We start from the raw sequence: 72089 nt of genomic DNA on the forward strand, positions 1-72089 counted from the left end.
TGAATATAAAAAAAAACTATGAGTTACTGATTTATGATTCTTGGTTTGCAGTCAGTTCTGAGCATTTTAGTAACTACGCTCCAGCCCCTAAACCTAGTTACAGAAATGCGAATCAGACGCATTACGTATTCCAAGCCGTAGCAGCCGCGACTTGGAGACATCAGTTATGGTCACTTCCCAGCCCGCTGTAAGATCACATCGGTTCGTCTTCTTCCGGCTGGTATTGTAACTGAGATTTGGCAACAAGGCAATGTATGTTTGGCAACTCTGTGATCAACGATTTATTTCCTGGTGTGCACGGAATTAAGCCTCAAAGTTTACTTGATTTTACCTGTCATTTCCATTGAATAATCTGAGTTATTAACGCTTGAGGTGTAACAAAAGATTTAACGTTACGGTTTTCAGCCCAGAAAAGTCGTTGCACGTGGAAATCGCAGCTAATCTCGTCTTTTAAAAAGCGGTTTACAAAATCTAGTCACTATTGGACTCGTAAGAGGAAGCTAGGACACATACTTCTTCGTCAGTTCTGTGGTAACGTGCTGACTGTGAAAAAGCGCATGTTATGGTTCGCAGTTCCAGTGTCACTGAGTGTATAATTTTTTTTCCCTTCTGTGAAACAGCTGCAAACAGTGAGATCAAACATCGCTAAGGAAATTTCAAGATAATCTTTCGGCTCATGGTGCAATGGTGAAAAACTGACAATGCTGCACAACGGGTAACGCCTCTTTCCGCTGCTGACAAGCAAATTGTGGGTTTCTACATAACTTAATTTATGAAATGCCACATTTGCATCCCTCTTGAGTATGACATAGCTTAACAATTAAACACATACCCAATTAAAATCTAAGTGAGCAGTATTTTACCAATTCGTCTCGATAGAGGCACGCTTGTGTACAGGTTGTCAGTTTTATTAAAACAGACTATCGTCGTGAGGTTATTATGGGTAGTTTCTTTACATTTCTTATAATACAGCACACAATTTTCGTAAGGTTTCCTTTAGTGTTTTTAAAACAATATTAAACATGAGAGAGAAAGTAATCATCAACGCTATATGTGAATTCTCTGATGTTATCTATAAGAGTCTGAATATGTACATGCAGTTTATTGATTACTTGCATGTAGAAAACGTATTCTGAGTGAAGCTGTCAAACAAGGTTTGAAAATGAAGAAAATGCCACTACCAGACGACAGCTAATGTAGAAAATACTTTTCCGACGTATTTTGGCACAATGCACTTTACCCATGCATAATACAAAAGTTTCGAGATGCATCTACTGCCTGGCTGTCTATTAACCCTGAAAAGAATAAAATGTCGCAGAAGTTAGCCCTTTTCGCAGATGCGACTGTTTTGTGTTGAGAAGTGAAGAGAATCAAGTTACAAGTTAAATTTGATTGATAACTTAAGGAGACAGTAGAATTGCGTTTCAAAAGTTGTAGCAAAGCATGTACTCGAACTCGCGACATCTTTTTATGGGTGACGACACTTACCATCACGCTACAAGCTGAGACATAGGTACATCAGCTCCAGAACTCAAAAACATTTCTTCCTTCTGCATTCCACAGCGCTGTGAGTTAATGCATGTGGCCAGGTCTAGAACTCTGAGAGACAAACAGTTAGACATTTTCTTTTGCACTGCAAGATGCTTTCAACTAACAGATAGCACAATAGAGTAGCTCAAGTGGAAAGGAACACTTCCTATTTAAATATCTGCATCCTACACCGTTGCCAGTTCTGTATAGGTGGCAGTTACGTGATTTTATTTCGATGATTACAAAATAAAGTTGAATGTATGCACTGGGTAGCCGAGGCAGGTAGTTTATGGTAATTCGGTCTACCAAGTAAATCAATTTAATGAACCTAGTGCAAATTGATACAGGGAGCCTGTGTATCATAATTCTCTTCTGGCTACACCAAGTGAAGAAGATATAATGAAATTGTGGTCTGAAATTCACCTTAAAATGTTATTCCTTCTCTACCAAGCAGATGTTAGGTTGAGCCACAATAAGGTCTGGAGTGGTGACATGTAGAAACTCTATCACCAGTAACCTTTGTTATACTAGTTATTTATTTCTAGTGACGAAACAACCGCTATGTAGGATCACAGGACACTTATTCCATCTTTTATCTGAGCTTCTGTGTGTCGATTATATTGGCTCTGAACTGGGAATGCATCTCAGACCACCCTTAACGCGGAATTTGATCCCATCCTGACAATACAGCTCGGCTACAATTTGTTATTTGTTCAAAACTGCAGATTCCTCAACATCTCTACATATTGCGCGTGAATGGTTTCTAATCCTGGCACGGCACTAATGATTTTATTATGCATTATCAAGATCTAGCATGAGAACACCTATCTGTTGCTGGATAATAATTTAGATTTTTAATATGTTTTCATTCGTTGTCAACACTAACGATATATGACGTTTTTGACTCCAAGTGAGACATATAACTATTTGCGAGATCACTAAGTTCAACATGTTATTCCGAGCTGCTGGTGGAGAAAAATTCGGTAGCTGACGTCTCTTTGAGTGTAGTCAACAACGATATGTGTGGAGCTCTATTCCCACTCAGCACTGAACTCTTCGTCACATAATTTCTACTTGAAACATGCTCACATGTCGCTGCTGGTGCAACAAACCCATATTTAACGTTCGTTTTCTTTAGAATAAAACAGCGGTAGTTGTTGGGTTCGAGTCCTGGGAAGGAAAAAATTAATGTTTCGCCTCGTCATTTCACTTAAAACATCTAGCTACTGCCGAGAAAAGCGATATGTCACAGTTGATTGTGGTTCGATATCTATCCGATTAGGTTTTGGGTTCGAATCCCTGTCCCACACAAAGCTTTACCTCACGGCATTTCAAATAAGTTACTTGTTAAGAAGCAATATTTAACATCTCTCGTAGTTCGTTAACAGGGCCAACAGATGCCGGTGTAATATAATAAAATGATAATATAATAGGATAGGGAATGAATGATAATAAAATGTAGGAATGTGTGGCTTTTTTAAAATGGATGAATTAAAGAGATTAATTCTTTGGCATGAAGGACAAGCACAATAAGCTAGGCATTGCCTGTAACGGGAAAGGAATCATTTTAGTTTATATTTATATAAATAAATCGTCTTCATAGTATTTTATGCGTACCAATTATTAATATTATGTCCGATCGCCGTCTCCTTGACTGTGGCCGTGTTGTTATATTCGGATCTTCGTAAATTTTCCGAAGTACACAGGTGGGCTTCCGTTCTTCTTATTGCATTACTACTTGAAATAATAATAACTCTCACAAATATTCTGTTAATAAAACACTACTATATTTCTGTTCGATGCACATAGAAAATACACACAATGGCGGTCTGCAATTACTCGCTAAAAAATGGCGGTTCTCACTCGTTCACTCAGTGAGCGAAAACCTTCCTTCCAACAACTCGTACAAGAACCAAAACTGCTGTGTCTTTTAACATATGAAGGTCGAAAATACCTGACGGTAGGCACAGGCTCTACGCTGGGCTACTACCACCTCATCTTTTCTGTTTGCTTTTAAAGAGGATGACAACATAAAAGTAAGAAATGCAAAAGGTATATCACACCGGGTAGGAATTCGCGTCCGCTAAAAATGTTGGCGTTATGTAATTTAAATTTCATATTTGCTAACTGATACTGTCTAAAATCGAGGTATATCACTCTCTGTATGCCTAATGAGGAATGACCGTTAGTTTATGTCAGTCACGAAATCTTTACTTAGTCTGCATGACCTGGGTTTGAACCCATATGCAGAACGAAACGGTTCGTCGTGTCATTTGAAGTTCATACATATTCTCAACTAGCTGCTCGTGAATAACTTAAATTTTTAATGCCATTTTGTGTTAAATAATAAGTACGGTATGTTACTTTGAAGAGGAAATCATGAATACGACGAACTTACTAAGTCCATTACCTATCTGACGTAATAATGAGAGTGGTAACATTTCAGGTATGTCAGTTATTGTACTAAATGTGAGCTTCCAAGCCTTAAGGACAGTTTTATCTGTGATAAGGTGCTCCCTGATATTTTTAGTATCGTAGTATTACTTTGCGTCTAGAGTTATTGCGATACAGAACAGTGTTTTCAAGTGGTGACTTTTTGGAACCATTTTCAATAGTCAAACGACAACGGCTTTACCAAGGCACCATTAGAGGACCTGCTAGACAGCTGCGTTATGTGGGTTGCATGCTAATGTGGCGAAATGCAATTCAGGTCGTTCGGATACTTTTGAGCACGACTGTACATAACGATAAAACAAACTTTGGCGAAATTAAAAGCAAGTACTGGAATATTAACAGTGCAAAATAAGGTGGAAGGGATATACAACTCTCTACCAGAATATCTAAATTCCTCGAGGGATATGACAACAAAACGACTTACGATTACACCATCAGACTTTCCAAAATACATCGTCCACACAACTCTGAAGATAGCAAGAGCAAGATCAAATGTGAGAATAATCGCACAATCACCTTATTAGTTCATGGATACAAGATTCTGACAAGAATAATATACAAACAGATGGGAAACGAGAACTGAGGGCGTATTGCATGACGAACAGCTTGTTTATCTGAAGGATAAAGACATGGAGAGGGGGTTCTGAGGATCTGATTGATTACCGAAGGAAGGCTGCCGGAAAATCGAGACACGTTCGTAGGATTAGTGGACCTGGGAGAAGCGGACGACAATGTAAAATGTTGCAGGGTCTTCGGAAGTCTCAGAAAAATAGGGATAAGCTACAGGTTAAGACAAGCAATTCACAATATGTACAAGAAACGAGAGAGAATAAGACAGGAAGACTAAGAATGATGTGCTCGGATTAAAAAGGATGGAAGACAGGAATTTTTTGCTCCCCTACTATTCAGTCTGTAAGTGATAGAAGCAATGATGGAAACAAAAGAAATGATTCACGAATGGGATTAAAATTCAAACTCCTCTCTCTCCGTCAACACAGGCCTTGGAAGGCCCAACGGTACCGACCGGCCGCGGTGTCATCCTGAGCCCAGAGGCGTTACCGGATGCGAATATGGAGGGGCGTGTGTTCAGCGCACCCCTCTCCCGGTCGTAAGTCAGTTAACGAGACCGCAGCCGCTGCTCTTAATCAAGCAGCTCCTCAGTTTTGCCTCACAAGGGCTGAGTGCAGCTGGCATGCCAACGGTACTCTGCATAGAAAAAATTCAAGGTGACACGAAATCAATGATAAGATTAGATAATGACAGTGGTGTCCTCAGTGAAAGTAGAGAACAATTACAGGATGAATATAGTTTACGCATTGGGACTAAATCGAAGGATGACTGAAGAGGTTAGGAGCAGGAGAATGGAGAACAGTGAGTAACTGGACATCATGATATTGACCACGAAGTACCGAATTTCAAAATAAGGTTGTCAAATTAATAACAGCATAAAAATTTTAATGATTACTTTCCACATATGTGATTGCACTGTCGTGTTTCTAAGTGGACCAAAGTCTTAACCGCTGTTGCAATTAGTCGCACAGTCCTGCGACACGGTATACGTAGCGATTTAACAGAAATATTCTGTTTCGCGTCAACTGTCAACCACGATTATGTGTATGGTTCTGCGGCAATATGGCTGATTTACCTCTCATTTATCAATAGCAGCAAATAACAATTAAAGCAAGTGTAATACTAGTGATGAACGTTAGTCCCCATCGCCTAACTCCAATGATCCAATCAGAAATCGACTCTCTCAGAGACGTGACTCTGGCTGTAAAAGTAACATGAAATGAAACTGTACAAAATAAATAAAAAACTGTGTATATAAACTATCCATAGTTAGAAAATAACAGTAAAGGTAAAGAATATTTGAGCAGCTCTTTTGTAAATTATAGGTGCTGGTGAATAACGGAAGTGTTAAAAACGACCTGAAAGCATACAGCGCAAGCGTTGAAGGATGGTAGTTGCATTCTTGGTGAATTTTATTTTACACTCCTGGAAATTGAAATAAGAACACCGTGATTTCATTGTACCAGGAAGGGGAAACTTTATTGACACATTCCTGGGGTCAGGTACATCACATGATCACACTGACAGAACCACAGGCACATAGACACAGGCAACAGAGCATGCACAATGTCGGCACTAGTACAGTGTATATCCACCTTTCGCAGCAATGCAGGCTGCTATTCTTCCATGGAGACGATCGTAGAGATGCTGGATGCTGGATGTAGTCCTGTGGAACGGCTTGCCATGCCATTTCCACCTGGCTCCTCAGTTGGACCAGCGTTCGTGCTGGACGTGCAGACCGCGTGAGACGACGCTTTATCCAGTCCCAAACATGCTCAATGGGGGACAGATCCGGAGATCTTGCTGGCCAGGGTAGTTGACTTACACCTTCTAGAGCACGTTGGGTGGCACGGGATACATGCGGACGTGCATTGTCCTGTTGGAACAGCAAGTTCCCTTGCAGGTCTAGGAATGGTAGAACGATGGGTTCGATGACGGTTTGGATGTACCGTGCACTATTCAGTGTCCCCTCGACGATCACCAGAGGTGTACGGCCAGTGTAGGAGATCGCTCCCCACACCATGATGCCGGGTGTTGGCCCTGTGTACCTCGGTCGTATGCAGTCCTGATTGTGGCGCTCACCTGCACGGCGCCAAACACGCATGCGACCATCATTGGCACCAAGGCAAAAGCGACTCTCATCGCTGAAGACGACACGTCTCCATTCGTCCTTCCATTCACGCCTGTCGCGACACCACTGGAGGCGGACTTCACGATGTTGGGGCGTGAGCGGAAGTCGGCCTAACGGTGTGCGGGACCGTAGCCCAGCTTCATGGAGACGGTTGCGAATGGTCCTCGCCAATACCCCAGGAGCAACAGTGTCCCTAATTTGGTGGGAAGTGGCGGTGCGATCCCCTACGGCACTGCGTAGGATCGTACGGTCTTGGCGTGCATTCGTGCGTCGCTGCGGTCCAGTCCCAGGTCGACGGGCACGTGCACCTTCCGCCGACCACTGGCGACAACATCGATGTACTGTGGAGACCTCACGCCCCACGTGTTGAGCAATTCGGCGGTACGTCCACCCGGCCTCCCGCATGCCTACTATACACCCTCGCTCAAAGTCCGTCAACTCCACATACGGTTCACGTCCACGCTGTCGCGGCATGCTACCAGTGTTAAAGACTGCGATGGAGCTCCGTATGCCACGGCAAACTGACTGACACTGACGGCGGCGATGCACAAATGCTGCGCAACTAGCGCCATTCGACGGCCAACACCGCGGTTCCTGGTGTGTCCGCTGTGCCGTGCGTGTGATCATTGCTTGTACAGCCCTCTCGCAGTGTCCGGAGCAAGTATGGTGGGTCTGACACACCGGTGTCAATGTGTTCTTTTTTCTATTTCCAGGAGTGTATGTATATTTATCTACTTACCGGTTTGATTCATAATGTGGATGATCTATTCACAGTTCGGTTTACTGATGTTAAGTTTGAAATCGCTATCAGTTACGTGCCGAACCATGTCTTGGACCACAGCCTGATGCCCATAAAACAGAAGAAATAAAAAATTCTGACTGATCTCACTTCCATCTGACAAGGACTTATAATCCGTAGACGAATTCGTAAGTAATCAGTGGCAGTATATACACTATCCAAACCAAAGGAAGTGGACACCTGTATGTAATGTGGAACTGATCATTAGATGTCACGACAGGAGAGGCTGATATTACAAAATGACTTCCGAAGAACGGTGCTGTCAGTAGAGAGGCCATAACACCAGAAGAGATCGGTCAGCAGAGCTCGGTGACTTGTCATTGGATACGAGGTATCAACTATATCCATACTGACAACACCCAACATGTCCCTCCTCTCAGCAGAAGACGCATCATCGAAAAAGGCTACCAGCGAATACCGCTGGGGTATACATTCTTCAGATGTCACATACTTCAAGGTCACAATGAATTCTTCAAACCTCTCGCTTTCCTTAACAACACTGAGCGTAGGGAACAGGCGTGTGATTGCCAGAATGTGTCCCGTCTATAGCGCGGTTGGCTTTTTTAAACGTATCCCTATCAGAACATAAATAAGTTGTTCCTCGCATTGCAGTGTATTACTTGGACAGTGTGCAGCCGAGTCCACTTAAAACGCGAGGTCTGCTGTAAATTTTTCGGATGTTCTAAGTTTCATTCACGCACTCCTTTTTCCTTCGTAAATTCAACAACAGCGATTTTTCAATCGAAAAATCGTTCCAGGGATGTCCCTCGACTTAATCAACTTACTTTGCGGTAATACTCTTCGTTCATTTTCACTGAAGACTGTTGCTAATGACAGTGGGATAATGCATGCAACTTCAAAAATTTTGCTAATCATACCATCAGTTTCTTCAAGTACTGCAGGCCTGAAAATTAAACACAATGTATTTCTTCATAAAAGTGAATACTGTCTGTAATTTTGCTCTCTCTCATTGCCAACTAAATCTGTACATACATCCTGCATGTTATTGTTAATACCAATTCAAAAGCAGTTTTCCAGTACCTGTCGCTTACTCGACTGCGTAACGTATATTGAGAATTCTCATCCATCACTTCTGACATACCTCATCATTTTCGTGGTCTTGTGACAATACATCACTTGAAAGCACCTTATTCCGCAAATAGCCACATGTGGAACGTCTTTCATGCCATGAACAAACAGCGAAGGGTAAATACCTGGGACACGATGATTCTGCCGAATTGGAAAGGGTTGTGTCGGCCTAAAAATGCCACACCGCAGTACTTAAAGAAATGTTGCACTGCACCGAGTACTTCCAGGAAGGGACGAGGAATGCAGAGACATATGGGCATTGGCCCCCACGCGCGCCGCATACCTCACCCACGTGAAGATTGGCGTTTAATGGCCGCTGTGTGTCTGCGAGTGTGTGTATGTGTGTGTGTGTTTTTTTTTTTTTATTTTTCATCTGTATTCCGGCTGGCATGATGCGACTCGTCACGAATTACTCTTCTGTGCCAACCTCTTCATTTCAGAGTACCACTTATAACATACGTCCTCAATTATTTGCTGAATGTGTACAAATCTCTGTCTTCCTCTACAGTTTGTGCCCTCCACAGCTTCCTCTAGTACCATGGAACTCATTCCCTCATGTTTCAACAGATTTCCTGTCATCCTGTCCCTTCTCCATATCAGAGTTTTCCTCATATTCCTTTCCTCTTCGATTCTGTGCAGGAACTTCTCATTCGTTACCATATCAGTCCACCAAATTTTCAACATTCGTCTGTAGCACCACACCTCAAATGCTTCGATTCTCTTCTGTTCCGGTTTCCAGCCTATGTTTCACTGCCATACAATGTTGTACTCCAAACGTACATTCTCAGTAATTTCTTCATCAAATTAAAGCCGATGGTAGACACTAGCAGACTTGTCTAGGCAGGAATGCATTTCTCCCCAGTGCTAACCTGATGTTGATGTCCTCCTTGCTCCGTTCGTCATTGGTTATATTTCTGTCTAGCTTGTAGAACGCCTCAGCTCAATCTACTTCGTGGCTATCAATCCCGATGTTAAGTTTCTCGCTCTTCTCATTTGTGCTATTTCTCATTGTTTTCGCCTTTCCTCGATGTGTTCTTAAGCCATATTTTGTATTCAGTAGTTTGTTTGTTCCATTCAGCAGAAAATATAATTTTTCTTCACTTTCACTCAGTGTAGCAATGCCATCAGCTAATATTATCATTGATATTCTTTCACCTTGAATTTTAATTCTGTTCCTGAACATTTCTTTAATTTTTATCTTTGGTTCTTCGATGTACGCACTGAAAGTGTGAGCAAAATATAATATCTCTGTTCTTCACCCTTTTAATCCGAGCATTTCGTTTTTGGCAATCCACTCTTATTATTAACTCTTGGCTATTGTACACACCGTAATGCGTATTATGCGTGTCTCCCTATAGCTTAAGCAGATTTTTCTCAGAACATCGTACATCTTGAATCATTTGACGTTGTCGAACGCTTTTTCCAGGCTAACAAATCCTATGCGTCTTGGTTTTTCTGTAGTCTTGCTTTCATTATCAACGAGCACTCTCTGGTGCCTTTACCTTTCCTAAAGCCAAACAGATCGTCATCTAGCACATCCTTGATTTTTCCTTTCTGTTCTTCTGTATATTATTGTTCTCAGCAACTTGGATCCATGAGCTGTTAAGAAGATTGTGCGATAATTCTCGCACTTGTCAGCTCTTGCAGTCTTCAGAACAGTGTGGGTGATATTTTTCAGAAAGTCAGATTGTATGTCGCCAGACTAATACATTCTAAACACCAACATTAATAGCCGTTTTGTGGCCACTTCTCCCAACGACTTTAGAAACTCTGATGGAATATTATCGATCCCTTCTGCCTTATTTTATCCTAAGTCCCCCATAGCTCTCTTAAACACTCATTCTACACAAGTAAAAAAAAAAAAAGAAAATTTAACATCACCTCGGTTCCGAGAGTTACGGAACCTGTACAGAAAATTGAAACAGCGATCGCTACGGTCGCAGGATCGAATCCTGCCTCGGGCATGGATGTGTGTGATGTCCTTACGTTAGTTAGGTTTAATTAGTTCTAAGTTCTAGGCGACTGATGACCTCAGAAGTTAAGTCGCATAGTGCTCAGAGCCATTTGAACCATTTCAAACAGCGATCAAAATAAACATCATTTCCGCCCTTTTTATTGCTCATGAAAACCACGTATTGCATATTGTACCACCAAACAGCGAGACCTTAAGAGATGGTGGTCCAGATTGCTGTACACACCGGTACCTATAATACCCAGTAGCACGTTCTCTTGCATTGAAGGATGCCTGCCTTCGTCGTGGCATACTATCCACAAGTTCGTCAAAGTACTGTTGCTCCAGACTGTCCCACTCCTCAACGTCAATTCGGCGTAGATCCCTCAGAGTGGTTGGTGGGTGACGTAGTCCATAAATAGCCCTTTTTAATCTATCCCATTCATGTTCGATAGGGTTCATGTCAAAAGATCATGCTGCCCACTCTAGTCGAACGATGTCGTTATCCTGAAGGAAGTCATTCACAAGATGTGCACGATTGGGTGCGAGTTGTCGTCCACTAAGACGAATGCCTCGCCAATATGCTCCTGAAATGGTTGTACTGTCGGAAGATGGTATTCACGTATCGTACAGCTGTTAAGGCGCTTTCCGCGACGACCAGCAAAGTACGTCGGCCCCACATAATTCCATCCCAAAACATCAGAGAACCTCCACCTTGCTGCACTCGCTGGAAAGTTGGGTTAAGGCGTCCACCATGACCGGGTTGCCTTTAAATACGTCTCTGACAATTTTCTGGGTGAAGGCATACGTTACACTCATCGGTGAAGGGATCTTGATGCCAAACCTGAGTGGTCCATTCGAAATGTTGTTGGACCTATCTGCATAGCGCTGCATGGTGTCGTGGTGTCAAAGATGGATCCCGCCATGGACGTCGGGAGTGAAACTGCGCATCATGCAGGCTATTGCTCACAGTTTTAGTCGTAACACGACGTCCTCCCACTGCTGTAGTAGCCGTTGGGCGGCCTGAGCGAGGCATGTCATCGACAGTTCCTGTCTCTCTCTATGTCCTCCATATTCGAGGAACATCGCTTTGGTTCACTCCGAGACATATGGACACTTCGCTTGTTGAGAACCGTTTCTGGAACAAGGTAACAATGCGGACGCTATCAAACAGCGGTACTGATCGTCTAGGCATGGTTGAACTGAAGACGAGCCGTGTACCTCCTTCCTGGTGGAATGACTGGAACTGATCAGATGTGTGATCCCCTCAGTCTGATAGCCACTGCTTATGCATGGTTGTTCACGTTTTTGGGCGGTTTAACGACATCTCTGAAAAGCGTAAGGGACTGTGTTTGTGATACAATATCCACATTCAACGTCTATCTCCAGGAGTTCTTGGATGCGGGGTGATGCAAAACGTTTTGTGATGTGTATAATACTGGACCTCCGATCTCTTCTAAATCGTCTCCTGTTTGTCCTTCTATCACATCAGACAAATCTTAACCCTCGTAGAGGCCCTTAATTACTCTTTCCACCTATCCACTGTCTCCTCTGCTTTTAACTGTGGAATTCCCGTTGTGCTGCAAATGTTTCCAGCCTTGCTTTTAACTTCACTCAGGTTATTTTCAATTTGCTATATTCTGAGTCAGTCCACCGGACAATAATTTCTTGCTCGATTTCTTCACATTTTTCATGCAGCCATTTCGTCTTAGCTTCGATCAACTGAAGTGTTTCTTCTGTTACCCTGGCCTCTTCGCAGTAACCTTCTTTGTATATGTGTTTTTCTTTCCGACTTCTCTGATGTCCCTTTTTAGAGATATCCATTCCTCTTCACCTGTACTGCCTCCTGAGCTATGCCTCACAACTGTATCTAAAGCATTAGAGAGCTGCAAGCCTGTCTCGTCATTCCTTAGTACTTCCTTATCTAACTCCTTTTCATATTGATTCTTCCTTACTAACCTCTTAAACTGCAACCTACTGGTTATCACTACTAAATAGTTAGCTGAGTCTATTTCTGCTCCTGTTTACGCCTTACAATCCGTATCTGATTTCGGAATCTCTGCCTGACCATGATATAATGTAATCGAAATTTTCTCGTATCACCTGGACTTTTCCAAGTGTAACTCCTCCTCTTGTGATTGTTGAATAGAGTATGGCTATTATTAGCTGAAATATATTACAGAACTCAATTAATCTTCCTGCTCTCTCATTCCTTGTGCCAAGCCCATACTCTACTGCAACCTTGTCTTTTACTCCTTCCCCTAGAACTGCGATCCTGTGCCCCACGTCTATTACATTTTAATTCCTTTTTACGTACGGCATTACCTTTTCAATACCCTCGTATACTTTCCCTTATCTTGTTTTCCTAGCTTCCCTACCATGTTGAAGCTTCTCAAATTCCGCGCCGCGACTCGCAGAACCTTATCCTTTCGTTGATTATTCCTTGGTATAAAGTGATCAATGTAGGAGAGATTGCTGGACTGAATTCACAGTGATCCATGTTTGTATATAATTCATCATTCTGTACATATTGTAAATAAACGTGTTGGCGTGTTACCCATTTAATACATATTCCCAGCTTTCTCCTCCTATCTCTGGATGTAATATTATGTCACCAGAATAATAAACCCTAATCGGACAGTCCAGTCCTTCTAAATCTACCATGCCGGTTGTTGGTTATGTGACTGTGAAGTGGATACGCATGGGAATAACTACAGATGAAACATGAGGAGGACAAGGACTGTCTAGCACTGCGGAGTGTTGTTGCTACAAATCACGTTAAATTAGCGCAAAGAATCACTCATGAGTTCGGAAGGGCTAGCAGGGGTATAGCTCCCACTGTTTGCCTAGGGGGTTACAAAGGATTGGGGTGTAGTGGTAAAGCAGCTCCTTGTAAGCCACGCTTTTCTGTACTGAATGATAGGTGACGCTTGAGGTCGGGTAGGGATTGATGCTACTGGCCGATGACTGGTGGTGGCGTTACTGTTGCGGAATGTTTGTCGTTGTTAGGATTTCGTCCCCTTATCGTACGGAAAAAAGAAATAAAATAAATTTGGAAGGACATGAACACATTGAACACCGTTTTGTAATGCGCATAGTTGACTGTTGAAAGACGATGATTGTATTGGCATGACAATGCACTCTGTCATAAAGCAGCACCTGTGAAGGAATGCTTTGTGGGCAATAAAATTCAAAAATGAACAGACATGTCAATAAGTGCCGATCTCGACCGAACACCTTAGAGCTTTAGTAATTTAATTTCTCTCCAGATCCTAGCTTCGAACATCAGTACTTTCCCTGGCATTGTCTCTTGAAAAACAATGGGCTGCCGTTTCTCCAAGACGTTCAGACATGTCACTAAATCGGTACCCAACAGAGCTCAACGTATCGCAAAGGAAAGTGTTGGACACGTCCATTATTAATGTCCACTAATAGGTCTTCCCACACTTTCGATCTGACGGTGTACGTGAATACTTAACATTTACCCAAGCTCCTTGTAAATGAGCTTTAAAATAAAAATTTTCTTGTGTACATGGACTGTGCTTAACCATCTTTTGACAAACAAAATGTATCTTGAAACTTCCTGGCAAATTAAAACTGTGTGCCTGACCAAGACGGGATCTTTGCCATTCGCGGGCAAGTTCTCAGTTGGTAGAGCACTTGCCCACGAAAGGCATAGATCCTGAGTTCGAGTCTCGGTCCGGCACATAGTTTTAATCTGCTAGTATGTTTCGTATCAGCGTACACCCCGTTGGGGAGTGAAAATTTCGCTCTGGAAACATCCCCCAAGCTGTGTCTAAGCCATGTCTCCGCAATACCTTTTGTTTCAGGAGTGCTAGTAGGGCAAGGTTTCTAGGAGAGCTTCTGTAAAGTTTAAAAGGTAGGAGATGAGGTACTGGCAGAAGTTAAGCTATGAAGAGGATGCATGAATCGTCTCGGTCCGGCACACAGTTTTAATCTGCCAGGAAGTTTCATATCAGCGCACACTCCGCTGCAGAGTGAAAACCTCATCCTGGAAAATTAATCTTATTGTAGAGCTATCAACTCGTTCCACACCACGTCGAATTGCCGCCAATGTGGTCCATGTAGTATGTCAAAAAAAAAAAAAAAAACTAAACTGAAACAAACTAAACTGTGACGTGGTAATATACCCAGAGAAGAGCATATTATTTCAATGGCTGGTGCTACTGTCGTATGGGTTCTGGCCGTTGAAAACGCCTGTTCAAGTTTTTTAAGTTTTTTTTCTTCACGGATTTCACAATTGTAAATATTACCTCAGTTTTTATTTATTGGTGCAATATGTGAACATTAATTGTAGTCTTACAAACTTGATGCTCTGGCTCTATGCGTGTTCTGTATTCGCGAGAGCTGTGATTACATCCTTAACCGATGAACTTGTCGGTCAGCTGTATTTCGCTTTCTAATCCACGTCATGCTCATCAGTCAGCCATTAAGACAGTTCCGCTTCCGTCTTTGTCCGTCAGGGCCAGCAGGCGGCGCCGCTGACACGCGCTTCGGAGGAGACTACGGACTCATGGTTAAGTTCCGCCTCTAATCATCTCGTCGCCGGCGACAGGGCTTCAGAGCCTAATCTTCCTTCCTCCATTTCCGGGGATAGCCGCTTCGAATAAGCGTCGGCATTAGGACCGTAAAGGGAGAGGAGAGCTTGTGGCTTAAAGTTTATGATTACCAAACTTTCCACCAATGTCCCGGATTAAACTCCAGAGCTGTACGCAGTGTCGCGTGGTGTGAGAGTGTGTAGCACTTTTAATGGTGATCAGGCCCTCACACGGGGGCGTTAAACGCTACGATCCTTTGCCGCTGTTCTAGAGAGTCAGGGTAGTTATAATGCGACTTACTCGCCCACTCTCCAAACTCTTGAAAGACTATGGTCCTTGCAAGACCTGGACTGCTTTGTTACTTTAGTACCTGCTACATACAGAGCGAGTCTATGGTGGCATTACACGCTTTGAGCGATGATGTACATGGCTACAGATATCAACTAGAGATGAAGGACTCTGGTCCGGAAACGATCGTCGCAAAATCGTTCTGATCTTGTTTTTGTACGTCATCAGTCTTCTGACTGGTTTAATGGGGCCCGCTACGAACTCCTCTCCTGTGCCAAACTTTTCATCGCAGAGCGGCACTTGCAACCTAGGCCTCAATTATTTGCTGGTTATATTCCAGTCTCTGTCTTCTTGTACTGCTTTTAGCCTCTGTCCCTTCTTTTATCAGTGTTTTATCATATACTCATTTCCTCGTCCATTCTGAGGAGAACCTCTTCATTTCTTATCAGTCCACATAATTTTCAACACTCTGCCGGCTGCTGTGGCTGAGCGGTTCTAGGCTCTTCAGTCCGGACTCACGCCAGCTCCTACGGTCGCAGGTTCCCATCTTGCCTCGGGCATGGATTTGTGACATGTCCTTAGGTTAGTTAGGTTTAAGTAGTTCTAAGTCTAGGGGACTGATGGCCTCAGATGTTAAGTCCCATAGTGCTTAGTGCCATTTGAAACACTTCTTTTCAACACTCTTCTGCAATAACACAAATCAAGTGCCTCTATTTTCTTCTGTTCCGTGTTTCTCACTGTCCATGTCTCACTGCCATACAATGCCGTCCTCCAAAGATACATTCTTAGAAATTTCTTCACCAAGTTAAGATCTGGTTTAATAGTAGTAGACTTATCTTGGCCAGGAAATGTTTTTTTTATTTTTCCAGTGCCTGTCTGCTCTTTATGTCGTCCTTGCTCCGTCTGTCATAGGCTATTTTGCTGCCTAGTTAGCAGAACATTCATTTACTTCGCGATCACCAATTATGATGAAAAGTTCCTCTTTGTTCTTAATTCCGATATTTCTCATTACTGTCGTTTCTCTTCGGCTTACTCTCAATCCACATTCTGTACTTATTTCGTTTAACATTTCCTGTAACGTTCTTCACTTTCATTGAGGGTAGCAATTTCATGAGCGATCCTTAACACTCATATCTCTTAACCTATATTTATTATCCCACTACTGCACCTCTTTTTTTACCTTCGTCATTACTTTTTCGACGTAGTGATTGTCAATTATTCAAAATGACAGTCACAATCGCATTATTTATTTTGCCACCAATCGGTATGGATTGAACAGTAGGGGCGAAAGACTACATCCCTTTCTCACACCCTTTTTAATCCGCGTACTTATTTCATGCTCTTACACTCTTATTTTGCCCTCTTCCTTCTTGTACATACTGTATACTAATCATCTTTCCCTATAGCTTACCCCTGCTTTTCTCAGGTTTCAAACTCTTCATTTTTGTTCATGTTTGCTGCCATTACCGACGGTAGCGTCAGAACTGCCTCTAATCCCTTTACATTTCATTTTTGCTACTATGAGACACATTTCTACAATTGAAAAAATGCTCATAGCTCTTAAGATATGGACATTAGAGCCCATGATTACTAAATAATTCATTTTTTTGAAGGCACTACCTCCTCCCAATACACGGAAAGCAAAGTGGTTACAGTAGAAGTACCACACCTTTACAGATATCACAACGATTTTTCTTTAAACTTTCGCTCCTGTCATTTCCATATCAGAGTACCTAATCAACAATTGATACGTTTATCCATATCCATAATCCATGGATGTTTGAAAACTGTTGTGATACCACCTTCAGATGCAGGTAAAATTCTTTGTTAGTCCAACCAGTCGATTGACACCATCAGCTCACTATACAGTAAATGAAATAATACATAAGTAACATTTAGGACGAAACTGTCACTAATCTGTTAGCTGATATAAATGTTAACGACAACACACAGGTAATACAATGTCACGTACTCATATAAATGCGTTATAGCATCGTCAATCTATAGAAAATGTGCTACATGTGCACTATTTCGCGGTATAGCTGCAGTCGACGTTAACACTGTGAACAGATTTATCCCACATAGTGTCGACTGCACAGCTAATCACAGTCATCAGTCTTCTGACTGATTTGATGCGGCTCACCATGAATTCCACTCCTGTGCCATTATCTTCATCTCAGAGTAGTACTTGCAACCTATGTCCTCAATTATGTGCTGAATGTAGCCCAATATCTCTCTTCCTATACAGTTTCCGTCCTCTACAGCACCCTCTACAACCATAGAAGTCATTCGCTGTCATAACAGATGTTCTATCATCCTATCCCTTCCCTTTTCAGTGTTTTCCATATATTTCTTGCCTCTCCGCTTCTAAGCAAAACCTCCTCTTTCCTGACCTTACCAGTCCACATAATTTTCAACATTCGTCTGTAGCACTACATCTCAATCACAACGATTCACTTCTGTTCCTGTTTTCAAACTGTGCGTGATTCATTACCATACAATGATGTCCGCCAGACGTACATTCCCAGAACGTGCTTCCTGAAAGTAAGTAGGCTTCTCTTGGCCAGGAATACCGTTTTTGCCAAAGCTAGTCTGCTTTAGATGACCTCCTTCCTCAGTCCGTCATTAGTTAATTCGCTACCTATGTAGTAGACTTCCTTAACTTCGTCTACTTCGTGACCATCGATCCTGATATCAAGTTTTTCGCTATTCTCATTTTTGCTACTTCTCATTACTATCGTCTTTCTTCGATTGACTCTAAATCCATATTCTGTACTCATTAGACTGTTCATTCTATTCAGCAAATAACGAAATTCTTCTTCACTTTCGCTCATAATGGCAATGTCATCATCGAATCGTATCATTGATATCGTTTCACCTTAATTTTAATTCCACTCCTGAACCATTGCTTTATTTCCATCATTGCATCTTCGATGCATGGATTGAACAGTAGGGGCGAAAGACTACATCCCTGTCCTACACCCTTCTTAATTCGAGCACAACCTTCTTCGTCGTCCACTCTTATTATTTCCTCTTGGCTCTTGTACGTATTTTAAATTACACGTTTATCCCTGTAGTTGGCTCCTACTTTTCTCAGGATTTGAAAGATCATGTATCTTTTTACATTATCAAATTCTTTCGCAGATCGAAAAATCCTCTGAACGTTTCTTGATGTTTCTTCGGTCTTGCTTCCATTATCCTCTCTGGTGCTTTTACCTTTCCTAAAGTCAAACAGATTGTCATCTAGCACATCCCCAATTTCTTTTTCCATTTTTCTGTATATTACCCCCGTCAGGAACTTCGATGCCTGAGCTTTTAAGCTGATTGTGAAATAATTCTCGCACTTGTCAACTCTTGCAATCTTCGGAAGTGTGTGTGTGACATTTTTCCGAAAATCAAATGATACGTCGTCAGACTCATTCGTTTTATATGCCAATGTGAATAGTCGTTTTGTTGCCATGTTCCCTCTGATTTTGGAAATTCCGATGGTTTGATATCTATCCCTTCTACCTTCTTTGATCTTAGATTCTCCCAATCTCTCGTAAATTATGATTTAATAATAGATCCCACATCTTTTCTAAATCGGCTTCTGTTTCTTCTTCCAGCACGCAAGACAAAACTTCCCCTCCCAGAAGTCTTCATTGTGCTCTTTCCACCTATCCTCTCCCTCCCGTGCATGTAACAGAAGAAGTTACTTTACACAATTAGTGTTACCACCCTTGCTTTTAATTGTACTGAAGGTTATTTTCATATTTCTGTATGCTGATTCAGTCCTTCCGACAATCATTTATTTCTCGATTTCTTCGCATTTTTCAAGGAGACGTTTCGTCTTTGATTCCCTAGCTACTTCTTTATTTCACTTCTCGATACTAGTTTATCTGTATTCCCGATTTTCCCTGAACATTTTTGTACTTTCTTCTTTCATCGATCAATTGAAGTGTTTTTCTGTTACCCATGACTTCTTCTCAGTTAGTTTACCTTCTTTTTAGCTGAGTTTCTCTGTCCAGATTTTGTGATTGCCCTTTTCAGAAATGACCATTCCTCTTGAACTGAAGTGCCTACTGCGCTATTCCTTATTGCTGTAGCTATAGCCTTAGAAAACTTCAGTTGTATCACGTTATTCTGTAGTACATTCATATCACATTTCTTTGGTACTGACTCTTCCACTAATAATTAAACTTCAGCCTAAACTTCGTCACTATTGCATTGTGATCTGAGTCTGTATCTGATTCTGGGTACGCCTTACAATCTAGTATCTGATTTCGGAATCTCTGTCCCGCCAAGATCTAATGTAACTGAAATCTTCCCCTATATCCGGCTCTTTCCAAGTATACCTCTGCCTCCTGTGATTCTTGCACAGAGTATTCGCAGTTACTAAATGAAATTTATACGGTACTCAGTTGATCTTTCTTCCCTCTTATTCCTTGTGCAAAGCACATATTCTCCAATAAACTTTTGTTCTACTCCTTCTACTACAACTGCATTCCTGTCCCCAATGACAAAAAGATTTTCATCTCATTTTACATACTGCAATACCTTTTTCAATATCCTCATGTACATCTTCTATGTCTTCATCTTCAGCTTGCGTCGTCGGCACCTATATATGAAATATTGTTGTCAGATTGTCAGTGTTTGTTTGCTGTCGATTCTGATAAGAATAACTCTATCACTGAACTGTTCTGCCCTACCTTTATATACATAAGGAATCCTACTCTCGTTATACCATTTTCTGCTGTTGTTGCTTTTACGTTTTTTGGCCAGAAATCCTCTTCGTTCTTCCCATTAGATTTCACTGACCCTACTATATCTCGACTGAGCCTTTGAATTTCTGTTTTCAGATTTTCTATCTTCCCTGATACGTTCAAGCTTCCAACATTCGACACCCCAGCTCGTAGAACCGTACCCCAAGGACAAGGCATTCCACTGAACCTCTCTCTTTTACTGATTCTTCTGCCTTTAGTTTCCCACAGCAAGGACAAGAGAGTGCCCTTAATCTCTGTCTATTGCTGATTCTTCTGCCTTTAGTGGCGGTTTCCTAGCCCAAGGACAAGACGGTGCCCTGAATCTCTGTCCACCTACTTTGACAAGGCCGTTGGTAGAAAGAGGGTGACTTCTTATGCCGGAAGTCTTCGGCTATCTGTCTTTATTATCAATCAAAATTTAAGCGGTCGCGTGTTGCGAATCCACAACATTTTTTTTTTCAAGCACGTTACCCTTTCTTTTGTAAGAAAATAAATAAGATAAAAATAAAATCGCGGTTCCTCCGCTTTATGGTCCAACAACGTGACCACTTTTTTTTTTTTTTTTTTTTTTTTTTTTTTTTTTTTTTTTTTTTTTTTTGGAACAGGAAGGCACGGTAAACAAAGAATCTTTATTCGTACAATTGTGCTGTCCTAGGTAGAAGAAAAGTATCGAGACAGCAAAAACAATTTGGAAACTATGAAATCAACACGAAGGCCGCCCTCTTTTGCTTTCTTTTTTTTTCTTGTAACAGGAATAAAGTAAATGACTATCCTAGTCACGGGTGGACCCCCCAGCTATCGGGAGGATTGTGAAAAACACTTCCTAAAAAATTGGAAAAGTATGTGCTGTATTTCGTATGACTCCGTATGAGCTCGTGTTGTTCTTGTAAATACATCCAATAATCCATCACGGACATAATATCGTACGAAAACAAATATTTCGTCGCATGTCCAGCGATCCAATTGACCGCATATGTCTTTTGTTTGGGAAAAAAGTTCTTGTCCGGTAGAAAAAGTACATCCGATATTATTTCTGTGTAGTTAGTGCGCTGAAGGAAGGCCAGTATTCGACGCGTCAGCATCCAGACGTCCCTAGCTGCGCCACACATTAAACCACGTTCTTCCGTTGCTGACAGTCCACAGTTGGTGCAAAGAGGAGAATCGACCATATGAATTGTATGTAATCGACTCCTGGTCACAAGTTTACGGTCTATAAGAATATACCACATCGATCTCGCTGCTGTTGACAGTAATGGAGTATGCAATGCACACCAAATGTGGTTCCACGTTCTCGACGGGTATTTGAATTCCATTATATTGCGGCCATGGTGATCCATCAAGCATCTATAGGTCTCCCGAGTCGTGGGTATTCTCGTCGAAGGTACTTTTAGACGAACATAACTGTAATCAACAAGAAACGAGGCAATGTGTGCAAGAGGAGGCGAAATATTGCCCATCGCAATAGGGGGTTCGTACGAAGGCGGAACAAGTACTTCTATCAGAGCTGACGTTATGGTATGCCTTCTTTGTTGCCAATTTCGTATCATCGCTCGCATGTAAAGCGCCAGAGCTTTGTTTCTCACGTTTGTGAGGTTGAGGCCACCGTTCCGGAACTGTAGCGTTAACGTATCATACTTGATCTTAAATAACATCCCAGTAGGGGACTAATGACCACAGCAGTTGAGTCCCATAGTGCTCAGAGCCAGCCATCCCAGTACTAACATAGTAACCAAAGGCAGCCATGAGGCGGTCTGCAATATCCTTCGGTATTGGTAGGATCTGCGCTAAATGGGGCAGTCGTGACGCTATGTGAACGTTGGTGTATGCCGCACGGTGGATCATGTCAAAGGCTCTCAGTGAGTTGTTGCGTATCGTCTGCAGAAGCCGCCGAGAACTCGCCGCCGCTGACCGCCGTAGTGAACGGGTAAATGTAATCCCCAGACATCTCAGCAATTCTACCGTCTGAAACGGTCCTGGTACGTTTCCAGACCCGGTCCAATGTGCCTAATTTTGGATTTCGTCATGTTAACGACACTGCCTGCTGCCGTCCCGTAAGAGTCTAGATGTTCAACAGCCTGACGCACTTCATGTCCTGATCTGACAAGGAGGATCATGTGTCCGCATATGCGCGGCAAACGAAAGAGTTCTCATTAAGCGCTATCCCAGTAAGTGAGCCCCTCATATCACACATCAGCGGCTCAAGCGCTATCGCAAACAGCATCATGGAGAGTGGGCACCCTTGCCGGACTGAGCTGTTAATAGGAATCGAGCCCGCTTCCCGGCCATTTACAATCACCTTCGATGTAGCCCCTCGTATTAGCCTCATAACGATGGAGATGAAAACAGGTGGAATCGCCATTCGGTTCATGACTGACGCCAAGAAGTCATGGTTTATCCTTTCGAAAGCACGATCGGTCCCCAGATATCATCGCTGCTCGAATTTTACACGTTTCCGCAAGGGCGATAACGCCACGGTATTCACTTAACGCCGAGGAGATTTTTCTTCTCACCCCTAGGCAAGCCTGATCAGGGGATATTGTTGTTCTGGATATCGCCAGCTTGAGACGAGACGCTAGTAGTCGTGCAAAGATTTTATAGTCCGTGTTTAGCATAGTGAGAGGCCGATATTGATTCACACTGCGACTCTCCGCCATCTTCGGGATGGGAAGAAGAAAGCCCGTCACAAAATCGGACGGTAGGCGCATGTGCGGACGCATCGCCTCATTGTACATCGACACCAACTGTGGCATCATCATGTCCACGAATTCTCGATAAAACTCTAGCGTAATCCCATCTGGCCCTGTTAATTTATGGGCCGCTCCTTTTGTGAGTGCCACCTTTATATCGTCTTCTGTGAGTGGCTCCATAAGCGCTCCCTTATCCGTCTCTGTCAGTGTCGTTTGCAGATGTTGCAGTATCTCTTCCCTCACGAGACGGTCTGTCGGTGTACCGGCATAGAGGTGGCGGAAATGCTCTAAAAATTAATTCGCAATGTCCTGTTGTGTTGTCAGTTGACGGCCATCTAAACCGTGGAGCACTGTTACCAATGCCCGGCGGTAACGTTTATGTTCCCGCGACACATGGTGCATCGAGGTACGTTCCCCAGTGATGGTGTCGAGACATCTTGCCCGTATTGGGATGCCACCCAGTCGTCGTCGCGTGATCTATAGGATTTGTGCCTTTACACCATGAGCTTCCGCATGATGTTCTGCAGACGGCACCTGGAAGGACAGATCACGAAGCATGGTGTAGTAATAACGAAGAGTGTCTCTTTGCCATCTCGTCCTATCCCGACCACACTGTATGAGAGCTCTTCTTATTGCCGGCTTAGTACACTCGAGCCACCATTGGAGCACGGAGGTATATGTTTGTAGACGGCGTTGACATGTGGCCCATATCTCCTCGACTCTCTGACGACATTCGGGGTCCGCCAAAAGTGACGAATTGAGCTTCCGTGTCCCGCAGCTTCTCCACAAACTTTGCCTAGGGAGTGATATGGTACAAATGTAAGCCAGATGATCAGTAAATGCCGCAGGCCATCGTTCCGCGTCGACCACCTTATCCTGTAGGCAAACCGAAACATGTATTCGAGCGAGTCTGCTCGCCGAGTGACTCGTATAAAAAGTATATCCCTCACGGTTCCTATGAATCATGTCCCAGGTGTCGCTTAACTCCAGATCCCGGCATAGCACATGCAATTCACGACAGGTATTGTAATGTGGAGTCTGGTCTTTTTGGGCAAAAACACAATTGAAGTCACCACCTATAATGAAATGATCGAATCTGCCGGTAAATAAGGGCACAATCTCTTCCGAATAATATCTCGCACGCTCCCGTCTGTTGTCTGTGCCGGAAGGGGCATAAACATTGAGAATGCGAATTCTATTAACAGTTATCGCCAGTCCTCGTGCCGAAGGTAGGTAAGCCATGTCGCGAACCGGAATCCCGTCGCGGACCAGTATCGCCCTTCCGCTGTCGTTGTTCGAGTGCGGCGAGGTGTAGGAGATGTAGCCATGGACTTCCTGGAACTCAGGAATGTAGATTTCCTGCACCATCAGTATATCCACATCCGACGCGTATATCATGTCCCTAAACAACTGCTGTTTCACGGGCGATCTAATGGTATTTACATTCACTGTACCTATTCTGTATGCCTGGGGTTTAGTAGGTGTCATCTCCACATCTTGTTAAAATTACAAAGTTTCACCGTATCGATAGTCCCTTTACACATCCGCAGAGGATCGCCCGACGGACGTGTCCCTGCGGCTTTAGGTTTCTTGAGATGCGGACGGATGCGAGTCCCCACTAGTAGAATGGTCCGCATCGGTGATTTCGTCGTCCTGCTCATACCAGCTGATATTATTGGGGTGCTCCAAATTTTCCTGTGCGGCATAGATGAGTGACGTCTGTTGTTCTTTCGCTGCTTTAGACTCCACCGCAGAAGGGGTAGCAGGCCAGTGAGCGGATGCGTCGTCTGAGCGACATCACAATTTTTCACGGTCCGAATTCATATGGTCTGCGACATCCGAAGCTTGTCGTTCCAAGTCAGATAGGTCTATAGTGTTAGACACATCTGGGCTCCCAAGAAGAGAAGATAGGGTCTCCGCAGAGTTTAGTCGGCGCTTCTTGCGGCGCTTTGGCGAGCGTTGTTTGCGGGCCCTAACCTCGGCCTCTGGTGTCGGTGAATCTTGTATCTCCTGATGTCTCGCCGCCGCCACAACGCCCTGGGCCGTTCCACTTCAGCTTCCATGGCTGTTGTGATGCTGTCAACCTCTTTCGGCACCACCTGTAATGTCTGGGGTTGGAGGCTGGTCGGAGCCATTCCTTCTTCAGTAGGGTCCGAAGGCGCCTCATTCAACTGCGGCGTCGCTTCGATAGTGGTCTCCGACCTCGGCGTCACCTCCCCGGGAAGCGCCACTACTTAAGTCATCGGCAGTGACGTTGGTGTAGTTGGATTCTGGAGGTCTCCGCTGAGGAGTTGCACGAGTCTCCTCTGCATACACGCAGATCGCAGATGTCCTTCACCACCACACCTGGAGCATGTCCGGGGCTGTCCATCATAGATGACAATAGCTCGACAGCCGCCGATGTTGATGTACGATGACACATGTTTCGTAAGGGCAATTCGCACTTGTCGGACACCATTGAGCACTGGATACGTGCTAAAACTTGCCCAACGTTCGGCCGTATGACTGATAAATCTGCCATATGGCTGGAGCGATTCAGTGACCAATGATTCTGGTACCTCGAAAGGCACCTCGAAGACTCGAATCGTACGCACGCCCAGGCCCGAATGAGCGACTAAAACTTAGCCAATATTACCATCGGAGTGTCGGAACTGGAATCCTCGTTTGGCGGCTTCAATGATCCTATCACATGCTACATCGTCAATCATCTTTACGTAAAGACTGCTGCTCACGATTGATAAATGAATTCCAATAATCTCCATGTAATTAAGTTGCACTTCGTCCCTCAAGAAACATTCGATTTCTAAAGCCTTCGGTCGTTCAATCTCAGTACAGAACGTGAACTGTATCGTGATTTTTCGGAAATTGTGTGCCATAGGGTTCGATTCAAACAGTAACACACGCGAGTGACGACGGTGTAAACACCGCTTATTCCGCGAACGATCGCAGCCGGGACGTAAACAAGTCCGAGCTGCTCCGCGGCTTAACGCGGACTGTAACTGGGCACGTTTTAATTGATAATCAAATACGTTACCCCGAGAGCACGGGTTCACCGTTCGCTGGTGAAAGTCATAGATATCGCCATACAGCCACAGTGATTGTTATCTCACTTTTAACAATCCGTGTAACGGCGCTACGATAAGTACTTGTAATCTAGTAGAGTTTTTATGGGCTGACGATTTAATATATATTAGGATGTAATAAACGGTAGGATTGGACAAACGTGAATCATTTATGTTTAAACGATGCGTGGATTTCGTACTGAGTCACATCCCTGCATTACGACATACTTTTTTTTTCAATATCTAATTCGTGGTTTTATCGTTTGACAATAATGATTTTACATTTCGCCTAAAACTGGAAGATGTGAGCTCCTTTATGTAAGTACGTGTAATTTTATCACGTGTGAGTTGTCGTTAACATTTATGTCGGTCAACAGTTTATTTCATGCGGTAGGTAAGATGCTCACTGTGGCCTACGTGTACCGTCTTTGGGTAGTAACGGAAACGTCGTAAGTCCTGGGTTCGAACATTACCAGTGCTTAAATATTGGATAAACATCGTCACCAATGGCGATCGAAAAACTTCCGCCTGAGAAGTCATCTTCATGTAGTCAACTGCCTTGTCAGAGCGGGTCGAGGAGGGGACTGACGATCAGGGTATCATTCTACTACCGTTGGGTATGGAAAATGCCTCTATAAGACGGAAGAATCGGTAATAAGCAACGCCATGAATATGCAGGAGGCAAAGGCATTTATATGTATCCGCAGGAAATGTGGCTTTTAATTGAAAAAGTGTTTTGATGGTCTCTCAATAGCAAAATATGCCAGATTAGTCCCCCATTCGAATCTTATGGAGGGGACTGCCAAGGATAGGTAGCCATGAACAATAGATTGAGTAACCAAAGGAAGGATAATATTCTCCGAATCGGGGTATCGAATGTCAGGAGTCTGAACGTGGTAAGGAAGCCAGAAATTCTGAACAGGGAATTGCTAAGGCTTAACCTAGATATAGATTGAGTCAGTGAAGTGAAACGGAAACAAGACAAAGATTTGTGTTCAGCACAACAGCAGCTGTAAATGTTATAACCGGAGTAGGTATCGTTATGAATAGCAACAGTTCAGCGACAAGGTTGTTCTTACCAGGATCGACAGCAAACCCAGAGAAACACAATAAATCCGGTATACATGCCAAAGGCGTAAGCAGAAGAGGAGGATATAGGAAACGTATATGAGGATGTCGAACGAGTAATTGAGTATATAAAGGGAGCTGGAAAACTTGTATTGATAGGAGATTTGAATGCGGTCGTAGTGGAAGCAGCAGAAGAATGGCGTGTAGAAGAAAATGGAATGGCAGTAGAAATAAGATTCAAGAAAGATTTAGTTTTGCAATGCATTTGAATTACTAACAGCAAATACTTCGTTCAACAATCACAAAAGACTGAAGTGTACATGGAAGAGGCGGGAGATGTGGGGAGACAGAGGTTAGGTTACAACATGGTGAGGAAGAATTTCGAAACCTGGTGTTGGTTTATAAGGCGTACCCATGTGCGGAAATGGACCACAGCTTACTAATGATGGAAATGGACCTCAGCTTACTATCGAAAAAGCGTGGGCTGAAGTTTAAGAGACTAACCAGGAAGAATCAATGAGCAAAGGTATGGAATAAGGAAATACTGAAGAATGAATACATACACTGGAAGTTCCCTGAGGCTGTGTGTAGCGTGATAATGAATAGATTAGTAGGCAGTTCCGTAGAAGAGGAATGGACATCTTTAAAAAGAGGGCGTACATTTGTATAATTAAACGGAAAATTGGTGGGAATGTAGGCTCGATAAAATTTTCTAAGAATTACAATTTTTAACAACATGTAGGGAACTCAAAACTCTCATTTCTGATGAAATAAAAATACCGACACTAGCTGCCTGAGAGCGTTGAAATAATTGAATGACGACATGTAAAAATTTTTGCCAGACAGCGAATCGAGCCCACCTTAACTGATTCGGCTACCTGAGAACGTTACCAGCCCAAACAAAACTCCCACCTTGTTACACATTACTGGCGTAGCGCTGCTCTGTTCATGTTCCTCGTCTGACACAGGGTGCATCCACGCCAAAGATTTAATGAAATGGTGTTGTGGCTGAGATGTTACTGTTGTATGTGAAGTGTCTGTTCCTTCGAACAATCCGAAGGAACGGACACCACACTTACTCGTATAATATTAATTCATCTCTGACACGACTTGAAATGCAGATTATTAATGATACCGCTCCACTCTAGAAGCCAATAGTTAAGTAACGACTATGATTATACAGTGAAATCAGATAGTGAGATCGAGTAAAGTGGCACAGTGGTTAGCACATTGGACTCATATTCGGGAGGTTGACGGTTCAATCCCTAGCCCTGCCATCCCTATTTTGGTTTTCCTTAATTTCCCTAGATCACTTCATGCAAATGCCGGGATGGTTCCTTTGAAAGGGCACGGCCGATTTCCTTCCCCATAGTTCCCTAACCAGAGCCTGTGCTCCGTCTCTAACGACCTCGTTGTCGACTGGACGTTAAATACTAATCTCCTCCTCCTCAGATAGTGAGAGATCATCAGACGAAGAAACTTATATTTGAGTGGAATAGATTAATTAGAGGACTAAATATGAACTGTTCGCTTTTATTTCACTTTCATTAGAGTGCTTTTTAGGCAAGTTACAAATATCAGGTGTGATTTCATTGGGCTATTAAGGGAATTGGGAAGAATGAATAATCCTACCATTCCTCGTAGTCATTTGCCCTTTGGTGATTTCGGCGGCAGACACTGGGTCGGTACGGCGTGTCGCCCCGTAGCTGCCTGGTGTCGAGTCGGCGGCTGTCATCGGTGTTTCGAGGTTTGCGGTGAAGCCCCGGGGTCGTCATCGTACTGACTGCCCCGCGGTTTGCGTTGCCGGAGCAGCCTAATCACGGTCACAGGAGGCGGGTGTTAGATAAGGGAATTGTAATGTTTAGTCGAGTGATTCATTCCCAGATACTGGGCAGTAGCAGTTCATCCATCTGGTATGGAACAGGAAAAAAATAAGTCACAAATTGGCAATGAAAACTAGGATGGTGGTAAGGATAAGAATCAAACTAAGCAGCAAATTTGGCGATGGGTGCAAGAGCCATCATGTCCTCTTGCTTTGCTGCCAATCCTCCCTTCACTCATGATCTCTCCTTGGTTCACTCATTCCTCGATTTTTTTCTTTCCCCACCATTCTCACTGGCGATCTGAATTTGTAAGCCACCCAAAGAATGGTGGAAGATTCGTGAGCACTCCTCCCAGAGCAAGGTGGAAATAGTCTGCCTTACGTGAGCCGTTGGTGACTCAGTAACTGGGGTCTTTCGAACATGTACACTGTCGTGCGTTGGGCACAGTCAATCCTGCACATTTTGCTAATGAATTTCCGCATTTATTACTAGCTGCGAAAGCAGTAATACAACTTGGACAGTCCTATATTTTTGTACTTTGTCTAAGAATCTGTTGGTAACGATCTCACTGTCTGGCAAACGTTTTTAGCAGGCTAATTCTTCTTCCAAAGATATACAGTTTCACCTGCCTCCCTTTGTAGATTCTTGGCGTTTGCCAGGATGAAAAATGTCTGCATGTCTACATCTTTGGCGATCGCACCATCATGACAGACTTACTGTCCTTCAAGGCCGCAGGTGCAGGTAGTCAGGGAAAGCATAGATGTAAAAAAAATGCCTTTTATTACGCGAGTTATTCTGGGTACGATATTTCTACATTCCTGGAAATTGAAATAAGAACACCGTGAATTCATTGTCCCAGGAAGGGGAAACTTTGTTGACACATTCCTGGAGTCAGATACATCACATGATCACACTGACAGAACCACAGGCACATAGACACAGGCAACAGAGCATGCACAATGTCGGCACTAGTACAGTGTATATCCACCTTTCGCAGCAATGCAGGCTCCTATTCTCCCATGGAGACGATCGTAGAGATGCTGGATGCTGGATGTAGTCCTGTGGAACGGCTTGCAATGCCATTTCCACCTGGCGCCTCAATTGGACCAGCGTTCGTGCTGGACGTGCAGACCGCGTGAGACGACGCTTCATCCAGTCCCAAACATGCTCAATGGGGGACAGATCCGGAGATCTTGCTGGCCAGGGTAGTTGACTTACACCTTCTAGAGGACGTTGGGTGGCACGGGATACATGCGGACGTGCATTGTCTTGTTGGAACAGCAAGTTCCCTTGCCGGTCTAGGAATGGTAGAACGATGGGTTCGATGACGGTTTGGATGTACCGTGCACTATTCAGTGTTCCCTCGACGATCACCAGAGGTGTACGGCCAGTGTAGGAGATCGCTCCCCATACCATGATGCCGGGTGTTGGCCCTGTGTGCCTCGGTCGTATGCAGTCCTGATTGTGGCGCTCACCTGCACGGCGCCAAACACGCATGCGCCCATCATTGGCACCAAGGCAGAAGCGACTCTCATCGCTGAAGACGACACGTCTCCATTCGTCCCTCCATTCACGCCTGTCGCGACACCACTGGAGGCGGGCTTCACGATGTTGGGGCGTGAGCGGAAGACGGCCTAACGGTGTGCGGGACCGTAGCCCAGCTTCATGGTGACGGTTGCGAATGGTCCTCGCCGATACCCCAGGAGCAACAGTGTCCCTAATTTGCTGGGAAGTGGCGGAGCGGTCCCCTACGGCACTGCGTAGGATCCTACGGTCTTGGCGTGCATCCGTGCGTCGCTGCGGTCCGGTCCCAGGTCGACGGGCACGTGCACCTTCCGCCGACCACTGGCGACAACATCGATGTATTGTGGAGACCTCACGCCCCACGTGTTGAGCAATTCGGCGGTACGTCCACCCGGCCACCCGCATGCTCACTATACGCCCTCGCTCAAAGTCCGTCAACTGCACATACGGTTCACGTCCACGCTGTCGCGGCGTGGTACCAGTGTTAAAGACTGCGATGGAGCTCCGTATGCCACGGCAAACTGGCTGACACTGACGGCGGCGGTGCACAAATGCTGCGTAGCTAGCGCCATTCGACTATCAACACCGCGGTTCCTGGTGTGTCCGCTGTGCCGTGAGTGTGATCATTGCTTGTACAGCCCTCTCGCAGTGTCCGGAGCAAGTATGGTGGGTCTGACACACTGGTGTCAATGTGTTCTTTTTTTCATTTCCAGGAGTGTATATTATGCTCCACAGCAACATTTAAATTGACAATCTGGTTGTAGTAGGAGTCAGTGATTTGAATTACGAGGAAGATAAGTTTTCAGGTCAGATGGAATATGGGGTAATATAAAGAATAGCAGTAAATGATATTGCAAGTGTACGGTTCGTTAACAAAAGGTGCGTCAAGAAAGAAGTGGATTACTGTGAACAGTGATAAGGTTGTTTTCGGCTTCATTAACGGCAAACAAATCCCAACAGCCATACCTGAAGTATACTGACCAATGTCAAAAGCAGTGATTTACAAACGGATGGACAGATCACATGATGGATAAAAGGAGCAGGGTAGTACGGTATAGCAACAAGTAGGGTAACGCTAAAGAAGCAGTAAATGGTAGAAGAAGTACTTCAACTGATGGAGAATATAAGAGAATACAAAAATTTTCACCGACAGAATGAAAGCCGGGCGGGATTAGCCGAGCGGTCTAGGCGCTGAAGTCATGGACTGTGCGGCTGGTCCCTCGGGCATAGGTGTGTGTGTGTTTGTCCTTAGGATAATTTAGGTTAAGTAGAGTGTAATCTTAGAGACTGACGACCCTGGCGGTTAAGTCCGATAAGATTTCACACACATTTGGTCATTTGAACAGAATGAAATTATGTAGGTATCTAGTCAGCAGGAAGTAGTGGAAGGCTTTAAATTTGTTTCAGTAGAATTACAAGCAGCAGCGTTTACGTTAAGAATACAAAAGAAAACTGTTAAACTTGGAGGATTGGCAAATACGTGGAGTTGAGTACATTGAAGGATCTATGAGTCGGACAAAGGGTCGGCATGCGTGACAGAAGAATAAGATGACATTGATTTCTAAGGTTTAAGAAATGTGGACTTATAGCCGGAATTCGACAGAGCTATGGAAGAATTGTGATGAAACAAGGCAACAGGAACGGATAACAACTTTTCGTAATTTATATATTCATCGGACAATGAAGACACCAAACTATTAAAGTCTGTGGAAGGTATGGAATTGGTGACCTTGGGCCACACTTTCAGAATTTCAGCTACCTAGCCCCGAAGATAACAAAGGCCGATAAATGAAAGAATTTTGGGAAAATCGTCATAGCTCGTGGATCCACGTTGCTGACAGCAATAACATACAGAAGCATGGAAAAGAAAACTGGGTATCCGTGAGATTATGATCAGTTTGTCTACAGGATAGGTGATGACATCAGAAATAGCGTTCTGCAGTTGCCATTCATGATGTTTACATCACGTTAACTTACGCTGGTCAATAGTGGCGTTCAAACCTTTCACTTTCCACAGTCAGTTCCATTTCTACACGACATTAGCGCCACCAGAGATCTGTTCTTCAGAGTCTACATGGCTTCCCAGGGGATACATAGCCTTCATAAAATTCTGAACATATGAGAGTCTCTCATTACATTCAATACTCATGACAAAAGGAAAGTTAATGAAATAAAATTTATAACAGGTTTGAATACAGTTATTATTTCGTACAGAGCTCCAGTTGGCTATAACACACTAGTCTCCTACAAAATTTGGGGCTCCACAGAGAGTCGCACAAATTCGAGGAAGAGATGAACTATAGTCTCCCGTCACTTATATATCCTTTTTCCCCTCATACAAACACCGTAATAATTGTACATACTAGTACATAGCAAGGTTGTATTAAATTCCTCGTGGATACTCACAACTGAGATTTAAGTCTTCGCTTTAGAATCCATTCACCTGATTTTTGCCATCGCAACAGTAATGTCCCAGAAACTTTCGCTATATGCAAGGCTAATTTTGTACTAACATTACGAACAGCTGAGGTATGTTCTTGTCAATGGTGATATTCCTGCATGAAGCCATTGCTGATATTCGTTATGCTTCCCAGGGTCTGATTTTGTATAAAAAGAATAAATACGACCTTCTTGTCAACCATACAGAACTGCATCTTGGAGAAATTTAGATTTCATGATTATGGAAAGTAACACGAACGTACCCAGTAGAAGCCCGTGTCCATTCTTGATGCCTCTCTATGCCTGTATAATTAATGCAAAATTACTTTCCATTGACATACAACGTACAACGCAGAAATGTATACTGCTATCCCTGCACCTCACTAAACAAATGAGATACGTGGTGATGTAGTTAGAAATTTTACAAGCATTGAGAAATGCTGCGGAATTAATTTTTAATTAATGTTTGTCAATCCTCAGAGGGAATGGAAATACAGAGGGAACAAATATGAGGAAGTATGGGGAGATGGGAGGCATGATACAATGAGAAGAATGTGGCAGAAGACTGAATACTTACACTACTGGCCATTAAAATTGCTACACCATGAGGATGACGTGCTACATACGCGAAATTGAACCGACAGCAAGAAGATGCTGTGATATGCAAATGATTAAATTTTCAGAGCATTGACACAAGGTTGGCGCCGTGCTGACATGAGGAAAGTTTCCAACCGATTCCTCATACACAAACAGCAGTTGACCGGCGTTTCCTGGTGAAACGTTGTTGTGATGCCTCGTGCAAGGAGGAGAAATGCGTACCATCACTCTGATAATGGTCGGACTTTAGCCTATCGCGATTGCGGTTTATCGTATCGCGACATTGCTGTTCGCGTTAGCCGAGATCCAATGATTGTTAGCAGAATATGGAATAGGTGGGTTCAGGAGGGTAACACGGAACGCCGAGATTAATCACAAAGGCCTCGTATCACCAGTAGTCGAGACGACAGGCATCTTATCCACATCGACGTAACGGATCGTGCAGCCCCGTCTCGATCCCGGAGTCAACAGATGTGGACGTTTCCAAGACAACAACCATCTGCACGAACAGTTCGACGACGTTTGCAGCAGCATGGAATATCATCTCGGAGACTATGGCAAAGTTTACCCTTGACGCTGCATCATAGACAGCGCCTGCGACGGTGTACTCATCGACGAACTTGGGTGCACGTATGGCAAAACGTAATTTTTTCAGATGAGTCCAGGTTCTGTTTACAGCCTAATGATGGTCGCATCCGTGTTTGGCTACATCTCGGTGAACGCACATTGGAAGCGTTTATTCGTCATCGCCATACTGGCGTTATCACCCGGCGTGATGGTATGGGGTGTCATTGGTTACACGTATCGGTACCTCTCGTTCTCACTGAAGGCACATTGAACAGTGGACGTTACATTTCAGATGTGTGTACGGCCCGTGGCTCTACCCTCCATTCGAGCCTTGAGAAACCCTACATTTCAGCAGGATAATGCAGGACCGTATGTTGCCGGTCCTGTACGGGCCTTTCTGGATACAGAAAATGTTTGACTACTGCCCTGGCAAGCACATTCTCCAGATCCCTCACCAATAGAAAACGTCTGGTCAACGGTGGCCGGGCAACTGGCTCGTCACGAAAGGCCAGTCACTAGTCTTGATGAACTGTGGTATCGTGTTGAAGCTGCATGGGCAGGTGTACCTGTACACGCCATCCAAGCTCTATTTGACTCAATGCCCAGGCGTATCAAGGCCGTTATTACGGCAAGAGGTGGTTGTTCTGGGTACTGATTTCTCAGAATCTATGCACGCAAATTGCCTGAAAATGTAATCACATGTCAGTTCTAGTATAACATATTTGTCCAGTGAATACTCATTTATCATCTGCATTTCCTTTTGGTGCTGCAATTTTAATGGCCAGTAGTGTAGGTGTAAACAAAGCTCCTGGCACAGATATTCTCTCAAAATTACTGAGACCCTTAGGGCCATTACAAAGTTATGCCACTTGGTGGACAAGTTATGAGACTAGCAAAATACCCCACACTTTATGTAGAATGTAATAATTACACTTGCGAAGAAGGGCGGTTCTAACAGCTGTCATTCTTACTGAACCCTAAATCTAATAAATCATGGTTACAGAATAATGATACTAATTATTTACAGAAGAATCGAAAAAGTGACTTAAACCGACCTCGAGGAACATCAGTTACGACTCAGGAGAAATATAGGAAAACGTGAGGTAAAACTGATTCTACGACTTATCCTAGAAGATAAGATGCAGTTTTAGATTTAGAGAAAGCTTTCTATCATGTTGACAGAACCATAATGTATAAGGATTTGAAAGTATCAGAATAAAACACAGGGAGCGAATGACAATTTAGTACTTGTACAGAAACCATATTGCCGTTATAAGTTTCGAAGGACACGCAAGGGAGGCAGTAGAAGTAGGATTGTTGCCTAGCCTCAAACTTATTTAATTTCTGCGTTGAATAAGTTCAGAAGGAGACAAAATAGCAGTTATGAAAGTGAACTGAAATTCAAGTATAAGATAAAGACCGCTGTAAAGACCGCTGACAGAGACAGCGAAGAAGTTGCCGGAGCAGTTGAAGGGACTGGATATAAGAGATTGTAATATGGGCATCAACAAAAGTATAAGAAGGGCAATGGAGCGTAGTGGAATTAAATTAGGGAACGCTGGTGGAATTAGATTAGGAAATGAGACAATGGAAGTAGTAGACTTACTTTGGCATTAGGGTAGCCAAATAATTGATTATAGCCAAAGTAGAGAGGAATGAAATTGAAGACTGTCAATAGCAATTAAAGTATTTCTGAAATGGGGTTTTTGTTAATATCTAACATCAATTTAAGTGTTTGGAAATCTCTTATGAATATATTTGCCTTGATTGCAGACTCATATGGAAGCGTAACGTTGACGAGCAGTTCAGGAGAGAAAAGAATATAAGCTTTTGAAATAACGTGCTGATGAAGAATGTTCACTGTTAGATGGGAACATCGAGAGACGAATGAGAAGGGACTGACTGTAGGTGACAAAAAAATTAGTGACATTTCCTTACTAAATGACGACACCATTTCACAATATACGACCTTAAGCATTAAGGTCTCATAAATTCGCTAGTATGAAAGGAACTTTGAAACTTTGAGGTGTGTGTGTGTGTGTGTGTGTGTGTGTGTGTGTGTGTGTGTGTGTGTGTAAGTTAAGAATTTATAGACAGTCTTCTATTTTCATTCTTGAGTTCATCTAGCTTCCTCAGTGCATGAATCAGAAGAGTGAGTTGAATTTTCTTCGCAAAATGTCTTAGTTAGCTATGATACCGTCTTCGTTTTTACTGAAAAAGCATCCCAGAGAGCTTCATGTGGATAATTACGGTTCTTAAAAATGAGCTAAACATCTTTTAAAACGCGCAAAAAAGTGTCTTATCGAAAGTCTATGAACAGTATTCAAAATTACAAAAAAAAGAACGGGGTTTGCAACACTCCTGTGGCAAACGGACAAAAACAAGCATATTTCAGTATTTATTTGACCGTCCGCTATTCATCTGCCTCTTTAGCACTTATGTAAGTTGAAATGCCAGCTGCAAAATTGGTTGATAGAGACAAAGTAATAATTACAATTGTAAGGAAATAACGTAAGTCGTCCCGGCAGTAATTCGGAGACACGGTAGACGTGGTGATATTCAGACTCTCCTTTAGTTAAGCCTCGGTAATTCCGAAGGGATTTCAGAGAGAGGAAGGCAATAGCTCGAACAGCGCTTCCTGGACTGAGTTCCAAGGGCCGTAGCCTGCAAGTTACGCACGACGCGGCTTCATTACACGCAGCTGCGGTCACGCACAATCTCAGCCACATCGGCGCTTGTAAGGCGAGATGCAGCACCGCTAGTCTATAGCGCCTGCTCTCAGTCCCTAACGCATGGTAATTCGATGGACGAACTGTGAAGTTCGTCATCTCTACCAACGGATCAGTTCTGTTATGTTTAAACTATGATATGTGATGCATGCTGTTGCTACGACTTTCAAAAATTTCTCAGTTTATTGATTATTCCATTATATTTCCGGGAAACTAAGAGGGCTATTTGAAAAGTAGTAAAGTAAAATTTCTCAGTTTATTGATTATTCCATCCTGTTTCCGGGAGACTAAGACGGCTATTTGAAAAGTAGGGTGTGATTGGGTACAAAATATAAACCACAATGAAAATCCAATGAATCTTTGCACAGATGTGCTGGGCAGTGTCTCTAGCATGCCCATCGGTCAAGTCGGGTCACTATTTTCTTTTCTGACTGCACAGTGAGCATGTAAAAATGCGTAGATAAATAATGTCTCTCGCCAAGTGAGTGCCTGGTGGGACACTCTCCTGGTGCCGGCCGCTGCCGCCGAGCGCGTCTAGGCGCTTCAGTGCAGAACCGCGGTACTGCTGCGCAGGTTCGAATCCTGCCTCGGGCATGGATGCGTGTGATGTTCTTAGGTTGGCTAGGTTTAAGTAGTTCTAAGTTCTAGGAGACTGATGACCTTAGATGTTAAGTCCCGTTGTGCTTAGAGACATTTTTTTGAACTATCCTGATCTCATGCAGCCGACACAACGTAACTTTCAAGCGTTTCCTTCTTAATGACAATTCTCGGCGGCACTCTGCAGGGGCAATGGAGATGCTCCTGCAGCGTTTTGAATGGGAAGTGTTTCATCCTCCTGAGTTTCATCTCTACTCACATCAACCACTAGCTAGGAAGACGACGTTTTGGTGCAGGCAACGAACTGTAGACCTTCATAGCGAACTGGCGAAATTCACAGGATGCCGCCGTCCATGTATTGGAAAGATGGTAGAGCGCTATGACAAACGTCAAAGTCAGAGCGGAGACTACGTAGAGAAGGAACTGGAAGGTGTAGCTAACTTTTTGAAATAAAATATTTTTCGACACTGAACCAATTTTCAACTGCCAAGGTTGATAAAATCGTTTATTTCTCTGTTCCCGTCTTAGGATCTGTGTTCAGATCGTCACACAATCTTTTATGATGTAAATATAGAGAATTGCCGAATCCGGTATTCTATATGAACAAACGATTTTAGTCACACTGGCAAGTGAAAATTTAATCACTGTTCATACTACTAGACTGATAACGTCAACAGTATAAAACATTTTTAATCTTCACTTTCGTTTCCATTTAGCAACCCATCGGAATTACTTTCCTAACAGACCTTGTATATGATGTCTGTGTGTTAGTCCCATGTAGCTTTGCTATTCTTCTTTGCGATTATACACTCCTGGAAATTGAAATAAGAACACCGTGAATTCATTGTCCCAGGAAGGGGAAACTTTATTGACACATTCCTGGGGTCAGATACATCACATGATCACACTGACAGAACCACAGGCACACAGACACTGGCAACAGAGTATCCACAATGTCGGCACTAGTACAGTGTATATCCACCTTTCGCAGCAATGCAGGCTGCTATTCTCCCATGATGACGATCGTAGAGATGCTCTGAGCACTATGGGACACAACTGCTGTGGTCATCAGTCCCCTAGAACTTAGAACCACTTAAACCTAACTAACGTAAGGACATCAGGCACATCCATGCCCGAGGCAGGATTGGAACCTGCGATCGTAGCAGTCGCACGGTTCCGGACTGCGCGCCTAGAACCGCGAGACCACCGCGGCTGGCTCGCACACAAAACTTCAGACACTGATACTGAAGTCAGCCATGGCGTATCCTCTAGACGTCAAGTATAATCGTCATTGTGATTTCGTAGACTTTCCCGGCGTAATAACTGCTGATATTCTTCACGGGTTTGCAGCCGGATCATTTCGTCCTCCAGACACAATATTTCGGCGGACCAGCTGGCCGCCATCCTCAGGTGAGTTAATGCTGGTGCAGCATTAACTCACCTGAGGATGGCGGCCAGCTGGTCCGCCGAAATATTGTGTCTGGAGGACGAAATGATCCGGCTGCAAACCCGTGAAGAATATCAGTATAATCGTCATTCCTACACTCCTGGAAATGAAAAAAAGAACACATTGACACCGGTGTGACAGATCCACCATACTTGCTCCGGACACTGCGAGAGGGCTCTACAAGCAATGATCACACGCACGGCACAGCGGACACACCAGGAACCGCGGTGTTGGCCGTCGAATGGCGCTAGCTGCGCAGCATTTGTGCACCGCCGCCGTCAGTGTCAGCCAGTTTACCGTGGCATACGGAGCTCCATCGCAATCTTTAACACTGGTAGCATACCGCGACAGCGTGGACGTGAACCGTATGTGCAGTTGACGGACTTTGAGCGAGGGCGTATAGTGGGCATGCGGGAGGCCGGGTGGACGTACCGCCGAATTGCTCAACACGTGGGGCGTGAGTTCTCCACAGTACATCGATGTTGTCGCCAGTGGTCGGCGGAAGGTGCACGTGCCCGTCGACCTGGGACCGGACCGCAGCGACGCACGGATGCCCGCCAAGACCATAGGATCCTACGCAGTGCCGTAGGGGTCCGCACCGCCACTTCCCAGCAAATTAGGGACACTGTTGCTCCTGTGGTATCGGCGAGGACCATTCGCAACCGTCTCCATGAAGCTGGGCTACGCTCCCGCACACCGTTAGGCCGTCTTCCGCTCACGCCCCAACATCGTGCAGCCCGCTTCCAGTGGTGTAGCGACAGGCGTGAATGGAGGGACGAATGGAGACGCGTCGTCTTCAGCGATGAGAGTCGCTTCTGCCTTGGTGCCAATGATGGTCGTATGCGTGTTTGGCGCCGTGCAGGCGAGCGCCACAATCAGGACTGCATACGACCGAGGCACACAGGGCCAACACCCGGCATCATGGTGTGGGGAGCGATCTCCTACACTGGCCGTACACCTCTGGTATTCGTCGAGGGGACACTGAATAGTGCACGGTACATCCAAACTGTCATCGAACCCATCGTTCTACTATTCCTAGACCGGCAAGGGAACTTGCTGTTCCAACAGGACAATGCACGTCCGCATGTATCCCGTGCCACCCAACGTGCTCTAGAAGGTGTCAGTCAACTACCCTGGCCAGCAAGATCTCCGGATCTGTCCCCCAATTGAGCGTGTTTGGGACTGGATGAAGCGTCGTCTCACGCGGTCTGCACGTCCAGCACGAACGCTGGTCAACCTGAGGCGCCAGGTGGAAATGGCATGGCAAGCCGTTCCACAGGACTACATCCAGCATCTCTTCGATCGTCTCCATGGGAGAATAGCAGCCTGCATTGCTGCGAAAGGTGGATATACACTGTACTAGTGCCGACATTGTGGATGCTCTGTTGCCTGTGTCTATGTGCCTGTGTTTCTGTCAGTGTGATCATGTGATGTATCTGACTCCAGAAATGTGTCAATAAAGTTTCCCCTTCCTGGGACAATGAATTCACGGTGTTTTTATTTCATTTTCCAGGAGTGTAGTTACGTTACACACCAAAATGTTGCGCCCTACAATTCTGAGTCATTTAGCGGCAGAGGGCTGTAAATACATACATGAAGAACGAAGATGCTGTATGTTAATAATGTTTGTTTTATGTAAAAAGCTTATAGAATTTTCAGATTCAAATTTGGTGCATCTTTACCCTACCCCTGAAGATAGCATCAAAGGAGGAATCTCAGCCGGCCTCTGTGTCTGAGCGGTTCTAGGCGCTTCAGTCCAGAACCGTGCTGCTGCTACAAGCCCAGGTTCCAGTCCTGTGTGATGTCCTTAGGTCAGTTAGTTTTAAGTAGTTCTAAGCCTAGGTGACCGATGAACACAGATGTTACGTCCCACAGTGATTAAAGTCATTCGAACGATTTGAGCAGCATCTCAGAAAAGGAGGGGGCGTCATTTGAATGGAAGTGGACGCAGTAAGAAGAGGAAGGACATTCTTGAAGGACGAAGAATGTCTAGTAGCAAACGAAATTAAACACAAGCGGAATTTGATCTTCCGTATCCAGAGGAAGTATTATCAGAAACATAAATAAATATCCCCTCCCCCCCCCCCCCCCATGAACCATAGACCTTGGCATTGGTGGGGAGGCTTGCATGCCTCAGTGACACAGATAGCCGTACCGTAGGTGCAACCACAACGGAGGGGTATCTGTTGAGAGGCCAGACAAACGTGTGGTTCCTGAAGAGGGGCAGCAGCCTTTTCAGTAGTTGCAGGGGCAACAGTCTGGCTGATTGACTGATCTGGCCTTGTAACATTAACCAAAAGGGCCTTGCTGTGCTGGTACAGCGAAGGGCGGAAAGCAAGGGGAAACTACGGCCGTAATTCTTCCCGAGGGCATGCACCTTTACTGTATGGATAAATAATGATGGCGTCTTCTTGGGTAAAATATTCCGGAGGTAAAATTGTCTCCTATTCGGATTTCCGGGCGGGGACTACTCAGGAGGACGTCGTTATCAGGAGAAAGAAAACTGGCGTTCTACTGATAGTAGCGTGGAATGTCAGATCCCTTAATCGGAAGGAAGATTAGAAATTTAAAAAGGGAAATGGATAGGTTAAAGTTAGATATAGTGGGAATTAGTGAAGTTCGTTGGCAGGAGGAACAAGACATTTGGTCAGGTGAATATAGGGTTATAAATACAAAATCACATATGGATAATGCAGGAGTAGGATTAATAATGAATAAAAAAATAGGAGTTCGGGTGAGCTACTACAAACAACATAGTGAACGCATTATTGTGGCCAAGATAGACACGAAGCTCAGGCGTAATACAATAGGACACATATGACGAAGAAATTGAAGAAATGTATGATGAGATAAAAGAAATTATTCAGATAGTGATGGAGACGAAAATTTAATAGTCATGGGTGACTGGAATTCGATAGTAGGAAAAAGAAAGAGAAGCAAACGTAGTAGGTGAATATGGATTGGGGGGGGGGGGGGGGGAGAGATGAAAGAGGAAGCCGCCTGGTAGAATTTTGCACAGAGCAAAACTTAATCATAGCTAACACTTGGTTCAAGAATCATAAAAGGAGGTTGTATAAATGGAAGAAGCGTGGAGGAACTGACAGGTTTCAGATAGATTATATAATTGTAAGACAGAGATTTGGGAACCAGGTTTTAACATTAAGACATTTCGAGGGGCAAAAGTGGACACTGACCACTATCTATTGGTTATGAACTGTAGATTAAAACTGAAGAAACTGCAAAAAGGTGGGAATTTGAGGACATGGAACCTGGATAAACTGAGGAACCAGAGGTTGTAGAGAGTTTAGGGAAGAGCATAAAGGAACAATTGACAAAAATGGGGGACAGAAATACAGTAGAAGAAGAATGGATAGCTTTGAGGGATGAAGTTGTGAAGGCAGAAGAGGATCAAGTAGGTAAAAAGACGAGAGCTAGTAGAAATCCTTGGGTGACAGAAGAAATAATGAATTTAATTAATGAAAGGAGAAAATATTAAAATGCAGCAAATGAAGCAGGCAAAAAGGAATACAAATGTCTCAAAGATGAGATTGACAGGAAGTGCAAAATGGCTAAGCAGGCATGGCTAGAGGACAAATGTAAGGATGTGGGGGCTTACCTCACTAGGTGTAAGATAGATACTGCCTACAGGAAAATTAAAGAGACCTTTGGAGATAAGAGAACTTCTTGTATGAATATCAAGGGATCAGACGGAAACAGTTGTAAGCAAGGAAGGGAAAGCAGAAAGGTGGAAGGAGTAACTGGAGGGACTATACATGGGCGATGTTCTTGAGGACAATAATATGGAAATGGAAGAGGATGTAGGTGCAGATGAAATGGGAAACATGATACTGCGTGAAGAATTTGACAGAGCACTGAAAGACCTAAGTCGAAACAAGGCCCTGGGAGTAGACAACATTCCATTGGAACTACTGACAGCATTGGGAGAGCCAGTCATGACAAAACTCTACCATCTGGTAAGCAAGATTTATGAGACAAGTGAAATACCTTCAGCCTTCAAGAAGAATATAATAATTCCAATCCCAAAGAAAGCAGGCGTTGACAGATGTGAAAATTACCGAACTATCAGTTTAATAACTCGCGGCTTCAAAATACTAACGCGAATTCTGTACAGTCGAATGGAAAAAGTGGTAGAGGCTGACCTTGGTGAGGATCAATTTGGATTCCGTAGAAATATTGGAATACGTGAGGTAATACTGACCCTACGACTTATCTTAGAAGCTACGAGGGTCAGTCAAAAAGTAATACCTCCTATTTTTTTTTCTACGTTTAATTGGCAGGAAATTTAAATGCAATTACATAGGTTGAAAACCACAACATTGAGGATCATTTTGTCATTTTTCAATGTAATCTCCGCCCATCTCTACAGTTTTGGTCCATCTTTGAACAAGGGCCTGTATCCCAGCACGGTAAAAATCACAGCTCTGCTTCCTAAGCCATTGACGCACAGATGTTTTGACGGCCTCCTCATCTTCAAAATGAATCCCACAATGAGCTTCTTTTAGTGGCCCGAACAGATGGAAGTCTGATGGTGCCAGGTCAGGGCTGTATGGGGGATGAGGCAAAACTTCCCATCCAATTTTGACAATCTCGTCAGAGGTGTGACGACTGGTGTGTGGTCTTGCATTGTCATGCAAAAGAAGAACATCTGCCATTGATTTTGTTGGGCGAACTCGCTGAAGACGTGCTTTAAGTTTTTTGAGGGTTGTGACGTATTGAACAGAATTTATTGTGCATCCCTGCTCCAAAAAATCAACCAGAATCACACCCTCTGTATCCCAGAAAACTGTTGCCATAACTTTCCCTGCCGATCGCACAGTTTTGAATTTTTTCTTCCTCGGCGAGCTTGTGTGACGCCACTCCATTGACTGCCTCTTTGATTCGGGTTCAAAAAAATGCACCCATGTTTCGTCCCCGGTCACAATTTTTTTCAGAAACTCATCTCCCTCCAAACGGAAGCGCTGCAAGTGTTGGGAGGCTATTGTTTTCCTTGCCTCTTTATTCTGATCGGTTAACATTCTTGGAACCCACCGTGCACAAACTTTTGAGTACCCCAATTGTTTAATAATCGTGATCACACTGCCTTTACTAAGAGAAATAATGCAACACACTTCATCTGCAGTCACCCGACGGTCACCACGAATGATGTGATCAACTTGCTGAATGTTGTGTGGAGTCACTGCACTCACCGGCCTGCCGCTCCGCTTTTCGTCAGTCAACGGTGTTTGCCCTTCAGCTTCCTTACAACGACGAACCCATCGTCTAACAGTGCTGACATCCACTGTCACAACACCATACACCTTCTTCAGTCTTTCATGAATGTGTATGGGCGTTTCACCTTCTGCATTCAAGAATTGAATCACACAACGCTGTCTCAAACGAACATCGATGTCGGCCATCTTACAAACTTCTGCTGTGCTGCCACCTGTTGACACAGAAAGTTACTACTGCAGTGGATTGCAGAAGAAGGTTTGAGGAATGGCGCCAAATTCAAATTATTCACTTAACTTAATTTTTTTAAGTAGAAAAAAATGGGAGGCATTACTTTTTGACCGACCCTCGTAGATTAAGAAAAGTCAAACCTACTTTTCTAGCATTTGTAGACTTAGAGAAAGCTTTTGACAATATTGACTGGAATACTCTCTTTCACATTCTGAAGGAGGCAGGGGTAAAATACAGGGAGCGAAAGGCTATTTACAATTTGTACAGAAACCAGATGGCAGTTATAAGAGTCGAGGGACATAGAAGGGAAGCAGTGATTGGAAGGGAGTGAGATAGGGTTGTAGCCTCTCCCCGATGTTATTCAATCTATATATTGGGCAAGCAGTGAAGGAAACAAAAGAAAAATTCGGAGTAGCTATTACAATCCATGGAGAAGAAATAAAAACCTTGAGGTTCGCCGAAGACATTGTAATTCTCTCAGAGACAGGAAAGGACTTGAAAGAGCAGTTGAACGGAATGGACAGCGTCTTGAAGGGAGGATATAAGATGAACATCAACAAAAGCAGAACGAGGATAATGGAATGTAGTCGAATTAAGTTGGGTTATGCTGAGGGAATTAGATTAGAAAATGAGACACTTAAAGTAGTAGGGGAGTTTTGCTATTTGGGGAGCAAAATAACTGATGATGGTCGAAGTAGAGAGGATATAAAATGTAGACTGGCGATGGCAAGGAAAGCGTTTGTGAAGAAGAGGAATTTGCTAACATCGAGTATAGATTTAAGTGTCATGAGGTCGTTTCTGACAGTATTTGTATGGAGTGTAGCCATGTATGGTAGTGAAACATGGACGATAAATAGTTTGGACAAGAAGGGAATAGAAGCCTTGGAAATGTGGTGCTACAGAAGAATGCTGAAGATTAGATGGGTAGATCATGTAACTAATTAGGAAGTATTGAATAGGATTGGGGAGAAGGGGAGTCTGTATCACAACTTGACAAGAAGAACTGATCGGCTGGTAGGACATGTCCTGAGGCATCAAGGGATCACAAATTTAGTATTGGAGGGCAGCGTGGAGGGTAAAAATCGTAGAGGAAGACCAAGAGATGAATACACTGAAAAGAGTCAGAAGGATGTAGGCTGCAGTACGTATTGGAAGATGAAGAAGCTTGCACAGGATAGAGTAGCATGGAGAGCTGCATCAAACCAGTCTCAGGACTGAAGACCACAACAACAACAATAAATAAATATCACCGTCGCTTTTCGTCATATCACTAACCATGACAGAACAGAAAAATTAGGATATCTCACTGGTATTGCAAGACTTAAGGGCGAATGTAACTTTCGCGTTCTGTGACACTGCGAAGTGACACAGCCCTGTAGAAAGAACTGCTACGATAGGGTACAGAATGTATCACACAGAAATAAGCACTGAGACGAACAGTATCGAATCTCTTATTCGAAGACAATAATTACTATAAAGTCATAGAGATTCATGATGGTCCTCTGGATAATACGAAGGGCAGGACACAGGTCTTAATAAGATGCCTAATCACACCACGGATGGCAGTGCATCTTCTGCCGACGTGCTCCTCTGCTGGCAACAAAGTCGGTAAGGAGTTGCTGTTGCAGGGCGTTCCATTCCTTAACCAGAGCTGTTAACAACAGTAGGATAGTCTTTGGTGCATGTGGACGAGCTGCTGTGTGTGTACCAAAGCTTTACACACATGCTCGAAGGGATTTAAGTCGGAGGAACGGTGGGCCAGTCCATTCGCTGGATATCCTCTCGTGTCAAGAGCAACTCCATCTGCTGTTCCATGTGGTCTCGCTCCGTCATACATAAAAAATTAAGGGCTGAGCGCACATAGGTAAGGAGTACAGCGTAACAGTTATTTTGACCTGTTAGTGTGCCGTGTACAAAGATCTGGATGTCAGTACTACCACGAAACATTATGGTTCCCAGCATCAAAACCTGCCGATCACCAAGACGACCCTGTTCGGCTGTTTTCCTGTGTACATTAAATGTGACCGACTCTCGCCGTACAGAGGGAAGATAATATATGAAATATCGTACGACAGGGGAGCTGTAGATTAGAAGTACTTCATTGTTACGGGACGAACGTAGAATAATTTTTAGCGAATGTTCAGAAGAATGACTCAAATATTTACAGGTGATTCTAGGGACGACCTCCGATGACCCTTGGCTATGCCCTCCGTCTTCGATGAACATTGTGGATCCAATTCTTTCTTCCTGCCAAATATTTGGCAATTTTACTGAAGCATAAATAAGCATACGCGTCACGTGCGCAGCTTTAACGTATTTATTGGCAGACATTTAATTCCAATTGTAATATTACAGGAATGTTTTAATACTGGACTTCGTCTGCAAGACGTTTTTAGGTGTTATAACAGCATTGGTTGACATACTGTTTCGAAATTCATATTACACACTTGTAGAGATTTTAGATGACATTAGCAGGTCAAGTTTTACATAGGAACTAATGTAGGAGTGATTTAAAATGGAATTATCATATAAAGTTGATCGTCGGTAAAGGAGGTACCAGACTGAGGTTCATTGGAAGAATCCTGTTGTTGTTGTTGTCTTCAGTCCTGAGACTGGTTTGATGCAGCTCTCCATGCTACTCTATCCTGTGCAAGCTGCTTCATCTCCCAGTACCTACTGCAACCTACATCCTTCTGAATCTGCTTAGTGTACTCATCTCTCGGTCTCCCTCTACGATTTTTACCCTCCACGCTGCCCTCCAACGCTAAATTTGTGATCCCTTGATGCCTCAAAACATGTCCTACCAACCGATCCCTTCTTCTAGTCAAGTTGTGCCACAAACTACTCTTCTCCCCAATCCTATTCAATACCTCCTCATTAGTTACGTGATCTATCCATCTTATCTTCAGTATTCTTCTGTAGCACCACATTTCGAAAGCTTCTATTCTCTTCTTGTCCAAACTAGTAATCGTCCATGTTTCACTTCCATACATGGCTACGCTCCAAACAAATACTTTCAGAAACGACTTCCTGATACATAAATCTATTAGGAAGAATCCTAAGCAAATGGAATCCGAAAACAAAGGAAGTAGCTTACAGTACACTATTTTGTCTACTGCTTGAATATTGCTCACCAGTGTGGGATCAGTAACAGATCGGGCTGATAGAGAAGATCCAACGGAGGGCAGCGCGCTTCGTTATAGTATCATTTAGTAATCGCGAAAGCGTTACGGAGATGATAGATGAACTCCAGTGGAAGACTATGCAGGAGAGACGCTCAGTAGCTCGGTACGGGCTTTTGTTGAAGTTTCGAGAACATACCTTCACCGAGGAGTCAAGCAGTATATTGCTCCCTCCTACGCATATCTCGCGAAGAGACCATGAGGATAAAATCAGGGAGATTAGAGCCCACACAGAGGCATACCGACAATCTTTCTTTCCACGAATAATACGAGACTGGAATAGAAGGGACAACCGGTAGAGGTACTCAAAATACCCTCCGACACACACCGTCAGGTGGCTTGCGGAGTATGGATGTAGATGCAGATGTCCCGAAATGCCATACGACGACACTACAAGACATAAAAGTTACAAGCGGCGGCGCCCGTAAATGTATGTGTATACAGGCTGACTCCGTAATGATGGCCTCACGGAGACGCCGAGTGGTGTCAGGCGCCATGTCACGGACTGCTCGGCCCCTCCCGCCGCAGGTTAGAGTCCTCCCTCGGGCCTCGGGGTGTGTGCTGTTCTTAGCATAAGTGAGTTTAAGTAGTGTGTAAGACTAGACGGATGACCTCAGCAGTTCGGTCCCTTAGAAATTCACACACATTCGAACATTCGTAATGATGTTACGAACTGTCCGGATGATGGAGGCTGATAAGTATATCAATCTGAGGTAAGGGTGCCTAGTCCGCAGATGAACGAGTCGAAAGATACAAGCGTAAATCATTCTGATATCTCTGACAGCGGAATAATGTACCGTTACTGTTGTTCCCAAGTATTGAGGTTATGCAACTTTCAAAGGTGGTAGTACAGATCAAGAGAGAAAAAACTGTCAAGTAAACATGGGCTTTTGAAACGTCCCCTTTCAAAAATTTGTACACGACTGTGCTTAAACTGAAACACTATATTTTTTAGCGCAACGCAATCTGACTTCCAAAAATACCTACGAAAGAATGGCCCTGACCAACATTAACCTATACGTTTCACAAATCACTTTCCTCACAAAAATCTTCGTTACTCAGGCTATTGCAATACAGCGAGCGCCACTACTGCCTGCTAAATAAAAGATTCAAACTACTGAAGGCACTAACTACTGATAGGCATAGTTAGCAAATGAAAGATTTTATACAGAACAAACAATGTATTTACCTTAATAGTCATAATATATATAGCAGTTCATGACACCCAGTCTTACAAATATCAAAACTCCGCCATCTCTCTCCCCGCGTACACCACTGCTGGCGGCTCACCTCCAACAGCGCAACGCTACGCGCTGTTAGCATCCAGCTGCCGCTGCCCAACACTACAATGGCAGACAACAATGCAAACCAGCTACAAACTGCACACGGCACAGCCAGTGATTTTCATACAGAGCGCTACGCGGCGGCGGCGTTACCAATAAAAAAACCTAAACATCCGACTTACGCTTTTAATCGCCTACCTGAGGAGCTACGAGCACTTGTTCATTTTTGTTAGTGAGGTATACGCTATCTTAGGATCCAAATATTTTTACTGTCTACATGTAGTTCCGTTCTTCGCGGTTTGGAATCGCAACATTTCTAGTCCTATTCACTAAATTTAATATTTCTCTGTAAATTAACTATCTTACTGTGGTATCGATAGTTACGATGCCACGGCGTAGGTGCAAGTTCGTAGGTTGGCACTACGACACCAGCACCGACGATAGCGCCCTCTAGCCGGCGCTGTCCATATCTACGAGCTCCGCTCCAGATTCACCCTATTTTGATCAAGAACAGACGGCCGCGACATTTTACTTCATATAGAGAGTTTACACTACTTGTCGGTGTCGGTGTCGTAGTGCCAACCAACGTACTTGCACCTAAGCCGTGGCATCGTAGCTATCGATACTACAAATACGAAAACATAAACGCCCCAGTGTCAGTTCACAGTGTGATGTCAGCAACTGCTTACCTGCTCCTTCTAGCGGAAACATTCTTCCAGCTTTCTTGACTGATTCATTAACTTTCGTAACCATAACTGTTATTATGACATCATGTCGTTAATCTCCGTTTGTATACTGACATTGTCGACAAGGTCAGGCCTGTTTGTAGTTACAAGATCTAAGACACCTCCACTGCATGTGGGCTGCCGAACTAGCTGCTCAAGACAGTTTTCAGAAAACTTGTTCAAAACTTGTTCGCGTGGGTGTCTGTCTGTACCCCTGCAGGGAATCCATAGGCATCCCAGTCAATCCACGGTAGGTTAAAGACGCCTCCACTTAGTAACGCATGTCTGGCAGACAAAAACATCCAACAATTAGCTTGATTTCACCTGGGCCTTTTCCACGGGAGCAGATAACTTCACTGTCACACTCAATTTCGACCTTTCGACCTTAGTACAGACAATAACTTTCATCTACGATGAACACTCCTCCTCCTATGGCCTCTAATCTAACTGCTTGATATACGTCCCATGACTCGCTAAATGTCTCAGAGCTTTCTACTTTGCGTTTCAGCGAGCTCTCGGTCCCTTGAATGATTGCGAGAACTTTTTTTGGAGGGCAGGAAGATCAAGAACTTTGTTCCGAACACTTCAGCAGTTTACTGATAAAGTTTTGGAAGTCGAAGTGTCTTTCCTCTGAACGCGGCCTGCCTTCCCTTGCTTTGTGTCAGTTGGTGACTGTTTTTCAGAATATCTCAAACTACAGCACAGCTTAAAAATCCCTCAAGTGCACTCTGCTACCCGAGTAGCTGTTTCCTTTCTATTGTGCCGCCCTGATCTATTAATAGAGTCCAACAAATCCCCAAACGACTGATAACGCAAGTCTAGAAATCTGCAGCCACGACCATCGCAGACTCGACGAATCCATTCGCAGAGACCCTCCACTCGTCTCCACATGAAAGGTCCCAGATCAACTCTGGCAACATTTCAGCAAATTGCGAGCTCTGCTTGCACTCATACGTAATGTCAGCAGCTTTCACCACTTGCGACAGCCGCCTGTATTAATTGAGGGTGGCGTCCAAACCCATGTGATGGGCGTCGTTGGTGCCGACGTGAACGACACCTTGCAGATCGTTGCACCCTACATGCTCGAAAGCGGTCAAGCAAAGACAGCCGCCACGTCTCGGATGAAGGATCACAGGAAACGTATCGAGTGCACATAGGGTTTCTTTCCAGCCCTGACCGCTATGTGCCAAAGGGGCTGCATAATGCACCTTACGTTGGAGCTCCCAGTAACTATCAAACCCGTGCCCACCCATGTGTTGGTTGAGACTTTGTTGAAAGCGTAGCCACCTGTGCACTCCAAATTGGCCGTAGACCTCGAGCGACGCGAATGCGTTACCACCCACCACTCACTTTGCTGTAAGGGTGGATGCATAGCGAAGGGCACACTAGGCGGTGCCTCGGTAGAAGAACCTATGGGCAAAACAAGCGAGATCTGATATGTTGCACGCGATGCGCCACATTCTCCTCCATCGCTACATGCCAAGGTGACCGACTATAGGTAAAAGTGCATTGAACTGTCCGCGAACTAACTGACTTGCTAATCTAAAGTGCGCTTGTTCAATATAAAACAAATGAGCAACTACGGCACTAGGGACTTACAAACAAGCGAGACTCTTAAATTTAAAAAACCACATGAAATATAATAAATACACTACGGGGAAAAGACAGGAAAGGATAAATATTTAACTTTCCATTCTGTAGATCTGTGTCAGGCGAGAGTTGGACCTCACTGATTTGCTTACTAGAAGAACGTATGCTTGTCTTCAATACAAGTAGGCATTCCTCGACAAGGAAGGGGTAGCACCCTGTTCAGTCCAGGTGAACTGCCAGTACATCGAGTGACACGTAGCGATATGCCTGCTTCTTAAGCTGATCTCTCAACAACGTGAAGCGAGGCAGGAAGCGGTAAGCTAGTGGATCAGTAGCCTCTGGATCCCACAACAACGATGAGTTTCTGGACGTTGTTGCTGCTCACCGTTTGTTGCTGTCCAACGCTGAACTGAAAGCTGTCTTTCATCATCTACAAATGCCGTTCACTGTCGACGGCAGATTATTTGAATCGAGATTCGTAGCATACAAAAGAAAAATAAAGACTTGTGCTAGTTGTACATTGTCACAAAAGGTTACTTGTATTGAACACGCGGTGACCGTCATCAGATCTGATTAATCACGCGAAAAGTAACAAATAAAAATATGAAACTTCCTGGCAGTCCGGCACACAGTTTTAATGTGCCAGGAAGTTTCATATCAGCGTACACTCCGCTGCAGAGTGAAAATCTCATTCTCGAAATAAAAATATATTTCTTTCCTTCTGATTTCTGTTCTTCTTTGTGTTTCTTCTGTCTCCAATTTTACTGTTATTCTTGATATTTTAAATATTTTGTGGCTGTGAGCTCAGCAACCGAGTACACAATCATATAAAATGTTATAGTCAGGCAACCGGTGGGACACAATTTTATAAGAAACACATCAACAATGATTCTTTAGTTCTAAGACTATTATCATCAGAACGGTAAAAGCCACCTAGAAAATTGTATATAAGGTGTAAATAATATACACAAAACAGATACGTACATGAAAATTCTCAGCCGAAACCAGAAAACTATACTTACATGAAATCTCATTACAACTATAAATTTTCAGCAACAGTGTCTTCGCCAAGTGACATGTTTGTGTTCCATGAGTCAAGAATAAAATTCGTAATAAAAAAGACAAATAGTTATCACAGAATGATAAAACCATGGTTGCAAGCGGCGGCACAAGTTAACAGCGCAAAAGGCATGAGACTAGACGGCATGTATTTGTATTTTCATCCTTTTGGCAGGAGGTCTCAGGAAAGACGGCCGTTTGCTATTGAGACAAAATGAAACATCTACATCAGTCCTTATGATTTTATTTTATTTTATTGCAACCAGTTTTAATGCTTCAATGCGTCGTCTTCAGGAAGTTGTTGATGCGGTACGGGTTGATATGATCCGTATATCGGTTGCCAACATTACTGGATAGGCAGATAATGTGTCAGCACTCCAACCATAAGGACGGATGTAGGTGTTTTATTTTGTCACAAACGGCACGTAATTCTACATTGCCATGAGATGCACACGAGGATTAGTACTGGCACCCAGGAACAAAACGGCAGACTTATAGACGTGTGGGTTATTAGCCATCTAGCAACAAAACGGCAAACTTACAAACATCTGCGTGAAGAGCAAAATTACATGTGTGTAGACATATACTACTAACATATAGTACCCAGATATTAGGCCATATGAGAGTTTGGCAAAAATAGTAAATCAGCCTTTTTACGGGTAGGTGTAAATAAAGTAAAAGAAAAGACAATAACATTTGGACAAGGGAAACCGACATTACCGACGCTACTATGGGGAAAAATTCGAAAATCAGGAATTTCAAGCAACGACTTTAAGACTTGAAAGAATTTTTTATTACGCAAGTGTAATTATTCGTTAAGAATAAAACCGTCTTTAAGCGAAAGGTGTTTAAGAACTTCCAATTCTGCGAGGATATCGAGTCTGAGACCCTTCTTACTGTCGTTATTTTTAATTTTTTGCGTAATATTAGGTGGTGGTTAGTTTTAATTGGTAGTCATGAGGGATAAATAGTAATAGATTACAGAGAAAACAAGTCCTGAGCAACGCACATTGGCAGAACCGTCGTTCGCCGGCAGATAATAACGTCTGTAGTGATACTAAATATCCCAACAAACAGCAACAAAATTACATGTGTTTTTATATGTTCCGAAATGTAAACAGTAAAGGAAAAAACGGTCCATTTGGTTAACTAGGTGACTGACAGCCAATAAAGGCATATAGACGTAAAGTGTAGACATACTGGTAAGTTGAAACAGCAGTGCCTTTTCGACATCGCAGATTAAACGTTCCTTCCTTGGAGCATTCATTATGTGTGCGCAGTGAGATCTGCCAGTGCACGGAGTCTTGCTTATCATGAGGTCGACTGAAGACGTATCAGCCAGGTAGAGTTTGACAAAGATTTTTTTCACTATGGCGGCCGGTAAAGTCTGTCTCAAACTGGCAGCTCTTTCTTACTGGATTTCTCCTGATTCTACGACAGAATAAATAACGATAAGTGAATTATGTCTTATTCAATACAGTTAAAATGTAGAAAGAAGGTGTATACTTTCTCCACACACAGTGTCTATCACTCTATGAATCACTTCGAAGGAAACGATCTATTGATACGTAATCAGCATGGTTTCAGAAAACATCGCTCTTGTGCAACGCAGATAGCTCTTTATTCGCACGAAGTAATGGCCGCTATCGACAGGGGATCTCAAGTTGATTCCGTATTTCTAGATTTCCGGAATGCTTTTGACACCGTTCCACACAAGCGACTTCTAACCAAGCTGCGGGCCTATGGGGTATCGTCTCAGTTGTGCGACTGGATTCGTGATTTCCTGTCGGGAAGGTCGCAGTTCGTAGTAATAGACGGCAAATCATCGAGTAAAACTGAAGTGACATCAGGTGTTCCCCAGGGAAGCGTCCTGGGACCTCTGCTGTTCCTCATCTATATAAGTGACCTGGGTGACAATCTGAGCAGTTCTCTTAGGTTGTTCGCAGATGATGCTGTAATTTACCGTCTAGTAAGGTCATCCGAAGAGCAGTATCAATTGCAAAGCGATTTACAAAAGATTGCTGTATGGTGTGTCAGGTGGCAGTTGACGCTAAATAACGAAACGTGTGAGGTGATCCACACGAGTTCCAAAAGAAGTCAGTTGGAATTCGATTACTCGATAAATAGCACAGTTCTCAAGGCTGTCAATTCAACTAAGTACCTGGCTGTTAAAATTACGAACAACTTCAGTTGGAAAGACCAGATAGATAATATTGTGGGGAAGGTGAGCCAAAGGTTGCGTTTCATTGGCAGGACACTTAGAAGAGGCAACAAGTCCACTAAAGAGTTTGCTTACACTACACTCGTTCGTCCACTGTTAGAATATTGCTGCGCAGTGTGAGATCCTTACCAGGCGGGATTGACGGAGGACATCGAATGGGTGCAAAAAATGGCAGCTCGTTTTGTATTATGACGTAATAGGGGAGAGAGTGTGGCACATATGATACGCGAATTGGGATGGAAGTCATTGCAGCAAAGACGTTTTTCGTCGCGGCGAGATCTATTTACGAAATTTCAGTCACCAACTTTCTCTTCCGAATGCGAAAATATTTTGTTGAGCCCAACCTACATAGGTAGGAATGATCATCAAAATAAAATATGAGAAATCAGAGCTCGAACATAAATGTTTAGGTGTTCGTTTTTCCCGCGCGCTGTTAGGGAGTGGAATGGTAGAGAGATAGTATGATTGTGGTTCGATGAACCCTCTGCCAAGCACTTAAATGTGAATTGCAGAGTAGTCATGTAGATGTAGATGTAGAAGTGGATGTATGTGTGTATGTTCCACATCTCTTCCTATCCACTGGATCGATCTCAACGAAACATTGCACACATATTAATTACAATCTGTAAAGAAATACCATAGGATGAGAACTTACAACCTCCCATTGGGTTGGGGATGATAACGTGGGAGGAAGAGATGGACAGAAAGAGGGACAAGGAGGAGGTGGACTCAATTTTTTAAGGGGTGTTATGTGGACATGCCAGGGATGGGGAAATAGATAGAGAATGGGAAGAGGAGGACATGGACAGAGAGATGTGGAGATGGAAACGGAAGAGGAAGCGAAGAGGAGGAGATGGACAGTCAGGGAGAGAGGAGGTGGATAGAGAAAGGAAAGATGAGGTGATGGACAGAGAAAGTAGGGAGAAGTGATGAGCTTACAGTGGGAGGAGGAGTTGTACAGAGGAGTAAGGGGAATTGAGGGTGGAGGAACAGATGGATAGAGAGAAGGACAGGAGGAGACTCACAGAGAGTGGGAGATGGAGGAGGTGGACTGAGACATAGTGGAGAAGAAGATGACTAATATAACTGGAATAAATACATACCTGGAGAACACAGGGTACTTAGCTCGTTTAACTTACACAGACGACCTTTTGAAAATGGTGCTGATACATTCACCTAAGTCTTGTGCATAATGAAAGGAGGTTGAAAAGGAACATCAAGATAACTGCAAACGGTCTTTACTTTAAGAACGTACTTTCAGTTTCACATTGACTTCTTAGTTTTTTCATTAAGGGTTAGAAGAGATGAAGAACAGAACTTTGCAGCTTAACGTCTGGACGAGACAGAACACACACTCGAGTTGAAGAAGGATCAGGAATGCAGTCCATTCGATTAGACAAGTCTTCTCAAAGGAAGCATCGCAAAATATTTCCTAAATGTTCATGGTGAGAAGGGGATCAGAAGTACCTTCGTCCCACATAAGAGTTCATTCCACTGTAGTTTCTCTCTCGATAAGAATCATCTTCAAATTAACAACATGAGAAAGCAATTAACATCACTAGTTCCTTGTGTGTGTAAAGTATTACTACTAATTTCTCTGGTCTCTCATCAGGTATTTCCACTACGTGCCCAGGTAGAGATAGTTGCAACAGCTCAAATGGGAAAAGGGAATCGCACAGACTTCACGAGAAACGCTACATCGTCTAAAGATGGTTGTATAAGTTAGTAATCGTGTGGGCTGCAAGCGCCTTGGCATTTACAGTTTGCGGATAATGTCTTGAGATCGAAAACACCGAACCTAAAACAGCTGCATTTGTCTTACTGACACAATTTTCCCCTTGGATTCCACAAATGGTTACATGAGTGAATAAAGCAGATCTCGCCCTCTTAACTCAGGTCCAATGTAGAAGGTTTCAGGACGCACAATGTTCCATTTGTAGCATAGTTCAAAGCGTGATCGCATTTGTGAATCATCCTAGAAGATAGGGCTCCACGACACGTAGCGTTGAGTGTCACGTAATTTTAAGCCGAAATCGAAATGATATGGGCTTTGCCATTACAGTGTTCAAGGACTTATCCTTTCTCCCTTGAATGAAAGAGAAACAGACAAAATAATGCTGTTTTACCACAAATAATTGCTTGAACAAAAATCGGTTGAGGCACTACAGGTCATATAGTCACACAGTTTAAAACTTTTTTATATCATTGGGAGTCATTAGGGAACTAGGGTATCACCACAGTGAAAATTGAGGCTTCGCACAGATGGGCAGTGTCTCTAATACGCGCATCGATTGCGTCACGTCATTGTGTTCAATCCTGATCACAAAAAAAATGCCCATAAAATGGTGTCTCATATCAGATATAAAGGTGTGGTGCGAGATTTCACCTGGTGTCATGCAGCCTACACAGCTTAACTGTCATGTGTTTCCTTCTACATGACAATTATCGGCCGCACTCTGTAGGGGCAATGGAACTGCTCCTGAGCGTTTCCATTAGCAACAGTTTGAGCACCCAAAGTAAAGCCAATAGTTGTCTTCTGTTGAGTTTCAACTCTGCTCACAAAAACCACTGGCTATGAAGACAACATTTTGGCACAGACGACGAGCTTTAGACAAACATAGAGGGTTGGCGGAGCACTCACATGGCTGCCTTCTGTGACGAGGATGTAGGAAACTTGGTGCAATGGTATGACAAACGTCTAAGCTGGAGCGGCGACTGTTTGGAGCAGTAGCTAGAAGGTGGAGCTAATTGTTGGTAACCGCATATTTTTGGTTTCCATAGTGGTTTCCATTTGTTGACCGATCGGACCTTACTTTCCGATGAGTCCTCAGAAACTACCATTCTCTACAGTTGTTCAAAATGGCTCTGAGCACTATGGGACTTAACTTCTAAGGTCATCAGTCCCCTAGAACATAGAACTACTTAAACCTAACTAACCTAAGGACATCAAACACGTCCATACCCGAGGCAGTTTTCGAACCTGCGACTGTAGTGGTCGCACAGTTCCAGACTGTAGCTCCTAGAATCGCTCGGTTCTACAGTTGCAATAATATATTTCTATGGAGCGCATTTAAGTATACCTCTGTTTTGTTTCTCTTGAATGTATTTGTTTGTCACAAATTAATTTAGAACAGCAGCCTTAGCTTTTCCTTTTTTTTATAAAATAAAGAAAATTATTTTTGTGAATAAGAACACATTAGGCTGAAGAGTGGCTTGTGAAATTCTGATGAGACGATGGACTTGTGGTTGCATTGATTTTCAAATGCATTGAGAAAAGGTGGGAAGTGCTTGAACAAAATATGAGCGCTTTCTGTAACTTGCCGGAAACTATCGAACTGCATTTTGAGAGGAAGAGATTTTCCACAATATTTATAGCAGAGCACCTCCGTTCACAGCTCGTAAAAATGCATCGTGTCCTTTACGTTATTGCTTGTCAGAAACACCGCCGTACGCTTGGTAGGAAGAAATATATGACGACTGTGTGCCTTCAGGCGCAGACGGCGAGTGAGGCAGGGACATGTAAACACCCCCACTGACGCCGGAATGTCCTTATTGCGACTCGCGCAAGCATCATAACAAACGGCACCGCATCGTAAAACTCTCTGCGGCACGTTGATGGCTGTGCAGCCAGTGACGTCGTTCGCCGTTCGCGATGTCGAATAACGCCGCTCCTAGCAGCGCCATCACTGTGGAGGCGTGACGCCGCCAACGCTCTTAACTTGCCGGAAGTTATCACGCCCCTCAGCTTTTGTGGGGAGACACGGACGCGTGCTAGGGGAAAGCCGTAACAATGACCCGTCGTCTGCACAAAGGGCAAGATTATACAGTTGCGACGCGTACACAGCGCTCTAAAAATTGCCTGTTTTGCACAAAAATGTCCATCCGCTAGTGTCTGTATTATGTGCATAATAAAGATTCTCTTCACACACCTACGCTGGCGTCCATAGGACACTGATATATCACACCACGGGAAGAACAGTGACACATACTTGAAAAAAACCGACTTAAAGAAGTCTGTAAAAATTGTATTGATATGGTATAAGCTCTCTCTGCATTTCAAGTAAGTATTTTTGGCAGTAAATTCAATTATAATTCACACAACAGTAATATGGAATGAATGTGTGTGAAATCTTACGGGACTTAACTGCTAAGGTCATCAGTCCCTAAGTTTACACACTACTTAACCTAAATTGTCCTAAGGACAAACACACACACCTATGCCGAGACCAGCAGCACAGTCCATGACAGCAGCTCATTAAACCTCTCGGCTAATCTCGCGCGGCGACAGTAATGTAGACATGATGTTTTTTCTCATCAAATGTGAGTTGGTATTATGTAATTACTAATTAGTTCTTTGAGTTGTGTCACTTTCATTTCAAAATTTTTGAATTTTTGGTATGAGCCCTCATGTACTGCTTTTTCCGCTTTTCCACGGCAAATATTATATTTTAGTTTTTTATTTACAGTAATATAATACAACATTCGAACCCACTACTGGACAAATTGGTACTTAATTTATGATACAAAATAAAATAAAGTTGAAATTGTTTTATTAGAAAAATACAAAATGCAAATTTATAATTCATGAAAATTAATAACTTTTAATAAGTAACGTCAATTAAGTATAATTTAACTAGCACAATTTATGAAGACATAGAATCACAAGTGGGCTTACATAATGTAGAAGACATTTGGCTGCCGCCGATGTGGCCGTGTGGTTCTAGGTGCTTCAGTCTAGAAGCACGTGGCTGCTGCGGTCGCAGGTTCGAATCTTGCCTCGGGCATGGATGTGTGTGGTGTCCTTAGGTCAGTTAGGTTTAAGTAGTTATAAGTCTAGTCGACTGATGAACTCAGAAGTTATGTCCCATAGTGATTAGAGCCATTTGAACCAACCAAAACATATCGCCGACATTCAGTAAGATACTTCTTTGCAGCAGAAGCTTCCACTTTTTTCTTGTACACCGCAACACGTTTTTTTTACGTTTTTTACGTTTGCATCATTTTTCTTGCTGGGGGCGATATTTTCAAGTACAGTGCACATTTCACTAGCATCTTAGTCTTAAACTTATTATTGTTTAAATATCACTCATGATTTACTCATTAATATGTAATTTCACTGGATACATATATTTAGAAACACATTCTCACACATAGTTTTATTTGAGGACATTGTACCACATTCGAGCGTCTCTGTCTGATATGTAGGTTCTATTATGTTCCTGAATAATTACAACAGGATGCATTACACTATATTCGTGCTTACTAGATGAATTTCAATATTATTGCGTGAAGAAAAATGCTTAGAGGTCGATGTACTATCGTACAAAGACGACTGGAATGGTATGTAGTTTCATTTCTGCAATACAGTTTTTAGCGATAAGATCCTTCAGGGTAGTGTACTTGAAGTAAGCATTAAGATAACTGTAGGTAATTACACCACTCTGGTTTCAACGCAACCTGCAGATTAATGGCTAGTTTGGAAATATTCCGATGGTGGCAGCACCATGTAAGTTATGAGTAACGAAGAATTGCTTAATGCTGATTCATCAGCAGTATCAACATCAGGTCTTGCAAAATATGGCAAGAAAACGTCAATCAAAGCACATCCCAAATCCTGTAATATTGATCTGAACTGTGGTGACTGTGGTGGCTACATCTACGGCAAAAGTAGCAACAAGGACTGGACTCAGTGCGCATACTGCAAAACATGGTATCATGAAACACATGATAATGGATTTGTAAATAAGACAGGGCTGTGTACACTGTGCAAAGACGACTGTGCTGAACATGAAAGTGACTGAATTAGTTCATTGTTGCTTAAATTTTGCATTGTTTCCATAACTCTTGAATGCATCATTTCCATTATACATTACAATTACGAACTTCTTCCATTTTTGGTTATCTTCTGGTAAGTTGGATGTCATAAACGTGAGGGAATTTGAAGATGGCGTTGTGGGCTTCACTACTCCTTACGGGGTGTACTTTTCCTTTTCGTACACAAAAATTATATAGAAAAATTACTAAATACTGGTCAATTATGTTTAAAGGAATCCATAAGAAGACGTTAGGGCGTAACTCACAATAAATTAGTCGTTTTGCATATCTTTATACAATATTGAAGACAATTAACTGAAAGCATAGCGCTACGATCTTCAGTTACCCTATAGATGCTGATGTAAGGTGTGCAGTGGTTTTTTATGAGGACATCTACACATATCACAAAAGATTCGCTAGACTGAGCCGTGGTAAAAAAATTGCTGTTTTGAAGAGCGCGCCGCAGCGCTTTGTGTGAAGCAGTCGCCCTCCTTTTCTCGTGGTGGCGCCGCTGTGGTAGTCGCAGGTTTGGTGTCTCCCTCTGGTGGAAAGGCGGAAAGGTTGCCTCTTCACGTGCATTTAATGGGTGCTATCAGCTCGGCAGGGGGTCAGTCGGAGTCCGGCTAGGTCAGTCTCGCGTCACCGGTTGCTGATCTGTCTCTCGTTTGCATTTGTGCGGCCGTTTGTCTGTCGTCGGATTGCTAGTATGTCTGTCTTTGGATCAAACTTAAAGCCAGAAAATGAGAGTCTTGCCACTCCGTCAGTAACAGAACTCAGCTAGTGGTCGTCCGGTCGATGCTGAGTTCCAGCATCTCAGTCTGCGCGTTAAGCCGCCAGTCTGCTCGAGTTGCTCGGGCAACGGGCATCCGCGGTTGGATCGGTCGGTTGGCCGGTCGCGCAGTGAGACACGAGATGACTTGTCCACCTTGAGCGTCGGCGCATGTGAAGTCCCCTCATGAGTCCAGTGGGCAGCGCCGTATAGATAGAGGTAACGGCGTCGTGGTTCAGACGAGAGCAACAGGAGCGAAACCACGACATCTGTCTGGCCGGGGCGAGCTGCGACGCCATGAGGCGGGAGATCGGCGTGCCTTCTTGCGTCCGTTGAAGCGGCTGGCAGCGGACGGTTCGGGAGAGCGTTGGTGTGCTTCGCCAGGTCTTCGCCAGAAATCGCAGTTTATTAGAAGTTGATTGCAGATATATTGTTTCATTTACTTGTTAAATTCTACTTGTTTTCTTGGTCAGATCACTAGCCGCTTTGTTTTGGGGTAGTCCCACCATTCTTCTCCGTTTGCGCACTCGCGGGAAGGTGGTTATTTGTGAAATGGGTGGTCCGTTTTTCCCTTGTGGAATTGAGAAGGTTTAGAACACGGTTCGGGTTGTTTAGTAACCCTTCCCCCCTCCCCCCCCCCCCCCCCCCCCGTCAATCTGCCATAAGTCAGTAGCTGCCTCTGTCATGTTTGTCGGATTCGGTGTTAGCGAATTTATTACTTACAGGCCGAATTCTTGAAATATGTTTTTATCTTGCCTATTATCTTGCGAGGTGGTATATGTGTAATGTAGAGCATGTTGCACATTTTTAAAAAAAATGCACGTTCGGTGGCACATAATTTGAGTGTTGTACCATTTCCATCCCTCTTACGGGGTGCATAGTTTACGTGTTTATGTGAATTGTTAAATTTTTTTGTTTAAAGTAATTTGGTGTGTTGCAGATTTGCGCCAGTGTTCTCTTTCAGAGGTTGTTGTGAGCAGTCATGACTAAGGCCGTGTTGAAAGGGAGCAGGCAAGCTTCTCAGCCTGAAGGCTCATACCGTTAATATTGTTCTTTCTGCCTCAAAATAAAATTGTAATTTGACATTTCGAGGGTGCTTTTCTGCTTATAATTTTATATCTGTTTTTGAAAAAGCTTTTAGGAATAAAATTCACATTTGTTAAAAGTAATTTCATTTTCCATCAGTTACTTCCTGGCAACTACATCCACGCTCACCTAGTATGATGAAATGTGTTAATGATCTTGATGAATCGGTAGTAAATAAAGTAAATTCTTGAGGAAAAGAGACGTCCGGGGAGGCCGATGGGTTCTGCGCGCTACAGTCTGGAACCGCACGGCCCCTACGATCTCAGGTTTCGAATCGTGCCGCGGGCATGGATGTGTGTGATGTCCTTAGGTTTAAGAAGTTCTTAGTTCTAGGGGACTGATGACCTCATAACTTCAGTCCCATAGTGCTCAGAGCCATTTGAACCATTTTTAAGAATAGATTTTTAAAGTAAAATTACGGTTCGTAGATGTATTCTGCTTTTCCGTTCTCTAAGTTAATATGTGCACCACCATTCACCTACCTCATCGAGAGCTATGATTCCATTGATAAAGTAAGATTAGCTACTTGGGTTGCTGCTCGTGATATGATCAAGTTCTTCGCAGACCTCATTACTTGACTGAGACTTGAAATTTTATTTGACTGTATACTGATCTGAGCTCACACAGATTTCGTTAGTAATGTACGTTTATCATAGAATGAGATTTTCACTCTGCAGCGGAGTGTGCGCTGATATGAAACTTCCTGGCAGATTAAAACTGTGTGCCCGACCGAGACTCGAACTCGGGACCTTTGCCTTTCGCAGGCAAGTGCTCTACCAACTGAGCTACCGAAGCACGACTCACGCCATGTACTCACAGCTTTACTTCTGCCAGTACCTCGTCTCCTACCTTCCAAACTTCACAGAAGCTCTCCTGCGAGACATGGGTAGAGCACTTGCCCGCGAAAGGCAAAGGTCCCGAATTCGAGTCTCGCTCGGGCACACAGTTTTAATCTGACAGGAAGTTTCATATCAGCGCACACTCCGCTGCAGAGTGAAAATCTCATTCTGGAAACATCCCCCAGGCTGTGGCTAAGCCATGTCTCCGCAATATCCTTTCTTTCAGGAGTGCTAGTTGTCCATGTCTCGCAGGAGAGCTTCTGTAAAGTTTGGAAGGTAGGAGACGAGGTACTGGCAGAAGTAAAGCTGTGAGTAATGGCCGTGAGTCGTGCTTCGGTAGCTCAGTTGGTAGAGCACTTGCCCGCGAAAGGCAAAGGTCCCGAGTTCGAGTCTCGGTCGGGCACACAGTTTTAATCTGCCAGAAAGTTTTACGTTTATCATCTTTCTTGCTAACCACGCAGTAGATGGTTTGTGCCAGTGACCTACCTCCTGTGTGTGTGTGTGTGTGTGTGTGTGTGTGTGTGTGTGTGTGTGTGTGTGCGTGCGCGACACAGAGAAGTCAGCTTTCTCCCTCTTCGTCATGCATGTTACCTATGTGACCTAATTTAAAATTGAAGATATGATATACTGTATGATTAATTTCAATAGACATATAAACTATGCAACCGTCAAGAATATGATAAGGTGAAATCGGAATAACTGCAAAGGTAAATGGAAATTCCATGTGGCTAGGACTTCCCGTCGGCTGGTATTAGTCTTTCGAGTTGGCGCCACTTCGACGACTTGTGTTTCGATGGGGTTGAAATGATGATGATAAGGACAACACAACACCCAGTTCCTGATCGCAGAAAATCTCCGACCCATCCGGGAATCGAAACCAGGCCGTTAGATATGACATTTCGTCGCGCTGACCGCTCAGCTACAATGCAAAGGTGTATTTTGCAAATGGCTGTAACCGCCATATACACTGAGGATCCAGGACGTTATGGCAACTGTCGGGGTGAAACTGAATTCGGCCCAGTGGCATTGCGATCACTTGCGCTGTTCTGTTGATGCATAAGTTCTTAGTGTTCCTCAGTATGTTTAATAAAGGCAACACATACAGACAACACAGAATTTGGTCATCTATAATATATTGTCCAACACCATTTACAACAGTCTCCCAATGGCGGCGTAACTCCTGGAGTTCTCTACTGCAGAAATGACTTGGTTTTGAGGCGAGCCGCGTTCGAAGCACGTTTTCATCGAGATAGAGAGTTCCTTGAAGGCTGTTCTATGGAGAGCAGAATAATTGAAAGTCTGAGAGCGCAAGATCAACTGAATCACGTGGGTCGAATTTACTTCCCAACCCAAACCCTCTCTATTTTTTGTCTGTCTCGCAGTATTCCCGGAGGCGTTATCATGGAGTAGCATCACTTCACACAGTCTTCCTGGTGATTTATCTTCGATTGTATCTGCAATACACCTCCGTTGCTGACATTAAATGTTAGCAATAATGAGGGATACAGCTCAGAAAGCAATTTCTGGTATACCACACCGGAGCTGTTCCACCAGGTGCATATCATTCTCCTGTGGATGTGTGCAGAACTTTGTATGGGAAGCTGCTGCTTTGTTTGCGCCCTGTCATTCACTTTTTTCCCTGATGTTAGCATAGGCATCATTTCTCGCCAGCAGTAGCGACACGGGACCCACACATCCGACCTTTGAACCATCTCCATTCCATTTAAATGTCGCACACTGGTGGAATGATCATAATTCATCACGTTTGTCTGTTCTCGAGTACACTGACGTGTATATCGTTGTGGAGTAATGCGTTTAAACCACCTTCATGAAATGTCAAAATATTTCTCCTTAAGACGAGAAGACCATTTTCTTGCCATCCTCTTGCCAGTGACATTGTCCCCTTACACAGTGCCTCCAATGCTGTCACCCCTGTATTGAACTGAAACGGAAGAATATGTCGGATGTATTCCAATTTCTCAACTTGACACTCCATTTCCTAGCTTCAACAGCTGCATTCACTATCTGAAAATGACAGAATGACAATATGTTGACTCAAATAACTACAGTGAATTACAAATGAAAACTGTAGCAACTGGAATACCAACATGCGAAGCGAAAATGCACCGACCTAATATATGAGTGAAGATGAGCAAAGTAGGTCACCGTTTGAACTATGGGCCACTAATGGGGATATCCACAAAGACAGTTTATTGTGGTCCGGAGCCTGAATTGAATATCTGAAAATCCTTGAAGCAAGGTGGCTTTTCTTAACAGGCGATGAGAGCATGAATAGGTGACAAGGTGATAGAGTCGACGCCTCAAGCCAACGTGGGAGGCTAGCCCACTCTGTAAAGAGTGGTGGATAGCAATCCGTGGGAAATATGATACAGAATACAATACTAGCTCAGGCGTAAGTGTTCAGTGCACACTGTTAAACACTGGGCTCTGCAGAAGACATCTTCTTTGTGTTCCCATATTGATATAACGACATCGTCAGTTACGATTGCAGTGAACACTGGACCATCGAGATTGGGCAGTGAATCAATGTGTCACCTATGTTATATAGCTCTGACTAGAAAGTGTTGACTTCAACATCACTTACAGGTTATTTCATGCCGGCAGTGCAGTACTACTCAGAACATGGCTGGTTAAAGTATCATTAACTTCTAAAATTAATTGAAACTGAATATTGGTGGAGAGATGTGTTAATGGAAGAGGTAATACAGAATATAACAGCAAACGCTGGCCTGGAGAGTGAAGATGAATTTTCAGCACAAGTGGAAACTGACACGACAAATGAAAATGGGACAGACTCCAGTGAAATGTATACAACAGATAAGGACTTGGCGTTGATCCCTTGTGTGACGGATCATCCACCTCATAAATATAAACACCAAATGTAGTGTGATTTTCATTGCATAATTGTAGTTGTACCACCGTTCATTGCCTCAGCAATCACAATTGTGCGCTGATTAACGATAGCCTGACCGAACCACTCTTACTCCCAAACGCAATAGTATTGTGGTCAACTAATATAGTGGCAGTCGACCCCAGGAATAAACGAGCAATACCACGAGAGTAGGGGGACAAAGCCAACGCGGCCCTACTCTGTGTTGTTGCCAAATTTATTCCAGATAGCGGATGCAAGATGGTGGTGGTAGATATGGCAATGACATCATGGCAGAAAGTTCAAATTTTGGTGGGAAAATAGGTTAATTGTGCTACCTCCTCTACGCTAAACCTCTCTCTTCTTCTCCCTCCTCCCCTCTCCCAGAAATTGGCAGGAAGTTCAAATTTTGGCAGAAGTAAGATCACTTGGGCTACTTCCACTAACTGAAGAAAATAGTGGGAAAAAAGGTCACTTGGAATTGGCGAGAAAAGGACTGTGTCCAGTTACTGGGGAGAGGAGGGAGTGTCCTTTATTTATTTTCGATGTTTACTTAAACAGTTTGAGTTGTCATAGGCAGAAGCTTCATCCATTGTGTTCACCATGAGGTCCAGAGTCCAGAGTCCAACTGACCTACTACACAGTACTGCCACCAGAGGGCGCCGTCGTCCCATGGCAATGTGAGGAGAACGGTGGGAAGGGACTCAGCCTGTGTGGGGCCAAGTCTATCTCTGCTCATCTTTGTACGAGCTTTCACGACGTCTGAGCTTGTCTCGATTGAAATTATTATCCTAACAGGACATCTTTACGAAAATAGCCCAGAATAACGCCGACTGAATTCTTCCTCTGGATCCACTTCTTATCGGTCCCTTTTCGGAGTTGGTAAAGTGTCACAGAAATAGTTAACCGTCACTTTTGTTGGAAATGCTTTCAACATACGTCTCAGGAAAGGTAAACTTCTCTCTACTGAGAGCCTTCATCATGTATGTGCACGCTTCTGAAAACACTGTTAATCATAAAAGCATTCCTGTTATTTGGAAAGAGAGAGACGATGGCCGCATCAGTGCCTTCCACAAATAGTGACGTTCCATGAAAGCTTCTCATTGGCTATACATTCAAATGAATCTCTGTCACTGGTCACCTCGGTCTATATTTAATCCCACAACCAACCTTCATTGTCCTCAGTCTGCTGCTGTCTGCCTTGTTGTGTGTTCCATAATCTCTGTGTGTACTTGCTGTTTTGTTTCCCCAAGATGAAGAGTGGTAACTGCGGCAATGATTCAGAGTGTCGCCACAAGAGGCGTAGAGTTCTGGAAACAGCATTACCATGTGAGTAAATAGTTTGTATTTTCAGTGTAAATTTTCGTGTGTATGTTAAATTCGCTTTATTAATCCCGTCTCGCTGTTATAGTACAACTCCAGGATTTAATCTTGGAGTATGAGGAGAGACAGGAGGCGGCTGGACCATGGCAGACTCTCGAAGTTCAGCCTCCTGTGGTGGGTTCACAGGTAGAATTGCTATGTGAGTATAATTTTCATTGTAATTTGTTCTTGTACCGTAGTGATTCAAAATTTTCTTATTTCGTACTTGTTTTTCGGTTAATATATCTTGTTTGCTGTTGTTGTAGGAGAGACAGAGGAATTGTCAGATGTCGATTCTGACGAGGACGATGACATATTCGGCTGCTGTGGCCGGGCGGTTCTAGGCACTTCAGTCCGGAACCGCGCTGCTGCTACGGTCGCAGGTTCGAATCCTGCCTCGGGCATGGATGTGTCAGTTAGGTTAGTTAGATTTAAGTAATTCTAAGTCTAGTGGCTGATGACCTCAGATGTTAGGTCCCTTAGTGCTTAGAGCCATTTTAACTATTTGAACGATGACATACATGAATGGGTCAGACAAAGGGTTACTAAAATAGAGTAGGAAAGGTGTTCTGATTGTGGCCCTGTTAGATGATGACTTATTTGAGGGTGTGGTAGAGTTGCCCAATGAACTGTTAATGCCTTGGAGACTCAATTTGCTTATAACCTTGTGATTGTCAGAATTGTTTCTTTCACTGAGCCAGCTGTGATAAGCAATGTACTTCCCTTTTATTTATTTTATCTCTTCCTCTACAGCAGTCGCGTCTACGCCGCCGCAACACAGTGTGGCTCTCATACTGGTGGTGGCTAAACTTTCTTCCACCCCATTGCGGCGCCCGTTAAGGCACACATTGTCTATAAAGGCGCCGCTAGTCGCTGCGTGGGAAGCCACCGCCGCCGCCTCAGCCGTCCCTGGCAGTTCCGCTCTGGGCCGAGCAACAAACCACCACCCCTCAAGATACCGGGTCGGGTCTGCAACAGCACCAACAATATCATAGGAAACCATCACGGCAGCCCGGCTGTTCCCATCGGTCTGACCTGGTAGCACTTCAGTATCCTCCTCCGTCGTCACCATCATCATTATCATCGTATCAGCCTTGCCAAATTAGGCGTAAAAGTGAGGTACATTTTCCTCGGCGGATACCGACTTGCCCCTTCCCAGCACCAACAACGGGCTGGAACCAGAACAGCATTAGTAGTAATAGAGAAGATCCCGGATTTAGTAGCAGTTTCTCTCCCGTCTATCTAGAGAAGGACATCAGGTCAGTAATACCATACCGCAGTTGTAATACTCGGCGTTTGCAGACGCTTTTGAGGAGCGAATCTCGTTCACGATGATCGAGAACCCGTCAAGTGGGTGACACAACCTTGTTGGTTTCCTAAGGAAACGCTTTCCTGTCACTGAAACGGACCCCTCAAGGTTAATAATCTGCAGCATCATTCCATTAAATGCAGTGAGGTGCTCAGCATCGAACTACGAACTATCGCTCCAATCCCCCCCCCCCCCCCAAAGTTTATTCTGGTGTTGAAGAGACAACACTTCATTACCTTCAGTGGGAATATGGCGTCATAACGTGGAGCACGCCAATCGCCGAGTGGTTTCGTAAATCCACCCTGAGTGCTATAATGGGCAAATTTTCCTAGATGGAAGTCAGAGGATAAGCTAAAGCAACTGCCGGCCGGAGTGGCCGTGCGCTTCTAGGCGCTACAGTCTGGAGTCGGGCGACCGCCCCAGTCGCAGGTTCGAATCCTGCCTCGGGCATGGATGTGTGTGATGTCCTTAGGTTAGTTAAGTTTAATTAGTTCTACGTTCTAGGCGACTGATGACCTTAGAAGTTAAGTCGCGTAGTGTGCAGAGCCATTTGAACCATTTTGAAGTTAAATCAATAAATCAAATACTACACCTGGACATCCATACACATGATCCGGTAAATGAACGGTCAATTTTAAGCTATATCAGGCTCCCTGAAGGTACACTGTGTGATCAAAAGCATCCAGACACCCCAAAAAACATACTTCTTTCATATTAGGTGCATTGTGTTGCCACCTACTGCCAGGTACTCCATACCTGCGACCTCAATAGTCATTAGAAATAGTGAGAGAGCAGAATGGTAGGCTCCATATAACTTGCGGACTTGGAAAGTTGTCTCGCGACTGGGTGTAGCTTGTGTCATACGTCTGTGCGCGAGATTTTCACACTGCTAAACATACCTAGGTTCACTGTTTAGTCCAGTGAAAACGTGAAGGGATGTGTACAGCACAAAAGCATACAGAGTGACCTCATCTGTTGACTGACAGAGACCACCGACTGTCGAAGAGGCTGGTAATGTGTAATAGGCAAACAGTTTTATTCAGACCATCACACAGGTATTCTAGACTACATCAGGATCCACTGCAAGTACTATGACAGTTGGGTGGGAGGTGAGAAAACTTGGATTTCATGGTCGAGCAGCTGAACATAAGCCACACATCACGTCAGTAAATGTCAAATGACGCCTTGTTTGGTGTAAGGAGCGTAAACAATGAACAATTGAAAGGTGGAAAATCGTTGGTGGAGTGACGAGTCACGGTACACCATGTAGCGATCCGATGGCAGGGTGAGGGTATGGTGAATGCCCGGTGAACATCATCTGTCATCGTGTGTATTGCCAGTAGTAAATTTCGGAGGCGGTGGTGTTATGGTGTGGTCGTAGTTTTCATGGAGGGGGCTTGCACCCCTTGCTATTTTGCATGTCACACGGCACAGGCCTACATTGATGTTTTAAACACCTTCTTGCTTCCCACTATTGAGGAGCAATTCGGGGATGCCGATTGCATGTTTCAACACGATCGAGCAGCTGTTCATAATGTACGGCCTGTGGCGGAGTGGTAACACGACAGTAACATACCTGTTATCGACTAGCCTGCACAGAGACCTGACCTGAATCCTATAGAACATCTTTTGGATGTTTTAAAACTTGACTTCGTGCCAGGCCTCCCGGCCGACATTGATACCTCTCCTCAGTGCAACACTCCATGAAGAATGAATGGGCTGCCATTCCACAAGAAACCTTCTAGCACCTGACTGAACGTATGCTTGCGACAGTGAAAGCTGTCATCAAGGCTAAATGTGGGCCAGCATTACCGATGGAGGGCGCCACGAACTTGTAAGTCATTTTCAGCCAGGTGTCCGGATACTTCTGAGCACATAGTGTGTAGCCAATACGCAGTCATGTATTAACGTCAAAAATAGAAAGGATCAGGCTTGTTTTGCATGGTCAGTCCTTTATTACGAAAGAAACTTCGATCGTATAGATTCCCTGAGCATCCCAATACATAGCATGTAGGTGATATTATTCGTAGGTGTTATAACTTTGATTGTATCGAGTTCCCCGTCAAGATCCAGGACATACCTAAATTTGAGACGCAGAATACCAGAATATTGGTTCATGTTTATGGCCTGGAGAAGAAAAGCAAGGCATATGAGCCAGACAAGCATATTGTAGTCTGCTCCATTGCTCAAACTTTGCCAGTGAGCGTGAGTTGCATGCAAACATGCTGCTCATCTCAGAAGTTGATGATTATCACTCTGTTTGAATCTTTGATGTCCCTACTTGTTTCTGCCAAGAAGAATAAACATGGACATAAGCAGCATATTTGCTTCAGGTGCCTGAATAATTTCTCTTAAGACAACTTATTAGCGGCGCATATAGGAGATTGCGCTTCCTAGGACCCAGTATGTGTTATTATGCCTACTGAGGAAAACAGATTCATAAAGTTTAAGAATGCTCAACATCAAGAGTGATGCCCGTTTATACTGTACAACGACTTTGAATGCCTCCTCGTTCCTGTAGCCTGCTGTGAAGGTGACCCTATAGCCTCACATGCAGCAGCGTACCAAATTATATCGCCGTATGATTCCAGTTTTAACCACTACAAATTTTATGTCAGGGATAATCCTGCGGTTTGGCTTGAAAAACTTTCATTGGAGGTTGATTAGATCTACAGTGACAAGGTTCCCATGACCAAATCTAAGGAGAATGAAGAGTTGTACAACAAAGCAGTTGATTGTCATGTCTGTGGTCTGCCGTTAGATAGAAAATTGGAAACTTCTCATAGGGACCGCTGTCACCTTACGGGGATGTTCCGTGGTGAAGCTTGCAATTTGAAGTAGCAGCTACCAAGACATACCCGTTTCCTTCCACAATTTAAGGGGGTATGACGCTCACTTTCGATTTGGAGAAAGATCAGATCAGTGTCGTACTTGAGAGCGTCGAGAAACGCATGTCATTCTCCAAATGAAAGACTCCAAGAATTAGGCTCTGCATCCTTGATAAGCTACGTTTTATGCAGGAACCACTCCGAAAACTCATTGAAATTCTATCTCAGGAGGATATGCATATCGCTCAAGCTGCATTTCCCGACGAGAAAAAGTTTCAGCTTGTGAGTGGGAAAGGGGTTTTTTCCCATGTGAGTGTGTGGATCGTATGGCGAAACTCAAAGAAGCCAGGATACTTGACATAATTGCATTCTCCAGAAACATTACAGGCGATGCCATAACGATTGCAGAGTGTGCAGATGCTTTGAATGTTTGGGAGGAACTCAACATCTCCACTTTAGAAGGGTCTGCAAAGCTTTACATGGATGCAGACATGCGCTTCCTTGCGGACGTTTTCGAGAAATTCTGGAGTCTATGCATGGCCACATATTCTCAGTATCCCACCTTTTATTACACGCCCCCGGGGTTGTCTTGGGACACAATGCTCAAGAAAACGATGTGCTGCATTGAATTATTGGCCAATGCTGACATGCTTCTTTTCTTTGAGCGAGGGATCCGTATGGGACTTTGCTAATGTGTCCATAGGCATGCGAAGGCAAATTACCTGTAGATTGGTGACAGGTTCAACACATCCCTTGATTCGAGTTACTAAACGTACCTGGACATAAATAACCTATATGGACACGCCATGCAGTAATCACTGCCGATTGGTGAGTTTCGATGGATTCCCGAAGACGAATGCAAGGGATTCGGTGAAAAAACTCAATGGTGGTATGGCAGCTGATTCTGATGTAGGGTATTTGGTGAAGGAAGTACTCACATACCTTATAAGTTTGCATTATGTGCAAGCCTATTTGCTGCTGTGTCCATAGCAATTGGTTCCGTAAAGAGGCTCCATGCC

The sequence above is a fragment of the Schistocerca gregaria genome, chromosome 1, assembly GCF_023897955.1.
Source record: "Schistocerca gregaria isolate iqSchGreg1 chromosome 1, iqSchGreg1.2, whole genome shotgun sequence".
NCBI lineage: Eukaryota > Metazoa > Arthropoda > Insecta > Orthoptera > Acrididae > Schistocerca > Schistocerca gregaria.